Below are 72,089 nucleotides of genomic sequence, written 5' to 3' on the forward strand. Positions count from 1 at the left end.
AGGAGTTCGGCACGCACAAACATCAGCAGAGAAGACAAGGCGGAGACGCGCCCCTGGTGGCAGCGACGAGGAGATCGGAGGGCGCGCCGGAGATGGAGCCACCCGGTGGCCGTGGAGGATGATGACATGAAGGTCGACGGCACCAAAGTCTCCATCACCCCTCGCGTCCACTTCGTTACCGCGGCGCTGTAGAAGACGACATGGAGCGACGCCACACCGCCGCCCACCGTTGATGTCGTCGAGCTGGCGCCATGGAGGTCGACGGCACCGAGGTCGCCAACGTTGTTTACGTCCACTTCATCAAAGATGGTGCCGCGGAAGACGACGACATGGAACACGCCACAATGCCGCCCACCATTGATGTCGTCAAGCCGGCGCCATGGAGGATGGCGACACGGAGCTCGACATCGTGCAGCCCGTCGTCTACCTTGTTACACCGAAGAGATGCCGTTCGAGATGGAGACCTATGATTCGCCGTCACGCCCTTCGCCCACTTCATCGATACATAGAGGACGAAGCGGCGGAGCCTGCCTGGACGTCGCCCGCCGACGACTTCGTCAAGCAGGCGTCGGCAACGACACCGACACGGAGCTCGACATCATGCAGCCCATCGTCTACTTCGTCACACAGGGATGCCGTTCAAGATGGCAACCCAGAGCCCGCCATCACACACCGTTCATTAACTTCATCAAGTAGGCGCCATGAAAGCTGACGACACGAAGCTCAATATCACGCAGCCCATCCTCTACTTCGTCGCACCAGGGGCACGCACGCGTAGACGCCACAAGGCCGCCGCCCTTCACAACGCACACATCCATCCATCAGGAGATCCATCCATTCACCACGCATGTCCTAAGAGAAGACTCGCCAGCGCCACATCCATTCGTCACCGGCGCTACATCCATCCAACAACGCAGCCCAACCGCTAGCCCCGACGCCCTACCATGGCGGCCTTCATGGCGCTCGGTGAACACCTCATGGCGTACAGGTCGCGACGCACAGATGGCGACCAACAGGGCCACGGTGAACAGGTTCATGGCAAAGGGTACACCGGCATACAGGTTTTGCATGGCGCTCTTGGAGGAGACGAAGTGGCAGAACCGGAGCTCGCTGACGACGCAGCCCGAAACTCGCCTTTCCCTTCACGGCGTACAGGTCCTTGGTGGAACCAATGTCCGCAAGGACGGGTCTAAGACCGGTTCTTCCTTCACGAGGCACGCGTCCCCGACGAACAGGTCAATGGCGTACAGATCCTTCATCGAGCTGGAATTTGCAACGGCGATGTCCAAGGCCGGTCCCTCCTACGAGAGGTGCACCCACTGTGGCGGACAGAGCAGCGACGTACAAGTCCACGGCGTCGCCAGCGTACAGGTCACCCCTGGCGTAGCACCGGCCCAGCGCGAGGTGGCCTCTACAACGCTACCATTCCATGGCCTCGTGAGGCGGCCCCCTTTGTCTTGGCGGACCGCCGAATACTCGGCGTCTAGCCGAGATGAGGTGCCAACCACCCCGGCCACGCCCATGTGAGCGCACGTTAGTTTTTACACTGACGCCGGTCTCCCCAAACCGTTACACCCGCAAGGCGTAGCCCCTTGAACACCCCGATGAAGCAACAGGTCGTCAAGAAGTCTAAGCCGAGCGCGACCCATGCTACCCCAACACCAACTACTCCAACGCCGCCAAGACCGACGAGGCACGACGGCGAGGGCGGGCGCGACCACCGCTAAGGCCACGCCACTTGCGGCGCGTGTACCGACGAGAACACGGGCTCTGCCGCTGCCCACACACACATCACCATCATCATGCATGGAGGACGCGAAGCGAAGACGACGAAGACGACCACACAGCTTAATCGGAGGTATCCCCTTGAGCAACCCACGGGTGTAATTAACCGGGAGCCTTCCGAGGCCCCGGGAACCAGGAGACCGCAATCGCCACAGTCAAGCAGGCCGCGCAAGTAGGCCATGGAGCGCATATGTAAAGGGATCTTGTAATTTTGTTTCTCCAATGAGAGATTAATAAAATGCATGTTTCCCTTTGTTTATTTGTGTACTTAGTACACTGGCACGCCGGCAATTTTTTATTTCCCCTGGCGCGTAGAGAGATAGTAACACGATAACCATCGTTGTTTGTTATTATTTTTCGTGTCAAACAGAGGGATCAGCTGATCGACGAGAAGGATGATCTCTTCGACAAGACTCTTAGGCTGAGAGATAAGCTTAAGAATGAGAGAAAGCTCCTCAGGGTCGAGAGGGATGAGCTCAAGATGGAGAAATCTCATTTCAAAGAAGAGGGAGAGAACAATAGATACAAGATTCATTAGTTGAAGTTAATCCTTGATCAAGAAATGTGATCGACCACCTAGGCTAGCTATGGATGATGTCGTTTGGTTATTGAACGGTTTGTGAAGTTGAACTAGTTTAGTTCTTGAACTACTAACTTTTGTGAAGTTGAACTAGTTAAGTTGATGTGTACCTATCTAGTTTATGGAGTTGAACTAGTTGATGCAGTAGTATATCTTAAATTAGTCGATAGGTTATATAGCTGCATACAATATTTTTTATAAGCAAAAAATTAATTTGCTGTCGTCAGGCCAACGAGGCACGTCAGTGGTAACATACACTTACTACTAGAATTGGTCACGTGTAGTCCTAGCCATGGGAAGCCCGGCCCAAAAAAGCCCGACCCGGCCCGGCCCGACGCTGCTCCTGGGCCGGGCTCGGGCCTAGATTTTGAGCCCGAAGGTCAGGCCGGGCCCGGGCCTGTCATTTTTGCAATTTCCTGAAGAGGCCCGGCCCGATGCCCGAGGCCCGTCGGGCTTTTATGTTTTCGGGCCAGTCTCGGGCCTAAAAACCAGGCCCGATGGCCGGGCCAGGCCGGGCTTGGGCCTGGGTTTTTTGACTCGGGCTTGGCTAGGCCAGGCCCGAAGCCCGGCCCAGCTCGAGTTTTGGCCAGGTATAGTCACGTGGCACGCCATCAATATGTAAAATACTGCTGACGTGTGCTTCAGTGCCACCAGTAAATTTTGTCACTAGTGCCATATTGGTGGCGTTGGAACTCAATGCCAGCAAGGCCAATTTTATCATGCCATAGGTAGGCTTTTCTGCACTAGTGGAGTGTTGCAGACAAAGTGAAGTGGTCTTATTTGTGTGTATGTATCGATCACTGACTGCAAACCAAGACTTTGCAGATTGATACCTTGATTCTCAAATGGGGAAAACTTACTGCATTCTACAAACCCTTGTACTTCGGGGCCCAACAAACTCCGTCCACAAAATAAAGGATATCAGTACCAAAAAGCTGGGGTTTATAGCATGAAGCGAGTTTCCCTCAGTTAAGAACCAATGTATAAATTTGTGGAGTTCTTTATTGAGTCAATTATCAGTGCACGCACACACAACTAGAAAACTTCTGTTAGTCCCCAACTTAGACTAGTGAGAGGTTGTCAATTCCACTATCTTTGCTAGTTACAAGCATTAATGTATTTTGTGGTTCAACTGATGTTTTAATTGATGAAAGTAAAAGTTTGGATTGTAAAATAATAGAAAACAAAGTTCTGAGGAATAAAGGGTCTGGGTCCATAATTTCACAAGTGGTATCTCCCCTAAAGCATCAAAGGTGAGGTGAACAAATTGCAATTACATATTGATTAAATTGCGGTGTTTATGAGTAATCATACATGTCATGATTGCATATAGGCATTACACTCTTATGTACGTAGACCATTAACCAACTGCATCTATATCGAATACTCCTCATACATCTCAAAATATTAAGTAAACTAGAGTATTACATTCAGCAAGGTGAAATAATGTTGATATTGTATTCTCTTTACCTCCCATTGATCAATGAGATAACTACGCAACTATCTTTTTATGCTTAGTGGCAATAACACAGTACATGCATTTTCTTCTTTTTCCTGTCACTAAGATAGATTACGTACAAGGTTAAACTCGTGTAGCATACACAACTCCCTCTTGGAGATTATTCATTGAAACATGGATAGTGCAAGACTAATAGATCGGAGAACATGTACGTATATAGATCACGCATCAAAGATCTCAAATATCTGATAAAAAATGACAATTCATCACACCACAATAAACACGCCATGAATTACATCGGATGGATCATAATCATGTAGGGCATCTCATGTGATCTTTGTATAAAGAAACAAGGGAGAGGAGATGTCACATATCTATTGTTATGGACTCATAGTCCTAGGAGGACTACTCACACATGATCATTGGAGCAACAAGGCTGATGTAGATGGTCCCGACATCAATTTTCCCCTCCAGCAGAGTACCGGAAAGGATTCCAGGTTGGATCACCTTGAAATGCATCCAAGCGGCGGCGTAAAAATTCTCGAAAAATATAGGGTTTTGGGTATATATAGATCCAGGGGACCAACATTCGAGGAGATGATCACCAAAGGGCATACAACCATATGGCGCGACTAGGGGTCTGGCCCTGTGGCCCACACGCTTGGGGCCCCTGGCCTCCCTCGACATCTCTACGGCCCCTAGTGGCCTTATAGTGTTGAATCTTTGAAACATATTTTATTGTATACTTTAGTTCTTGGAAACTAATAATTTTGAAATTTTCAAAAACATGAAAGCAACAATTGATACTGGACACTATATTAATAGGTTAATCCAATAAAATTCTTTAAAGAAGTGGCAAAACTATGTATAAATGATATAAAAGTAGCACAAACATGACAAATATTATAGATACATTTGAGACGAATCATGATTTCGCGGCTCCGAGGGTATATTTTGGAGTTGAGGTGATGGAGGCGGACGGCGTTGCACTATCGAGGATTCACACGACTTCAATTTAGTGAAGGCGAGCAACGTCGTGGTATTGAGGTTTCATACGACATTAAGGTGATGGGGATAAGAAGCACCACAAGCTCAAGGGTCTGTGTGGCTTCGAGCTGACGAAGGAAAGAGGTATCGCGACCTCAAGGCTTCGTTGCATCAAGGCATTGGATGTTGTGCAAGGATATTGGTGATTGTTGCCAACAAATAAATAAAAGTGATGACTATAAATGGTAGCCAAAACTAGTAAAAGCAAGCTGAGGATATTAAAATGCGACGAATTTGGGACATCACATGGATGATATATCACTCATACGATAGTGTGTATATTTAGTTGAGCAAGTAATTCTAAATACATGTTCTTTTGCCTACGTAGGCATGTGTTCCTAACGTTATAAGATGTACTTATATAGGTATCATCCATCTTTTATCCGACCCATGCAAGTCACCGTGAATATATAGTGTATTACGATGGTCATTTCTCGAAACCATTGAAGCAACACTATAACACTGAATGGACACATTTGATCCACAAATTATAGTCCACACCCCTGATATTATGGTATGTTTCTCTTAGGGGCACCTGTTTGGAGTCCAAACTTGTGGCACTTGGGTGTTGGTGCACCTGACATACAAAACTAATTTAGTAATTCAAAAATAAAGGAAGAAATGAAAATTCTGGAAACATACATGACCAAGTGTTGTACCCGTATAAAAATTTCCGTGAAGAAATACCTCCAGCGAATTCTATGAAAACCAAAATCAAGACTATATGCAAGTTACTGTTCATTAGTTTTGTACTAGGAAATTTGTTATTTTGGCCTGAGGTCGGTGGAAGTTTATTCATGTGCTAAACCTTTTATATGGATACAAAGGTAGGTCAACTTTGTTTCAAAAATAGTTTCGGGATTTTTTTGAATTTTTCTGTAATTAATACCAGCACCCGAGTGCATCAGGTATTACCCCACCTGTTTGGAGATATAAAGGTGAAACAGCTTGTAGGAATATTCTAAACACATAAACATGATGATAACATATATGATTCATATCCGAAATGTTGCTACTTTTGGGCCCTATTCAAAATATTACACACAACAAAGTTGCAAAAAACAATAGTCAATGACAATAATATAACTAGAACCACTAATATAACATCACAACACTATTACATCGGCTAAAAGAACACTATTACATGATTGGAAACACCCAATTCCCATCCATCTCATATGCCTACCCAAATCGCTCACACATGAATAGAAAAACTGATAGCGGCAATGGAGGAAGACATGGTGCCAATGACTATGGAGAGGAGGCCTCCCGGACAAAGCAGAAGGCAATCTGATCTGCCCCCAAAATGATGATCAATAGATACATCGGCTCTCGCCATGGAAAAAAGATGAGCAAAAATAATAATTCTTGAGGGTTTTCGGTGGAACCCCTTATATGATCATAACGGGAGCTTCATGAGGCACACCTAGGGGCAACACACCCACACCCAGGCCCTAGATGGACGGCACGGGTGTGAGAGCCCCAAGTGTGGACCCTCCCAAGTTTTCTTTTGTGTGCCATTATTTTTCTTCTGAAACCCTGGAATATATTTGTATATTATTTTCTCTAGGCTTAAATTCCTACACATTCACATACACAATTTTGGGTTTCTGCCAAAAGCAGTGCTAGTAACAATAGTCTTTACTTATGAGGGTAAAGTTATACGTCAAATTATACACAAAGTGGCTAGAAAAATAGATACATTTTCACCGTATCAGCTCCTCCAAACTTAATATATTACTTGTCCGCAAGTTATCACGTCCTAACCATATGGTACACCTTGACCCGCAATTTAGCATCACATTAGAAAAACGTTCGTTACTCGTTTGTTGCTCCTGCAATGTCTCAGTTATCTTTGTGACCTAGCTGCATTTGTATCTAGTCATCACTATAATATGATAAGTTTTTTTTGACAGAAAGATGATAAGGTTTTGGTCAAACCTCACATCTACACGTATAACGTGCGCGGGCTTGCGGGGCCTGAAATGTTGACAATAACAACACCTCAACATGCACGTGAATGTGTGGTTGCCGTGAGAAGCTTGCACAGACACGGCTTCGAAACATCTCTCTGTTATTTATTTAGCATTGCCTATAATTTTTTTTCGACAAAGAGCATTGCCTATAAATACAGGGCAGATTCATCCAGACATCTACATCTGGAAAGCAAGCCAGTGCTAGAAAAGACCAAATCACATAGAGGTACATAGAGCTGCTGGTGAGTACCATGTCTTTCCTCACTATTTTTTGAGCAGATCTTTGTTATTCTATCTATTCTTCGGTTTAGAATGCCATTTATCGCAGGCATCTCTAGCAGCATGATCAGAAATTCATAGTATCCATTGTCTTCTCTCTTTCCATGTTATTCACTATTTTCTCTTTTTTTGTACTTAGAAAGTGTTTCTTTTACATGCTCCAAACTAGGAGTACTACTTACAAACTTATAAAGGAAAAATTAAGCTGAAGACCAACTGCTGGATTGAGTTGTGGCTTAGCTAAAAGTGAAGCCTACTTAAGTGGGAACTGAAAATTCATTTCGCTGATGTTGACCAGGAAGCACTACTACTTGCAGGCGTTTGTCCAATTTCGTTTCAACATGAGCACGCCATGCGACGGCCCCAAGACGGAGTGGCCTGAGCTGGTCGGCCGGACGATCAAGGAGGCGGAGGAGAAGATCAAGGCGGACCGACCGGACCTCACCGTGGATGTTGTCCCAGTAGGAACTAATGTGACGGGTGAGTTCAATGAGAACCGCGTCCGCGTCTGGGTCGACACGGTGGCGGAGGTTCCCCGGATTGGCTAAGCTGCTTTTAATTAGCCTACAGGAATACTGGCCCGTGCAGGTCTCCACATCGTCTAGTTAATCGACCGAATAAATAAGCATGGGCACGGTCTGAAAAATGTATGGATGTACTATGTCATGTTGTTCTGTTGTGAGTTGTAAGCATGAGTAATATTGTGGAGCCACTGGTTATTGTTTAAGAGATATAATCTACTTTGGCATTAGGACATGCTCTGTGAATTCTTTTTTTTTCTTCGACAAAGGATGAATTTTATTGGCTCAAAATTGAGCATCAAGAGAATACATAACACAATGAGCACACACCCGGCGTTTGTATAACTAGGATGCACATAGCCAATCCAACACACACGCACACCGACAACTAGCAAAGTCATAAGACCAAAGGCTATGTGTCGGCAAGGAAAAAAAGAAAAAAAAAACAAAACGATCAGATCGGTGATCGACAAACTACAATTGAGACCATATCCGCACAAACCATTGACACCACAATGATAACGAGGATCTTCAATAGCAACATCTTCAGGAAGGGAGCGACACTCAAGCACCGCCGTCATCGGATCTAACCACAAAAGCCAGAATCTAAATTTTCACCATGAAGAATCAGTCCAAGCAAACCGAGCAATGCCTCAACAAGGTAACGACGTAAAAAATCATCGCCATTGCCAGGTGTAACCACTCGGGTCTGACCTAGGTTCTCACCCCGGAGCTCGAGACCTAGTGCACGCAACACCACCATCCAAGTCATACAAGTGTCGTCGCCCCCGCTTTCCGCAATCCCAGCAGCTACAATTGATCGCCACCACTCTACAACTTACCCTTTGCGTCAAGTCATCATCCGTAATTTGTACCATATCACTGAAGTCATCCACCATATCAAGAGATAAAACCTCCCGAAGTCTTTTCGATGACCTCCGCTGTCGTGGATCCATAGGAAGTCCTTGCAGGGCAATCTACAGTCACCACCATCTGGCAGATCTGATCTATATCACCACCACCAACCAAAGATCGCAGCGATGTCGGCCAACACCGCACACGTGGAAGGCCAGCACATCGCCGCAGCCCCACATGCTCAACGCAACGACCCTACGGGCCGCCGTCTACACCTTGCGTCATCCCGGGGTCAGATCCTTGAAGAGCGTCATCGTGCACCACAAGGGTGGCCCCGAGGCCAGCCGAAGAGGACACCATCCCAACCCCGGGTCCAGCTGTGAATTCTTCTTGAAGGCCATGCATGCAGGGTACAATTTTCTAATAAGTTCAATGAGGCATGAAGACATAACCTTGTTACCTTCCCTGTAGTTCCAGAATAGACCTATCATTCAAATCTATTGGGCATATTTCTTGTTTTGATAGCTCAAATGCTCAATCAGGAAGTTGGATAGAGATGTCAGCAGTCATTTGGCTCTTGGTTATAAGTCAAGTAACCACAACAATCCTGTTGGTATAAGACGTCCTCTTTTTCCTAGACTCGACAAGAATAAAAGGTTGTTCATTCTTTGTATTGTCATTTTCTTGGGAAGAGACGCACACAAATTTAAGGGAGTTTTATCGCCATTATGGTTTTCTAATATAAAGGATGTAATCTTTCACATGGTTAGTTACAATTTTAGTAGCTAGCCCATCCCAAGCAGATTCAAATCATTTAACATACCTCACAAAGGAAAATCATCAAAGAGAATGTTAATAACCATCAAAGAAGCTTTAAGCATATGTTTCTTATCGCATACACGACAGAAGAGTTAGGGGTAGAGGTTGAAAAGGGGTTACCTTACATATCCCTTTCCAAGTAAGGTTATTCGCTTGATAGATCACCTTATCCATATGGCACAACTAGGTGCGCCGACAAAACCGAATGCTCTCCGCAACTCCACAATCATCAAGTGCATAAGGCGAAAAATAGCCATCCTTAAATGTACAGTATTTTTGAAGGGATTGAACCAAGTAACCAGGGGATTAAGTAACAAAAGTATAAGCTCCAGACTCAATTTCCATGACATGAGGTAAAGGAGGCCAATCGTGCACACTTAGTCTAACATGATATATAATAGTGCGTCTTAAGCCCCATTAATTTTGGTGATTAATGACAAACAATTAAGAGGACAAATGTTTTATCAAAACTATTCAGGAACTTTGTTTACTGGAATCGGCTAATTTACCGTCAGCCACACAAAGGCGACAAAGGCCTGAAAACAGACAACAAAGAATTTGCCATCAGCTAGAAATCGGCGAAGAGCTACTTTGCCGTCAGCCGAATATCCACAGACGACAAAGTCTTTGCCGTCAACTAAAGTATATCTTTGCCATCAGCCAAATATTCACAGACGACAAAGAGATTGGTAAATATTAAGAAGAACCAGCTGCCCGTAGCTCCATCGGCCGGCGCCGCCGTGACGCTCATTGTCATCACTTCCACGGCCCACGCCCTTTCTGTAGGGTCGCTCGATGCCTCTGCCCTCACCCACGAGGAGGTCGCCGTCGCCACGGCCTCCGCCTTGGCCGCACTTGCTACCGCCCGGCTCTGCTCACTCGCGCCGCCGATGTTGTCTCCGCCCTCACCCACGAGGAGGCCGCCATCACGGCAGTGTCCACTCCGGTCGTCATCTTGGCAATGTGTGGCCCCGCTTGCCCGTGTCACCGATGTCGTCCCCACCCTCACCCGCGAGGAGGCCGTCGTCACCGTGAAATCCGTGTCGACCACCGTCTCCGCGCTGTGTGGCCCCGCTCGCCTGTGCCGTCGATGTCGTCTTCACCCTAACCCGCAAGGCCGCCACCGTCGTCGTGGCATACGCATCGGCCGCCCTCACAACCGTTCAACCCCGCTCGCCGGCTTCCCCTCGAGCTCAAGCCAGAGAAAGGAAGGAGATAGAGAGGAGGCTCGGGAGAGAAATAAAGAAAGGAGAGAGAGGAGGGTCAGGCATGTGCGTGGTGGGGGTGGCTGCCCCTGCCACATCATCAATCCACATGATCTATCTGCGAGATGTGCTTTCTCTTTGCTGACAGCCTAAAAAACAGATGACAACGTCTTTCTTTGTCGTCAGTAAAAAAACAAACGACAAAGTGAGCTCTTTGCTGTCAGTAAAAAAAGACGACAAAGTCTTTCTTTGCCTTCAGTAAAAACAGACGACAAAGTCTATTTTGCTGTCAGCCATTCTTTGTTAATTGTAGTTGACGTCAAAAAGTCTGACGGCAAAAAGTGGTCTTTGCTGTCAGGCCCGACGAAATGCTGACGACAAAGAGCCCCACAGACGACAAATTAGCTGATTCTATAGTGTCTATATTGCTGAGTGGAACATCATTGGTGAATGCTAGTTTTTGTGCTAGCAAATGGTTGTCCCTTTGAGATCATAGTGTGTGATTTATAGGGTTTTAGTGGATCAAAAATTCATGTTGAGTTTAAGGGCAACTGTACTATCGAGAGGGGCAAATAAAAATTAACTACTACCGAACTCGATCTCAAGTTCCTAAACCAAATCCCTAAGCTTTTCACCCCAACCACTCAATTTCTTAAGTTTTCGGCTTCCTCAATAGTTTCGAGTATTTCCTATGCGACACTACCTTTTCTGTGAGGAATGAATGTTTCAGCTGATCGAACAAAGTTCAATAAATTTTCTTTGGATGCCAATATTTTTCTTGTGTACCATGGAGATTTTTGTGCAGTACCCTGGAGTTATGTTTTTGTTGATGCCATCTCTATTAGCTCTAGCACCTCCAAGTTTTACTGTTTCCTACACTTCTATGAACCTCTTGGTTTGCTTCAGCCTATCGACTCAGTATAGATCTAATAAATCCAAGCTTTCTATCTTCCGATGCCTTTGAATATTTGGTTCTTTGAGAGTCTTACTGAATAGCCAGGTACCTCCGAGTACAGCACACTTCCACGAACATCTTGTTTTCCACGAGACCGCTCAAACTTAGAACTAATCCAGTAGTACCATGAAAACTTGGGCTAGTTAAAATTTTCAAGTGTAACATTAAGTTTTCTGCTTTCTCTAGAAATAGAACCCCACAACTCTTGAGTGGGTCGGCCAATTTGAGTGTGACCATGAGAGTGTTTTCATGGCAGAAAATTCAGAGCTTGATGATCAAGCTCCTCCCTTTCTTGAACCTGTCCTTCGGACTCCATTTGTCTTTGCTTCAAGCATATGTTTGTGTGTGTGTAAGAGAGAGAGAGAGAGAGAGAGAGAGAGAGAGAGAGAGAGAGAGAGAGATCATATGAGTTCTTGAGAGAGTTGATTGAAGATCTTTTTAGGACCTCGTCCGACTTTGCTTTGCTTTTTAGTCTTCGAGGATATGCACCTCTTAGACGATTAGGAGTCACTTGAGAGCCTTCAAGGCTGTGAAGAATCAAGAGTTTATTCGAGGTTCGATGAGCACCTTCTTCGTGCAAGATTAACTCCAGAGTGAGATTTAGTTGGGGATGTTGTCGAGACCTTTGTGGTCTTAGGACTTTGTGTCCAAACCTCCACCAATGAGGAGTAGAATAGGAATCTTGGAAAAACATCATTGTGTCAACTATATTTGCTATCTCTTTTCCCTTAGTCCTAGTTTTGCTGCAAGTTTACCTTCCGAACTCATAGATAGTTGTATACATGTTTGGGTAGATTCTCCTAAGAAACCAAGTACAAATGCTCATTACTTGCCAGCTAAAATTTGAGGATATAATTTTTATGTGAGTATTCATCCTCTCACCTCTAGTCCATAACACTCGGTCCTACGAAATCATAGGATGGACTCTGATGCCCACAAATGTAGGGGATGTCAGTCTTCAATGGAAGTATTTTACCTTGATATGTATTTTACACAACGGGAAAAAGAAAATCTTGATAAGACTTTATTAGTTGAGTCATCAACCTTAAACACAGATATAACGAGAATTTATTTGATATACTTTGTTAGTACGGATTATGATTGACTATTCATATTGGTGATAGTTCCAAATAAGTAAATAAAAGTGGTGGTTGCCTGGTGGTAGTCAAGAAATGTGTGATAAAAGAGGGCAACCGTATTAAAATGGCAGGCATGAGTAGTATCTAAGCTTTTTCTGTATCTAAATATGTTCATGTGACGAGAGTAGAAGAGATCCCGGTCTATACGTCCACCAAGTCAAAAGGCGTGAAAGGTGATTCCCCTTTAGATCCCTTGTGCATCTTATTACTCTTGGGGTTGTGAGGATAGATGATATTAAGCGTCACCCTGAGCTTCCGAGTTGTGGACTTGTGCTCTCAAAAAATTTGTCAGGGTTTGAAGTTCGCCTGAAGAACTACTGATAGTGAAGAGAGAGATGAGACATTTGTTGGCCAAGTCTCTTGGGGGTCTACGAGAAACGTTCATTTTCATGAGGGTGTTCATTCGTCTCCTTCTATCCAATAGAGATTAGTGTGAACCTCAGACTGGGTGTTCATTCGTCTCCTTATCCAATAGAGATTAGTGTGAACCTCATACTACAATTTATCTCCAACACTTATTTCGTCTCCCAAAGTTTTACTATGTGCTATTACGTGCTTTTGCCAGCTTTACCATGTGTTGCTTGCGTGCGTGTGTTAGCTTATCATCTAGGGTGTAACATTTGTTGAAAAAATAAACAATTTCATGATTAATTCCAGAATTCATAAATAAAGCAACTATTCACATGTAAATCTCCATCATACTAGATGAATTAAATGGCTTGTTCAACAACATCACACACGTAGCAACCATAATTAAAGAGTGGATCAGATCTCGTCACACGTAATGATGAAGAAGTCGTCGTGGCTAGTGCAGAAGTGATGTTGTTGGCGAAGACTAGTTGAAATAGACAACTACAGAGTAGGGTGTGTGGCACCGACTCACGTAGAAAACGGTCTAATGTCGACATCACAATCTAAACCAACTAGTTTTTCAACTCCTAGCCTTAACAGCCAAGAAACCAAGAACAAAATGGCAAAATGAAGTTGCGCAACGCTCCTAGGCCGGATTCCAAATTTCGGCGAATCATTCATGCACTACCACACTGAGCCCCTATGTGGACGGCCCAGGCCATCGGCATAGGCCCGATTCCCGTCGCGATAGACCTATGCCAACGGCCACCGTCAGCGTAGGGCCGTCGGCAACATATATGTCGGCGTACCCCAAGGGCCCATCGGCATAGATGCCTACCCCGATGACATCCGTACATCTATGCCGACGGCTCAGACCGCCGGCAACATTCCACGCCAACGGCGCCGCCGTCCAAAGCGACCCAATAAGCGGCCGCCAGGCCGTCAGCATAGATTCAAATCTATGCCGACGGCGTAGCATCGACATGTGGCGGCCGCTGGCAACTCCTGGGCCGTAGCTACGCCGACGGCCTAGCCGTCGGCATATCTTATGCCGACAGCCTAGTAGACAGCCTAGCAGACGGCCTAGCCGTCGGTGTAGCTACGGCCCAGGAGTTACTAGTGGCCGCCACGTAGCGCCTATGTCGACGGCGACATATGTTAAAACTATGCCGATGGCTAGGCCGTCGGCAAAGGCTCCACGTGGCGGCCACTTGTAACTCCTGGGCCGTAGCTACGCTGACGGCTAGGCCGTCGGCATAGGCTCCACGTGGCGGTCACTGGTAACTCTCGGGGACTTTATGCCAACGGCTAAGCCGTCAGCATAGTTTTTGTCTGTTTTGTTCTGTTTTCTGTTTCAAATCAATTCAATTCAAATCATATCAAATATCAGATATAGAGCAGGTATATAGCCGGGTGCTTGCGCCTGCCACCACACTTCTACATGCGTAGGAGGGCCCACCACAAGACCTGGCGTGTAAGCTACCCCCCAGGTACCCAGTCCCGTCTAACCAGATTCCCTCCGTGTTGACCATTTCCCCCCACGGTGACACGGCGACAGCGACGTCCGTGAGGGGGGGCAAATGATATATAATTTAGGTATGTTTTTTGTTTAGATAAGACACATTTATGTTTTGAAACAAAAAAGAAATAAAATTGGGAAAAATAGGCACAAAATCTATGACGACATAGCTGCACCCACGGGTCGGCGATGCCCTGGATCGATGAGGTGACGAAGCACGCGGGTCGATGACGTGTCACATGCCATGGGCTAGGCCTATGCCTACGGCTAGGGCCGTCGGCATAGCTCCGCCACCCGCCGGGCCCTCCTCGACCTCGGATCGATGATGTGGACACGACGCGGATCGATGATGTCAGCAAATCTATGCCAACGGCTTTGTCATCGGCATAGCTATGCCGATGGCCGCTGTTAGCACCTGTCGGCGTAGGGCCAACGCCATCAAACGGTCGTCGCTAACCGTGTAGCCGGGCCCGGGCTTTGCCGACGACCGCTGATATGCCGACGGCCATCGTAGGCGTACCTCGAGCGGTCCCGACGGTCATACTATGCCGACGGCCCTCGTCGGCATAGATGGACATATGCCGACGGCTTGGCTACGCCCACGGCCCGACCTAGGCCGTCGGGATATATCCATCTATGCCGACGGCCCCCGTCGGCATAGATACGGCCGTAGGCAATCGGGTAAATCCTGGTAGTGATGCGCATCTTGCACCCCCCCGCCCCGACAAGGCGAGGATGGTGCGCGTGTGATGTTGTTCTCTTTCTCTCCTCGTACCCATCACTTAGTTGTTGCTTCGTCGCATTGTCTCAAATATATTTGCAAGTTGGTTGTATTTTTATGTATTCACTGCTACAAGATGATAAGGTTTTGGTCAAACCTTCATATCTACACGTATCAACGTGCGCGGGATTGCGGGACCTGAAATGTTGACAATGGCAACATCTCGAATATGCACGTGAATGTGTGTGGTTGCCGTGAGAAGCTTGCACAGACACGGCTTCGAAACACCTCTTTTTTATCTATTTAGCATTGCCTATAAATACAGGGCGACTTCATCCAAATCGACATCTGGAAAGTAGAAAGCAAGCCAGTGCTAGGAACGACCAAATCACATAGAGCTAGATAGAGCTGGTGGTGAGTACCATGTCATTCGTCCCCTTTTTTCTGAGAAGATCATTGTCATCCTGTCTATTCTTCCGTTAGGAATGTCATTTGTCGCGGGCATCTCTAGCAACATGATCAGAAATTCATATTATCCATTGTTTTCTCTCTTTTCATATTATTCACTATGTTCTCTCCTTTTTGTACTCCCTCCATTTAAAAATACTTGTCATGATTTTAGTTCTACTATAAGAAAGTGTTTCCTTTACATGCATGCTCCAAACAAGTACCAGTACTTATGCAAACTTATAAAGGAAAAAAGTTAAGCTGAATACCAGCTGCTGGATTGAGTTGTGGCTAGCTAAAAGTGAAGCCTAGTTAATTGGGAACTGAAAATTCATTAAGCTGATGCTGACCAGGAAGCACTACTACTTGTAGGCATTTGTACGATTTCTTTCCAACATGAGCAAGCCATGCGACGCCAAGACAGAGTGGCCTGAGCTGGTCGGACGCACGATCAAGGAGGCGGAGGAGAAGATCAAGGCGGACCGGCCGGACCTCAAAGTCATCATTGTCCCGGTAGGAAGTTTTGTGACAACAGACGTCGATTTGAACCGCGTTCGCGTCTGGGTCGACACGGTGGCGGAGGTTCCCAAGATTGGCTAAGCTAGCTTAATTAGCCTATCACTGGAATAAAGGCCCATGCAAGTCTCCACTTTGTTCAGTTAATTGGCCGAATAAATAAGCATGGGTACAGTCTGAAAAATGTACGGATGTGCTATGTAATGTTGTTTTGTATGTGAGTTGTAAGCATCAGTAATATTGTCGAGCCACTGTTTATTGTTCAAGAAATATAATCTACTTCAGCATTAGGACATGATCTATGAATTCTTCTTGAGGGCCAATAATATGCGCGGTATGATTTCTAATAAGTTCAGCGAGGCAGGAAGACATAACCTTCTTACCCTCCCCTGGACAAATCTTTTGGGCATATTTCTTGTTCTGATAGCTCTTATCAGGGGGTTGGATAGAGATGTGAGCAGTCTTCTAGCTCCTGGTTAGAAGTCGAGTAACCACAACGGTTCTTTTGGTATAAGACGTCCTCTTTTTCCTAGATCAACAAGAGTAAAAGGTTGTTCATTCTTAGTGCCATCATTTTCTTCAGAAGAGATCCAATGCAAATTTAATGGAGTTTTATCGTCATTATAATTTCGAATATAAAGGATGTTATCTTTCACATGGTTTGTTGCGATTTTAGCAGCTAGCACATCCCAAGAAACTTCAAATTATTTATCATACTCCACAGAGGAAAATCATCAAAGAGAATATTAATAACCATCAAAGAGGCTCTAAGCATAAGTTCCTGATCAGACACTCAACAAAAGAGTTAGAGGTAGAAGTTGAAAAGGGGTTACCTTACATATCCCTTTTCCTTGTAAGGTTAGTTGCTTGAACGATCACTTTATTCATATCGCACAACTGGGTGCGCCGACAGAGCTGAATGTTTCCACAACTCCACAATAATCAAGTGCATAAGGAAAAAAATAGCAAGCCTTAACATACATTATTTTTAAGGGATTGAACCAGGTAACCAGGGGATTAAGTAGCAAATAAGGGCCAGACTCAATTTCCATGACATGAGGTAAAGGAGGCCAATCGTGCACACTTAGCCTAATATAATATATAAAAGTGCATATTAAGAACCATTAGATTTTAGTGATTAATGACAAAAAAATTAAGAGGACAAATTTTTTATCAAGTCTTTCAGGAACTTGATTCATATTGGTGAGTGGGACATCATTGGTGACTGCTAGTTTTTGTGCTAACAAATGGTTGGCCCTTTGAGCTCAGAGTGTGTAATTTATAGGGTTTTAGTGGATCAAAGATTCATGTTAAATTTAAGGGCAACTGTACTATCAAGAGGGACATGTAAAAATTAACTACTACTAAACTCTATGTGAAGATCCTAAACCAAATCCCTTCACTCCTTCCACCCAATTTCTCAAGTTTTCAGCTTCCATGGTAGTTCAGAGTATTTCCTATGCGACACTAACGACTCTATGAGGAATGAGTGCTTCTGCTGAGCGAACGAAGTTCACTAAGTTTTCTTTGGATGCCAAGATTTTTCTCGTGCACCGTGAAGATTTTTCTGCAGTACCCTGGAGTTGTGTTTTGTTGAGACCATTTCTATTACCTCTAGCACCTCCAAGTCTAACTGTTTCCTACACTTCTGTGAACCTCTCGGTTTGCTTCAGCCCATCGACTCAGAATAGGTCCGATACTTCCGAACTTTCTATCTTCCGATACATGTTCATATTTGGTTCTTTGAGAGTCTTACTGGACGGCCAGGTACCGCCGAGTACCGCGCATTTCCATGAATATTTTATTTCCCACCTGACCGCTCAAACTTTGTGTTGAGTTGTGTAAATGTGTGAATATGTAATAGTTGGGGGGCTAAGATGTAAAAGCGCATATCTATATAGAATACAGAGAAAGAGGAGGCTGGATAAGGCGCTCCAGATTTTTCCCCATTCTAGTTCTTCCTTCTACCATCTTCTAATCCAGATTTGTTGAATATTTCTCTGATTTACAACATGGTATCAGAGCAAGACGATCCTAGTGCGTCTCTCGCTCTGCCGTAACGCCGCATCGTTGAGGTGTTGCTGTCGTGTGGCGGCTGGAGCTCGTCTTCGCTCAGATCCTTTGCGATTTGGTGGAGCCAAGCAAGATCGAGGGTTCGGCAGAGAAGATCGACGAATACGATGCGGTGCTGTTCTCACTTTAAGTTGCTGAGATTCCGGTCAGTTTGAGTCCTTTGTGATTCAGTTCTCTTTTCTGTGGCTGGGGCAACTTCGTTTGCTGGGTTGATTTGGTAGTGATGAGTTTGGCTGATACAAACTTGTGACCTGTGAGTCTTATTTGTGGTCTGTTGCCGTAGAGTTCTCTTGCTAGTTAGTGACCATGGGAGACAAAGACAAGGACAAGGGTGCAGATTCAAGTGTTGAGAAATTATGTGAAAGTATGCAGTGAATGCTTGCTCAGCAGATGGAGCAAGCACAGGTTAAGTCTAGTAGCTCGGCTGAAATTCAGAAGTCTGTCCTCGAACCAAATCCAGTAAAATTAACTGGTCCGGGTGACTATTTTAGTTGGGCTCGCAATGCGTCGTTAATTCTGGAAGTGCATGGTCTGCATAAGTACCTAAATGAAGATGAGAAAAAGCCAGGAGAGGTAATGCAGGAACAATGGGAGCAGAATCAGAAGCGAGTCATGGTTTGGCTGTTGGGCTCAACGGAAAAAACTGTTCGGGAACAAGTTGAAAGTTTTCAAACTGCTGCTGAAGTCTGGACAAGTATTGAAAAACAGTTTTCTGGTAAATCAAACAAAATGCAGGTTAGCAGAATACTACATGAGATGTGGCACTTTAGACAAGACCAGAAATCAGTTACAGAGTATGCAGGGGAATTGAAGAAACTTTACAGGGATCTAGAGTTTTTTAGACCATTCAAGCCACATGATCCTAGAGATTTGACTCTCCTCAGAGAATGGTTTGAACCATTGTTGGTGCAGGTTTTCCTGGAAGGTTTGAATCCTGAGTTCAAGCTTCGCTCTCAGATGATACAAGCATCTCCTGACTGGCCTACCTTGGATGAAACTATTGCCAGTATTCTTGAAGAAGAGACTCGTTTGGCGAAGCAATGCCACAGATGCATGGTGATAATCGTGCTGCACTTACTCACACACAATCCTCTATGAGTTTTAGAAGTGGTCAAGCAAATACTACTAAGTTTGACCACAAACGGAGAAACAAAGTTGTGTGTGATCATTGTAAGAGACCTGGCCATATGAAAAAGGATTGTTTTGAGTTGATTGGTTATCCTCTAGGATGGCAGCAGAGAAAAATAAACAGGTTCAATGGCAGCGGTAACAGCTTTGAGAAGAAACAAGACCGAGTTCATCTTGCATCATCCACAGGAGAGTTACCTGCAATTGCTGCTCAGGCTCTAGAAGAGTTCAAGGCAAAATTGATGGCTATTACTGCTGAAGGATCTAGTGAAGCTGCCAGCTCTCAGAGTGCAGAAGGTGAGAACCATTTACTTATGCCCTGGATAATTGATTCGGGTGCCACAAATCATATGACAGGTTCACAAAAATATTTTTCATCATACATACCTCGTTCACGAAAGGATAAGGTCCGTATAGCTGATGGATCTTCGTCTTCCATAATGGTATGTGGAACCATTAGTTGTACACGTTCCTTACCTTTAAGTCTTGTCTTACATGTTCCCGATTTTCCTATGAACCTTCTATCTGTCAGTTCAATCACAAAGTCACTTAATTGCAGAGCTATGTTTGAGCCCCGGTTCTGTGTATTTCAGGACCTGAAGTCAGGAAAAATACTTGGGACTGGAACTGAGCGTGATGGCCTGTACTATCTTGACAATGTTGCAGCTCCACTTGCATTTGCTACAGCATGTACCTCATCCATCCACAGATGAGTTGTTGTTGCTCCATTGTAGACTAGGGCATTTATCTTTCCAAGTCCTAAGTCGTATGTTTCCATCACTTTTTGCTTCCTGCTACAAGGATAAGCTTGTATGTGATGTATGTGAACTAGCTAAGCATACACGGGCTACTTATCCTAGTAGTAGTGAGAGAAGTCAAACCCCTTTTGAAATTGTGCACTCAGATGTTTGGGGTCCCTCAGTTGTAACCTCTCTATTAGGAGAGCGTTGGTTTGTGACTTTTATCGATGGCTTTAGCCAATATACTTGGCTTTATTTGCTCAAACAAAAGTGTGATGTGTTATCTGCATTTAAAGACTTTTATGCCTTGATTTGCAATCAATATAATGCAAGAGTGAAAATATTTCGCTCAGACAATGGAACCGAGTATGTTAATCAGGAGTTTGACTATTTTCTAGCTTCAAATGGCATTATACACCAGACTACATGTGTGAACACTGCTGCTCAAAATGGAGTCGCTGAACGTAAAAATAGACATTTATTGGAGGTTGCTCGGTCCCTCATGTTCACAATGAATGTACCTAAATTTTTTTGGGGCGAGGCCATTAAAACAGCAGCATACTTAATAAACTGCATGCCATCACGGGTTTTGAATTATAAAACACCAATGGAATGCTTAAGTGGTACTAATTCGTTTACTGTACCACCAAAGGTGTTTGGTTGTGTTTGTTTTGTTCATGATTACAGGAACTCGGTGGGAAAGCTTGATCCCCGTGTTGTTCGATGCATCTTTGTTGGGTATTCTTCTACCCAGAAAGGCTATCGTTGTTGGTGCCCTACTGAGAAATGGTTCTTTGTGAGTATGGACGTCACTTTTCGGGAGAAATAACCTTATTACACGTCAGCCATCAGTACTATTGATAGTATTGGTCGTGAGGGGGAGAATTATGATAAGGTGGATGTTCGTATTGGTTCAATTTTGACTCCTTTGCTAGATATATCTCAACCAGATCAAGGAACAGAGGGGGAGGAAAATGCGAGTACTAATGAGGGTAGGAGCAGCTCAACTGTTCATGAGGTATGTGACACTCCTACTTCTCAACAAGTTATACAACATGACAACCCTCTGTCTACAAGTTACAGGTCATTGCCTCTTGATTCAGTGCCGCGTGAAGAAACAGAGGAAGGTAGCGTACATGCTATGGACCCTACTGATTCTCCATTAGTTGATGGTTATATTGATGACACGACTGAGGAAGGTACTGAAATTCCTATTGCAGCTCCTAAATCTCCACCAGATGATTGCCCTATCGCCTTACGAAAACCTGTGAGACATCGAGACGTACCAGCACGTCTTAAGGATTGTGTGGGTTATAAACATGATATTGCTAAATTTATCTCTTATGAAAATCGCAGCCCCTCATTTAAGACTTTCATTGCTTCTTTGGACTCTACCTCTATACCCACAGATTGGAGAGATGCTATTAAACATCCTAAGTGGAAGGAAGCAATGCTGGAGGAAATGAAGGCTTTGGAGAAAAATAACACATGGGAACTCGTAAAACTACCACATGGCAAGGAGCCAGTGGGTTGCAAGTGGGTGTATACGATCAAGCAGAATCCTGATGGCAAGGTGGAGCGATATAAGGCACGTCTAGTGGCAAAGGGATACACACAAACATATGGGATTGATTACGAAGAAACCTTTGCACATGTTGCTAAGATGAGTTCGGTACGAACTTTAATCTCATGTGCATCTAATCTTAGTTGGGATCTTCATCAACTAGATGTGAAAAATGCCTTTCTCCATGGGGACCTTCAAGAAGAAATTTATATGCATATACCACCGGGCTTTGACACTGCTCAGACTAAGGATAAAGTTTTGTGGCTGCATCGATCCTTATATGGATTAAAGCAATCGCCTCGTGCTTGGTTTGATCGTTTTAGGAGATCTTTACTTAAAATGGGCTATCATCAGAATAATGCTGATCACACCTTGTTCTATAAGCGTAATATGAGCAAGTTAGCAATACTGATAGTATATGTTGATGATATCATCATTACAGGAGATGATACTAAGGAAATAGAATACTTGAAGATGCGGCTAGCGAAGGAGTTTGAGGTTAAAGATCTTGGACAATTACGATATTTCCTTGGAATTGAGGTCTCTCGGAGCAAAAAAGGTATTTATCTCTATCAGAGAAAGTATGTTTTAGATTTATTACTAGAAACTGGGCTATCCAAATGTCGTCCAGCTCCCACTCCCATTGAGCAAAATCATCGCCTAGTTAGTGAAGCAGGATCTCCTGTGGATCGAGAGCGCTATCAAAGGCTTGTTGGACGACTGATTTATATCTCACACACTCGTCCTGATATTGCTTTTGCTGTAAGTGTTGTTAGCCAATTTATGCATGATCCACGGACTCGCCACATGGATGCTGTGATCCGAATTATTCGCTATCTTAAGGGATGTCCTGGTCGAGGTCTACTATATACATCACATGGCAATCTACAGGTGGAATGTTATACAGATGCAGATTGGGCAGGCTCTTTGGATGATAGAAGGTCAACATCAGGCTACTGTACATTTGTTGGAGGTAATCTTGTCACATGGCGCAGCAAAAAGCAAAGTGTTGTAGCGCGGTCCACGGCTAAAGCAGAATTTAGATCCATGGCACATGGAGTGTGTGAAGTGTTATGGGTGCGAATCCTTTTGATGGAGCTGGGTTTATTTCAGACTAAACCATTGATGCTATATTGTGGTAATAAGGCAGCCCTTAGTATTGCACAAAATCCTGTGCAACATGATCGAACAAAGCATGTTGAAATTGATCGACATTTTATTAAAGAGAAGTTGGATCAAGGAATTATTTGTATGACATATGCGAGCTCCTCAAACCAACTTGCAGACATCTTGACTAAGGGCTTACCAGATAGAATGTTTTCTATCCTTTGTAGAAAGATGGGGTTATATGATGCATTTACCCCATCTTGAGGGGGAGTGTTGAGTTGTGTAAATGTGTGAATATGTAACAGTTGGGGGGCTAAGATGTAAAAGCGCATATCTATATAGAATACAGAGAAAGAGGAGGCTGGATAAGGCGCTCCAGATTTTTCCCCATTCTAGTTCTTCCTTCTACCATCTTCTAATCCAGATTTGTTGAATATTTCTCTGATTTACAACACTTTGAAAACGTCTAGTAGTACCATGAGCACTTCGACTAGTTAAATTTTTAAGTGTAACAATAAGTTTTCCACTTTCTCTGGAAATAGAACCCCCCCCCCCCCCCCCCCCAAACTCTTGAGTGGGTGGGCCAATTTGAGAATGTTTTCATGGCGGAAAATTGAGAGTTTGATAGCCAAGCTCCTCCCTTTCTTGAATCCATCTTTCATACGCCCTCTCTTTTTGCTTCAAGCATCTGTGTGTGTGTGTGTGTGTGAGAGAGAGAGGGAGAGAGAGAGAAATCATATGGGTTCTTGAGAGAGTTGATTGAAGATCTTTTCAGGACCTCATGCAATTGACTTTGCTTTGCCTTTTAGTCTTCGAGGATGTGCACCCGCTAGGTGATTAGGAGTCACTTGAGAGCCTTCAAGGTTGTGATGAAATCAAGAGTTTGTACAAGGCTCGATGGTCACATTCTTCATGCAAGATTAATTCTAAGTGGGACTTTGACCTTAGTGGTATCATGGTCCTTGTGGGATTTTAGTTGGAGACACTGTCAACACCTTTGTGGTCTTAGGACTTTGTGTCCGAACCTCCACCAATGAGGAGTAGGATAGGAATCTTGGAAAAACATCGTCGTGTCAACAGTATTTGCTATCTCTTTTCCCTTAGTCCTACATTTCTTGCAAGTTTACCTTCCAAATTCATACTTTGTTGTAGACATGTTTGAGTAGGTTCTCCTAAGAAACCAAGTCCAAAATCTTATTACTTGCCAACTAAAATTTGAGGATATAATATTTTATGTGAGTATTCATCCCTTCACCTCTTGTCCATAGCACACGGTCCTACAAAATCATAGCATGTCACTCTGATACCCACATGTGTAGAGGGGTGGAGGCAATCTCCAGCAAAAATATTTTACCCTGATATAATTTGTTAGTAGGGATTATGACTGAGTATTGATATAGGTAATAGGTTCAGATAAGTAAAAGAAAAGTGGTGGTTACCTGGTGGTAGTCAAGAAATAAGTAATAAACGGGAAAAAAATTAAAATAGCAGGCATTCAACCATAATTAAAGAGTGGATCAGATCTCGTCGCCCATACTGATCAAGAAGACGTCGTGGCTGTTGCATAAGTGATGTTGTTGAGATGTCGTTGGCGAAGATTGGTCGAAGTAGACAACTATGGAGTAGAGTGCGTGGCGCCGCATCACTTGGATGGAGGACGGTCTCATGTCGCCATCACGATCTAAATCAACTAGTTTTTCAATTCCTAAACTTAACGGCAAAGAAACCAAAAAATAAAATGGCAAACCAAAGCTGCACTCCTCGACCAGATTTCGGATTTTGACGGATTATTCACGAACATGTCATACGCCACAACGAGCCGAGCGCACACATGTTCTCTTTTTCTCCTCATACCCATCACTTGATCGTTGCATCCTCTGAAATATCTTTGCAAGTTGGTTATATTTTTATTCATAGACTACTACAAGATGATAAGGTTTTGGTCAAACCTTCATATCTACACGTATCCACGTGCGCGGGATTGCGGGGCCTGAAAAGTTGACAATAGCAATATCTCGAACATGCACGTGAATGTGTGGTTGCGGTGAGAAGCTTGCGTAGACACGGCTTTGAAACTCTCTCTTTTATTTACTTAGCGTTGCCTATAAATACATGGCCGCTTCATCAAGACATCTACATCTGGAAAGCAAGCCGGTGCTAGGAACGATCAAATCACATAGAAGTGCATAGAGGTCGTGGTAAGTACCATGTCATTCCTCCCTCTTTTTCGAGAAGATCCGTGTTCTATCTATTCCTCCGGTTTACCATATCATTTGTCATGTATCATTGTCTATGAAATTTGTCGCCCGTACTCATGGGCATCTCTAGCAAAATGATCAGAAATTCATATTAGCCATTTCCTTTATTTCCATATTATTCGTTATCTTCTCCTTTTCTACTACTATGAGACTGCTAATACTGTACAAATTTAGATAGAAAAAGAGTACAAAAAAGAGGCTAAAAGTTGTGACCAAGGCTAAAAGTTGAGTGACTGGGAACAGATAATTCATTTGCCTGATGTTGACCACGAAGCACTATATTCCTTGCAGGCGTTTGCCCAATTTCATTCCCACCATGAGCAAGCCATGCGACGGTGCCAATCCCAAGACGGAGTGGCCTGAGCTGGTCGGGCGCACGATCAAGGAGGCGGAGGAGAAGATCAAGGCGGACCGACCGGACCTCAAAGTTGTCATTGTCCCGGTAGGAAGTGTTGTGACACAGGAGGTCGATCTGAACCGCGTCCGCGTCTGGGTCGACACAGTGGCGGAGGTTCCCAAGATTGGCTAAGCTAGCTTGTAATTAGCCAACTGGAATAAAAGCCCATGCAAGTCTCAACATCGTCCAGTTAATTTGCCGAACAAATAAGCATGGGTATGTTGTGAAGAAAAATAAGTATTGTTGGTGTTTTGCGGAAATGTATCATGTGTGGATCTGTTATGTATGTTATTTTGTTGTAAGTTGTAATAAGCATCGTTAATATTATCTGGCCCTGTTTATATTGTCTAATAAATATAATCTACTTTAGCGGAGTGAAATCCGTTTCATACCTTTGGCAGAGTCACATCTTAACGTTTTAACCACTGAAATTGGCATGATCCTGGTCGATTTTGACCTTATGGGAGTAAAATTCCAACACTTTACACTTGGAGAGATTGTGAGATACGCAAAGGTGTTTCTAACAGATGAGATACCTATCGGTGCTTTGAAATCCATATGTAACGGGGCTCATCCATATGTATAAGTGTATAACCATGTATTGTGGCAGCCCGTATTTTTGTATCTCCATTATAGTCAAACAAATGTGCTTTGAATGGGGCCATGTCAACAAAAAGTACTACTTCTGTCAGTGGAGTGTACGCAGGCATGCAACATGTCTCCTCTCTCTTCCTCCCGACCAATCCATAGATTTTATTTTAGCTTATAATTTTAGATGGTCACTGCCTTTCACACTAAAATTCTGTTATTGAATTTTTCATATATTTAAACTAGCTTTAAAAATAACATGTTTCACATATTTCAAAAAATTACTCATTTCACCGATTTCACTTAGTTCAAAACACTACTTTCCATCATTTCATATATTTCAATTATCTCAAAGAATTCAAACATGTCTTGTTAATTCAAAATGGGTGAAATCGATTTTTTTTAAATGAGTGAACCAGTTCTTGAAATGACTGAAATATGTGCTTTGAAATGAGTAAATCGTTTCCCTAAACGAGTGAAATGATTTTCTGTTGTTGAGTGAAATTGTATATGAAATTAGTGAAATATGTTTTCACAACTAAATGAAATTATTTTTCTGAAATGAGTAACATCAGTATTTTGAAATGAGTGAAATTGTTTTTTTAAGAAGGTGAAATGATTTTTTTATTGAATGAAATCAGTTTTATGAAATGAGTGAAGCCAGTTCTTCGAACCGACTGAATTTGTGATCTGTTTTTCAAAGTGAGTGAAATATTTTTTTAATTGAGGAAATCCATTTTAAAAAACTAAAAATATTTTTTAAAAGGAGTGGATTTTAAAACAGTGAGTATTTTTTTCTATGAAGCAAAACAAGTTTTTGGAGATGAGTGAACTCAGTTTTTTGAAATGAAATAGATGAGTCAAATCAGTTTTCAAACATGCGCAAAATCTGTTTCCTAAAATGAGTGAAGTTTGTGATATGAAACATTTGAAATCACTTTCCGAGATGAATGAAACCAGGTTTTAGAAATATGTTTCTAAGTGAGTGATTTTTTCGATATAATTGAAATGGCCCTTTGAAATAACCGAAGTGGGTCTTTCAAAATTATTGAAATGATTTTTTTGAAATCACTGAAATCGATAGTTCAAAATAATGGGAATTGGTCTTTTAGAAATAAATTACGAGATTGGCATTTTCAAATAATTGAAATGGGTATTTCGATATAATTGAAATGGGTCTTTTGAAAATATAATGTCTTTTGAAACAGTGTAGTACGAATCACTTTTTATAAAATAGGGAAACAATTGGATTCACTTTAAAATAAATAGTAGTTCAAATTTTTCCAACATTGATCATGTTCTTAAGGTCTTGTGACCGCGGATTCAAATATATAAAAAAGTTTCAAAAACGGGCATTTGGTTCAAAAGATATCAATTATTTAAAATATGAGGATGAAATTAAATGCATGTTCGTTTGTGGGGGAAAGAATGCATGCATGCACAGGTCTTTCACTCCACTCTAACTCTCCCTCTCTCCTGCTCAAAAAAAAAAACTCTCCCTCCCTCTTCTGTAAAAGGCTGACATCGTCTGACTTGTGTCAGATCATATTTCTAGATATAGCTGCGAGAAAGGATTACCGTGTATATACCCGCCGATGACGCACCAATCTTGATGAAAACAGACCATGGACTCTCCACCAGTGCATAACAGTTCCCTTAGATTTACTTATGAGGTAAAAGAATCCCAAATACCCTAACTTGCACAATATGTGATATTTTAGTCTTAAAATTGAAAAACTCAACCCCACGATACTCCAACTTGCACTGCATATGACGTTTTAGTCCCAGGCCAATGACAGCTCCACAAGTGGCAGCCAGGTGGTTGGCCCGGTCATCGCACGCATTTTTACAATAAAAACCCTGGCATTTTCTCTAATCAGCCCGCAGTACAACACAACACCTGAATTAATTCTGTCTGAATTTTCAGTTAACTACAAATTCTAGCCACTAAATCAAGCTCACGTGTAAGAGCCGGGAACGAGCAAACCAACAAAGCGCAGGAGCCCACACGCGTAGCAGCAACTTGCATCGTCTGAGATCACGCGACCATGTTTGGAGTGGCTAGCTAGCCTCGCCTCGGCGCACCCACACCAGCTGCTGCGCCGGCGCCGTCGGCTGGACAGCGGGGGTGGCGCGTGGAGGGACACGTCGGCCGAGGTGCCTGGGCTCGGCCGAGGGCGGGTCGGCGGCGCCGTCGCGTGCGCCCGGCGCTAAACTGCGCACTGGGGGCGTGATGCCCCCAGTCGCGGTGTCCATGTTTTTTTGAAAAAATTAAATACGGCGCAAACACAGCTTAAATTTAACGCAAACATCGGAGAGTTCGTTCAAATTTAAACATATTTTACAAAAAAAGAAAAATCTACTACGGGCTGCCCCCGCCGTCTCCATCGCCGCTCCTCGCCGTCTACCTCGCCGCTCCCCGCCGCCCGCCTTTGCAGTTCTACATGCCGAGGAAGCGGTAGAACCGCGTGTAGTCGTTGCCGCCGTCCCTGCTGCATCCCTCCCCCGGTTGGCGCGGCGGGTTGGACGGTCCGGGGGCGTCCTTGTCGTCGTCGTTGTCGAGGATCACGATGTCGTGCTCGTCCTCGCGCCCACGCTTGCGGGCGGCGATCTTCTCCAGGGCCCGGCGCTACCGGACCATCTCGTCGCGGAGGTAGTCGTCCCGCGCCCACTGCAGGGCGTCCTCGTCGGAGAAGCCGCGTCGGACTATCTCCTCGTACTCCGCGGGGAGGCCGGGCTCCGGCTTGGGCTCGACGAGGACGAAGCGGCTGGAGGGGGGTGGAATCGCCGATGCGGCCGCTGGAGCTGCGGGTGCGCGCGCTGACAGGCGTGTCCTGGGGCTCCGGCTTGACGGGGCGGAGGCAGGGAGAGCCCGACGAGCGGCCGGACGAGGAGGAGGACGCCCCGGGCCGCTCCATGCGCCTCGGCGTCCAGGAGCTCCCACGGCGGTGTGAGAAGGACGGGGGAGCGGGGTACTCGAGGCGCGGCGTGTTGCCGCCCTCGATGTACTCGAGGACGGCCTCCAACGTGCGGCCGGGCACGCCCCACCACTGGCGCCGGCCCTCGGAGTTGAGCCTGCCGGAGGGCACGACGCCGTTGGTGGCCTCGAGTTGCTCGGCGTGACGGCGGCGGAAGTAGGGCTCCCAGAGCGGGCTGTCGGGGACGTAGTGTGGCCCCTCCCTCGCCGCCCGCGGCAGGGACGCGCGGATACGTGCGATCTCCGCACGCCGCGCCGCCCCGGTGGGTGGTGGTGGCACCGGCACGCCGTCGGCGCTGATCCTCGAAGCCCCGGGCACCCGCATGTCCGGCGGGACCGGGTACTCGGCCTCGAAAAGGAGGCGAGCCTCGTCCTCGTGAAGATGGCGGCGCCCGAAGCCATTCGCCGCCGCGCCGTCGCCTGGGAAGCGCTCGACCATTCTTCTGAACTGGAGACGGCGAGAGGAGGAAGGGGGGAGAAATGGGCACGTCGGCGGTGGAGTATCTGTGTGTGTCTCCGGCGCGCTGGTGGACGGCTTATATAGGCGGAGGCGTCGGGTGGTAGGCTTGGCCGGCGCGTTACGCGTGGCGTGGTGGTGTGGTGGGCGAGGGGACGCGCGTCACCGGGCCTTCACTGCGTCGCCCGTGAGGCATTAATGGAGGCTGACCGGCGCGGCAGCGCACGTAGCTTTGGCATTGATTCGCCACAGAAAACGAGACGATGAGGACGACGAAGCGGCGAGAAGAGAGTCGAGTCGCTGACACGGCTGGCTCGCAGCTCTTCGCGCCAAAAACGATTTGCCCGACGCCCCCGAGCGACCCCAGCGCGCCGGGTTCGGGTTGGGTCCGCCGACGCCAATTTCGACCCGAGCCGGCAAAAACTGGGCCTTTAGGGACGTGACTGGGCCGATTTTTTGACGCCGGCGACCGAAAAATCGTCTTGAGGGCCTTCTTGAGGGCGCGGCTGGAGATGCTCTTGAAGAACAAATCGCATCCATACATGCATGCATCGACGGCACGGAGGAGTCTCCTGCGTGCACGTTCGTTAATTACCTGCATGTAGGCTGCGCCGATGTTGATGATCTTGCCGTTGCGCAAAGTCTCTTTTACCGGTGGCGGGAGGTACCGGCTAAGCATCCGCCGTTCATCCACTTTGTGATTCGTGCACTTTGCTGGCCCGCATCTCATGTATATTAATGTATTCTCAAAGAGCATGGCGTATTCAATATTATATCACATCAAATGGCAGGTCCAGGTCAGTGAAAAGTAGTACTTGATGCATGTCTGATCCATTCTCTCTTCTGGTTCACGTAAAGATGTATCCGCATGCGAGATTAAATCCTGCTCTTTATTTTCTCTTTAGCAATTTTATTCATTCATATCTTTAAAACTATAATCCCATTTTAGAAACATTTTATATATTTCAATTCCTGGCGCCAAGACCTTTAGAACAAGATCAATCTTGAATGCATTTAAACGTGATTAAATTTCAATGTTTCAAATGAGTGAAGTCAGATTTCTGAAATAAGTGAAATAAGTTCTTTGAATTGAGTGAAACCAATTTTTTGAAATGGGAATTTTTTGTTTTTCATGTATATGAAACATATTTCGGTGCAAAATATGTGAAACTTGTCATTTAAAAAATGTGAAACTAGTTATTTAAGAAATGTGAAGCTGATTATTTCCAGTCAGTTTTAAAAATAAGTGAAATCTATCTTTGAAACAAGTGAAATTGTTATTTCAATTTAGTGACTATAATATGTTTTTCTGAATCTAGTGAAATGAGTGAAATCTATCTTTTGTAATTAGTGTAATCAGATTTTTGAAACAAGTGGAATATAGTATTTTAATTGAGTGAGTGTAATGCGTTTTCTGAAATGAGTGAGATGTGAGAAATAAGATACTTGAAAAAAAATGAAATATATCCATTATTCAGTGAAACTATCTATTTCAATGTTTGAAACTTATTTTTTGTGATGACTGAAATACGTTTCAAGATATTTCATAAATACAGTATTAGAGATTTTTTTGTAAAGAGTGAATCAATTTTCCAAATCAGTGAAAGGTGTTTTTTCAAACTAGTGAAATATTGATTTTGGAATGCGTGGAATTATATTCTTCGAAATGAGTGAATCTATCTTTTGTATATTAGTGTAATTTGTTTTCTGAAACTAGTGGAATGGGTGAAATCTATCTTTTGGAATATGTGAAATCAATTTTTTTAAACGAGTGAAACATAATATTACAATTCAGTGAGCGTAATGTGTTTTCTAAAATGAGTGAAATTAGTTTTGAGATCTATCTTGTTTAATGAGTGAAATCAATTTTTTTTTAAAAGTGAAATATAGTATAGTATTTCAATTGAGTGAGTGTAATGTGTTTTCTGAAATGAGTGAAATATATCTTTTGAAAATGAGTGTAATGTGTTTTTTGAAATTGTGAAATCTATTTTCGGAACGAGTGAAATTTGTTTTCTTAACTGATATTTTTTTAATGAGTGAAATCATTTTCCTGAAATTGTTCTTTTGTGTGGGGAAATATGCTAAATGGGTTATTTCAAATACATTCAAATGATTATTTAAAATATACTAAATTGGTATTTGTGAAATACATGAAACATATTTCAATGTGTTTGTCAAGTTGTTTATTCAATGTGCGAAACTGATGTTTGTGAAATACAACTAGAACTGAAATATGAAAGCTATAAAATTCAAATTGTTCAAAATATATCCAAGATCGGTCTTGTTTCAAAGGTCTTGTCGCTTTAAATTCCAATATATGATTTTTTCCAAAAATAAAGTTTAGATTCAAAGCATATTTACCATTTTGTCTATTACTATCACCAAAACACGGCAAACAAGTAGGTACATACTCTGCCAAACTGTGTCTCGCCAAAAGAAGAAGTACTTTGTGAAACTACGGTACTTATTTTTCTGACTTTCATTTGCCTCTGTTATTACACCACACGAAGGACGATGTGCAGAAGAGAAAAAGAAGAGGATTAACGATGGCTTTCGTCCATTTAATGACAGTGCGACTAGTCTGTTCCGCTACGGCACAAGAAAAAATGCAGGCAAGAAATCACCCTGTCAAACCGTGAGAGAAGAGCGAGCATGAGATGAATCACCTGAAATCCATGGGCAGGTAGAGGAAATCATACGCGGCGGTCACGGCGCCGGGGCCGCGCCGCCTGTTCACGCGGGCGCAGTGGTCGTCCAGCAGCTTCATCACCGAGGCGCGGCTGCAAGCGACGGCGCACACCGAAACGCGAAAGATCCATCAGCTAAAACGCAGGCACAAACTGAACACAACGATGGAGAAGATAGCGTGGCGTGGGGCTAGCTGGTCGCTTACGTGAGCTTGATTTAGTGGTTAGAATTTGTAGTTAACTGAAGATCCAGACAGAATTAATTCAGGTGTTGTGTTGTACTGCGGGTTAATTAGAGCAAATGGCAGGGTTTTTTTTGCAAAAGTGCGTGCGACGACCGGGCCAGCCACCTGGCTGCCACTTGTCGAGCTGTCATTGGTCTGGGATTAAAACGTCACATGCAGTGCAAGTTGGGGTATGATGGGGTTGAGTTTTGCAAACTTGAGACTAAAATGTCACATATTATGCAAGTTAGGGTATTTGGGTGCTTTTACCTCTTTACTTATTCCAGTGAGTTAGTTCCAGACTGGAAGAAGGAAGAAGGACCACACCCAAAGAGCCCCAAGCTACAATCCTAACACTTCCAGAGCTAAATATCCGCAACATAGCTAGCATCCACACTGATTTTAATAGCACAGTAGGAAAATGGACAACAAAACACTTTCACCACCAGCAGCACTTACAGAAGGGCGCGTCAAGCTTCATCGCCATGATTCCGCCGCCGCTTCTCCCGAGACAAGGTGATCAGCTTTAGGTACGGAATGGGGTGGGACAAGTGTAATAGCTGCAAGGACATGGAGATGCACGTGGTGAAGGAAATATGCCCTAGAGGCAATAATAAAATTATTATTTATTTCCTTATATCATGATAAATGTTTATTATTCATGCTATAATTGTATTAATCGAAAACATAATACACGTGTGAATACATAGGCAAACAGGTTGTCATTAGTATGCCTCTACTTGACTAGCTCGTTGATCAAAGATGGTTATGTTTCCTAACCATGGACATGAGTTGTCATTTGATTAACGGGATCACATCATTAGGAGAATGATATGATTGACTTGACTCATTCCGTTAGCTTAGCACTTGATCGTTTAGTTTGTTGCTATTGCTTTCTTCATAACTTAAACATGTTACTATGACTATGAGATTATGCAACTCCCGTTTATCGGACGAACACTTTGTGTGCTACCAAACGTCACAACATAACTGGGTGATTATAAAGGTGCTCTACAGGTGTCTCCAAAGGTACTTGTTGGGTTGGCGTATTTCGAGATTAGGATTTGTCACTCCGATTGTCGGAGAGGTATCTCTAGGCCCACTCGGTAATGCACATCATTTAAGCCTTGCAAGCATTGCAACTAATGAGTTAATTGCGGAATGATGTATTACAGAACGAGTAAAGAGACTTGCCGGTAACGAGATTGAACTAGGTATTGGAATACCGACGATCGAATCTTGGGCAAGTAACGTACCGATGACAAAGTGAACAACGTATGTTGTTATGCGATTTGACCAATAAAGATCTTCGTAGAATATGTAGGAACCAATATGAGCATCCAGGTTCCGCTATTGGTTATTGACCGGAGACGTTTCTCGGTCATGTCTACATAGTTCTCGAACCCGTAGGGTCCGCACGCTTAAAGTTCGGTGACGATCGTAATTAGGGTTTTTGTGTTTTGATGTACCGAAGGTTGTTCGAAGTCCCGAATGTGATCACGGACATGACGGGGAGTCTCGAAATGGTCGAGACATAAAGATTGATATATTGGAAGCCTATATTTGGATATCGGAATCGTTCCAGGTGAAATCGGGATTTTACCGGAGTACCGGGGGGTTACCGGACCCCCCCCCCCCCCGGGGTTAATGGGCCTACATGGGCCCTAAGGGATAAGAGGAGGGCTGGCCAGGGAAGGACGCGTGCCCCCTCCCCCCTAGTCCGAATAGGACAAGGAAGGGGGGGCGCCCCCCTTTCCTCTTTCCCCCTTCCCCTTTCCTTCTCCAACAAGGCAAGAGGGGGGAGTCCTACTCCCGGTGGGAGTAGGACTCCTCCAGGCGCACCCCTAGGGGCCGGCCGGACCTCCCCCCTCCCTCCTTTATATACGGGGGTAGGGGGCACGCCATGACACACAAGTTGATCTTTGTGATCGTTCCTTAGGCGTGTGCGGTGCCCCCTTCCACCATATTCCACCTCGGTCATATCGTAGCGGTGCTTAGGCGAAGCCCTGCGTCAGTAGAACATCATCACTGTTATCACGCCGTCGTGCTGACGAAACACTCCCTCAACACTCGGCTGGATCGGAGCTCGAGGGACGTCACCGAGTTGAACGTGTGCAGAACTCGGAGGTGCCGTACGTTCGGTACTTGGATCGGTCGGATCGGGAAGACGTACGACCACTTCCTCTACGTTGTGTCAACGCTTCCGTTGCCGGTCTACGAGGGTACGTAGACAACACTCTCCCCTCTCGTTGCTATGCATCACCATGATCTTGCGTGTGCGTAGGATTTTTTTTGAAATTACTACGTTCCCCAACAGTGGCATCTGAGCCTGGTTTAGCCTGGTTTTATGCGTTGATGTAATAAGCACGAGTAGAACACAAGTGAGTTGTGGGCGATATAAGTCATACTGCTTACCAGCATGTCATACTTTGGTTTGGCGGTATTGTTGGATGAAGCGGCCCGGACCGACATTACGCGTACGCTTACGCGAGACCGGTTTCACCGCCGTGCTTTGCACACAGGTGGCTGGCGGGTGTCAGTTTCTCCAACTTTAGTTGAATTGAGTGTGGCTACGCCCGGTCCTTGCGAAGGTTAAAACAACACCAACTTGACAAACTATCGTTGTGGTTTTGATGCGTAGGTAAGAACGGTTCTTCCTAAGCCCGTAGCAGCCACGTAAAACTTGCAACAACAAAGCAGTGGACGTCTAACTTGTTTCTACAGGGCATGTTGTGATGTGATATGGTCAAGACATGATGCTATATTTTATTGTATGAGATGATCATGTTTTGTAACCGAGTTATCGGCAACTGGCAGGAGCCATATGGTTGTCGCTTTATTGTATGCAATGCAATCGCCCTGTAATGCTTTACTTTATCACTAAGCGGTAGCGATAGTCATTGAAGCATAAGATTGGCGAGACGACAATGATGCTACGATGGAGATCAAGGTGTCGCGCCGGTGACGATGGTGATCATGACGGTACTTCGGAGATAGAGATCACAAGTACAAGATGATGATGGCTATATCATATCACTTATATTGATTGCATGTGATGTTTATCTTTTATGCATCTTATCTTGCTTTGATTGACGGTAGCATTATAAGATGATCTCTCACTAAATTTCAAGATAAAAAGTGTTCTCCCTGAGTATGCACCATTGCCAAAGTTCGTCGTGCCCAGACACCACGTGATGATCGGGTGTGATAAGCTCTACGTGCATCTACAATGGGTGCAAGCCAGTTTTGCACACGCAGAATACTCAGGTTAAACTTGACGAGCCTAGCATATGCAGATATGGCCTCGGAACACTGAGACCGAAAGGTCAAGCGTGAATCATATAGTAGATATGATCAATATATTGATGTTCACCATTGAAAACTACTCCATTTCACGTGATGATCGTTTATGGTTTAGTTGATTTGGATCACGTGATCACTTAGAAGATTAGAGAGATGTCTTTCTAAGTGGGAGTTCTTAAGTAATATGATTACTTGAACTTAAATTTATCATGAACTTAGTCCTGGTAGTATTAGCATATCTATGTTGTAGATCAATAGCTCCTGTTTAGCTCCCCTGTTTTATTTTTGATATGTTCCTAGAGAAAACTAAGTTGAAAGATGTTAGTAGAAATGATGCGGATTGGATCCGTGATCTGAGGTTTATCCTCATTGCTGCACAGAAGAATTATGTCCTTGATGCACCGCTAGGTGACAAACCTATTGCAGGAGCAGATGCAAATGTTATGAACATTTGGCTAGCTCAATATGATGACTACTTGATAGTTTAGTGCACCATACTTAAATGGCTTAGAATCGGGACTTCAAAGACGTTTTGAACGTCATGGACCATATGAGATGTTCCAAGAGTTGAAGTTAATATTTCAAGCAAATACCCGAGTTGAGAGATATGAAGTCTCCAACAAGTTCTATAGCTAAAAGATGGAGGAGAATAGCTCAAGCAGTGAGCATGTGCTCAGATTATCTGGGTACTACAATCACTTGAATCAAGTGGGAGTTAATCTTCCAGATAAGACAGTGATTGGCAGAGTTCTCTAGTCACTATCACCAAGTTACTAGAACTTTGTGATGAACTATAATATGCAAGGGACAACGGAAACGATTCCCATGCTCTTCGTGATGCTGAAATCGACGAAGGTAGAAATCAAGAAAAAAATCAAGTGTTGATGGTTGACAAGACCATTAGTTTCAAGTAAAGGGCAAAGGGAAGAAGGGGAATTTCAAGTAGAACGGCAAGCGAGTTGCTGCTCAAGAGAAGAAACCCAAATTTGGACCTAAGCCTGAAACTGAGTGCTTATACTGCAAGCAGACTGGACACTAGAAGCGGAGATGCCCCAAGTATTTGGTGGATAAGAAGGATGGCAAAGTGAACAAAGCTATATTTGATATACATGGTATTGATGTGTACTTTACTAGTGTTTATAGCAACCCCTCGGTATTTGATACTGGTTCAGTTGCTAAGAGTAGTAACTCGAAACGGGAGTTGCAGAATGAACAGAGACTAGTTAAGGGTGAAGTGATGATGTGTATTGGAAGTGGTTCCAAGATTGATATGATCATCATCGCACACTCCCTATACTTTCGGGATTAGTGTTGAACCTAAAATAAATGTTATTTAGTGTTTGCGTTGAGCATGAATATGATTGGATCATGTTTATTGCAATATGGTTATTCATGTAAGTTAGAGAATAATTGTTGTTCTGTTTACATGAATAAAACCTTCTATGGTTATACACCCAATGAAAATGGTTTGTTGGATCTCGATCGTGGTGATACACATTTTCATAATATTGAAGCCAAAAGATGCAAAGTTAATAATGATAGTGCAACTTATTTGTGGCACTGTCATTTAGGTCATATTGGTGTAAAGCGCATGAAGGAACTCCATACTGATGGACTTTTGGAATCACTTGATTATGAATCACTTGATGCTTGCGAACCATGCCTCATGGGCAAGATGACTAAGACTCCGTTCTCTGGAACAATGGAGCGAGCAACTGACTTATTGGAAATAATACATACTGATGTATGCGGTCCGATGAGTGTTAAGGCTCACGACAAGTATCGTTATTTTCTGACATTCACAGATGATTTGAGCAGATATGGGTATATCTACTTGATGAAACACAAGTCTGAAACATTTGAAAAGTTCAAAGGATTTCAGAGTGAAGTGGAAAATCATCGTAACAAGAAAATAAAGTTTCTACGATCTGATCGCAGAGGCGAATATTTGAGTTACGAGTTTGGCCTTCAATTAAAACAATGTGGAATAGTTTCACAAAACTCATGCCACCTGGAACATCACAGCGTAATGGTGTGTCTGAACGTCGTAACCGTACTTTATTAGATATGGTGTGATCTATGATGTCTCTTACCGATTTACCACTATCATTTTGGGGTTATGCATTAGAGACAGCTACATTCACGTTAAATAGGGCACCATCTAATTCCATTGAGACGACACCGTATGAACTATGGTTTGGCAAGAAACCTAAGCTGACGTTTCTTAAAGTTTGAGGTTGCAATGCTTATGTGAAAAAGTTTCAACCTGATAAGCTCAAACCCAAATCGGAGAAGTGTGTCTTCATAGGATACCCAAAAGAAAATGTTGGGTACACCTTCTATCACAGATCCGAAGGCAAGATATTCATTGCTGAGAATGGATCCTTTCTAGAGAAGGAGTTTCTCTCGAAAGAAGTGAGTGGGAGGAAAGTAGAACTTGATGAGGTAACTGTACCTACTCCCTTATTGGAAAGTAGTTCATCACAGAAATCTGTTCTTGTGACTACTACACCAATTAGTGAGGAAGCTAGTGATGATGATCATGTAACTTCAGATCAAGTTACTACCGAACCTTGTAGGTAAACCAGAGTGAGATCCGCACCAAAGTGGTACGGTAATCATGTTCTGGAGGTCATGTTACTTGACCATGACGAGCCTACGAACTATGAGGAAGCGATGATGAGCCCAGATTCCACGAAATGGCTTGAGGCCATGAAATCTGAGATGAGATCCATGTATGAGAACAAAGTATGGACTTTGATTGACTTGCCCAATGATCGGCGAGCCATTGAGATTAAATGGATCTTCAAGAGGAAGACGGACGCTGATAGTAGTGTTACTATCTACAAAGCTAAAATTGTCGTAAAAAGGGTTTCGACAAGTTCAAGGTGTTGACTACGATGAGAGTTTCTCACTCGTATCTATGCTTAAGTCTGTCCGAATCATGTTAGCAATTGCCGCATTTTATGAAATCTGGCAAATGGATAAACAAAACTGCATTCCTTAATGGATTTATTAAAGAAGAGTTGTATATGATGCAACCAGAAGGTTTTGTCTATCCTAAAGGTACTAACAAAATATGCAAGTTTCAGCGATCCATCTATGGACTGGTGCAAGCATCTTGGAGTTGGAATATACGCTTGATAAGTTGATCAAAGCATATAGTTTTATACAGACTTGCGGTGAAACCTGTATTTACAAGAAAGTGAGTGGGAGCACTACAGCATTTCTGATAAGTATATGTGAATGACATATTGTTGATCGGAGATAATGTAGAATTATTCTACAAAGCATAAAGGAATGTTTGAAAGGAGTTTTTCAAAAAAACACCTCGGTGAAGCTGCTTACATATTGAGCATCAAGATTTATAGAGATAGATCAAGACGCTTGATAAGTTTTTCAATGAGTACATACTGCTACCTCTTGAGCTTGCGTTAGATTTCCCCGAAGAGGAAGGGATGATGCAGCAGAGTAGCGTAAGTATTTCCCTCAGTTTTTGAGAACCAAGATATCAATCCAGTAGGAGGCCACGCTCAAGTCCCTCGTACCTGCACAAAACGATAGCTACTCGCAACCAACACGATTAGGGGTTGTCAATCCCTTCACGGTCACTTACGAGAGTGAGATCTGATAGATATAATATTTTTGGTATTTTTGGTATAGAGATGCAAACTAAAAAGTAAAAGGCAAAGTAAAAAAGCAAAGCAAGATTAAAGTGATGGAGATTAATATGATGAGAATAGACCCGGGGGCCATACGTTTCACTAGTGGCTTCTCTCAAGAGCATAAGTATTCTACGGTGGGTGAACAAATTACTCTTGAGCAATTGACAGAATTGAGCATAGTTATGAGAATATCTAGGCATGATCATGTATATAGGAATCAGTCTGTGACAAGTAGACCGAAACGATTATGCATCTACTACTATTACTCCACTCATCGACCGCTATCCAGCATGCATCTAGAGTATTAAGTTAAAAACAGAGTAACGCTTTAAGCAAGATGACATGATGTAGAGAGATAAATTCATGCAATATGAAATAAACCCCATCTTGTTATCCTCGATGGCAACGATGCAATACGTGCCTTGCTGCCCCTTCTGTCACTCGGAAAGGACACCGCAAGATCGAACCCAAAGCTAAGCACTTCTCCCATGGCAAGAACTACCAATCTAGTTGGCCAAACCAAATGGATAATTCGAAGAGACTTGCAAAGATAACCAATCATACATAAAAGAATTCAGAGAAGATTCAAGTATTATTCATAGATAGACTTGATCATAAACCCACAATTCATCGGTCTCAACAAACACACGGCAAAAAGAAGATTACATCGAATAGATCTCCACAAGAGAGGGGGAGAACTTTGTATTGAGATCCAAAAAGAGAGAAGAAGCCATCTAGCTACTAACTATGGACCCGAAGGTCTGAGGTAAACTACTCACACTTCATCGGAGAGGCTATGATGATGTAGAAGCCCTCCGTGATGACGGCCCTCTCCGGCGGAGCTCCGGAACAGGCCCCAAGATGGGATCTCATGGATACAGAAAGTTGCGGCGGTGGAATTAGGTTTTTGGCTCCTGTTCTGATCGTTTGGGGGTACGTAGGTATATATAGGAGGAAGGAGTACGTCGGTGGAGCACCGAGGGGCCCACGAGGCAGGGGGCGCCCTAGGGGGGTGGGCGCGCCCCCCACCCTCGTGACCGCCTCTTTGACTCCTTGGAGTAGGGTCCAAGTCTCCTGGATCACGCTCGGTGAGAAAATCACGTTCCCGAAGGTTTTATTCCGTTTAGACTCCGTTTGATATTCTGTTTCTCCGAAATACTGAAATAGGCAAAAAAACAGCAATTCTGGGTTGGGCCTCCGGTTAATAAGTTAGTCCCAAAAATAATATAAAAGTGGAAAATAAAGCCCAATATAGTCCAAAACAGTAGATAATATAGCATGGAGCAATCAAAAATTATAGATACGTTGGAGACGTATCAGGCATCCCCAAGCTTAATTCCTGCTCGTCCTCGAGTAGGTAAATGATAAAAAGAGAATTTTTGATGCGGAGTGCTACTTGGCATAATTTCAATGCAAATCTTCTTAATTGTGATATGAATATTCAGATTCGAAAGATTCAAGACAAAAGTTTATATTGACATAAAAATAATAATACTTCAAGCATACTAACAAAGCAATTATGTCTTCTCAAAATAACATGGCCAAAGAAAGTTATCCCTACAAAATCATATAGTCTGGCTATGCTCTATCTTCACCACACAAAGTATTTAAATCATGCACAACCCCGATGACAAGCCAAGCAATTGTTTCATACTCTAACTTTTTCAAAACTTTTTCAATCTTCACGCAATACATGAGCGTGAGCCATGGATATAGCACTATAGGTGGAATAGAATGGTGGTTGTGGAGAAGACAAAAAGGAGAAGATAGTCTCACATCAACTAGGCGTATCAACGGTCTATGGAGATGCCCATCAATAGATATCAATGTGAGTGAGTAGGGATTGCCATGCAACGGATGCACTAGAGCTATAAGTATATGAAAGCTCAAAAAGAAACTAAGTGGGTGTGCATCCAACTTGCTTGCTCATGAAGACCTAGGGCAATTTGAGGAAGCCCATCATTGGAATATACAAGCCAAGTTCTATAATGTAAAATTCCTACTAGTATATGAAAGTGATAACATGAGAGACTCACTACTATGAAGATCATGGTGCTACTTTGAAGCACAAGTGTGGTAAAAGGATAGTAACATTGTCCCTTCTCTCTTTTTCTCTCATTTTTTTTATTTGGGCCTTTTCTCACTTTTTTATGGCCTCTTTTTTTTATTTGGGCTTCTTTGGCCTCTTCTATTTATTTTTCGTCCGGAGTCTCATCCCGACTTGTGGGGGAATCATAGTCTCCATCATTCTTTCCTCACTTGGGACAATGCTCTAAAAATGATGATCATCACACTTTTATTTTTCTTACAACTCAACAATTACAACTCGATACTTAGAACAAAATATGACTCTATATGAATGCCTCCGGCGGTGTACCGGGATATGCAATATGACAATGATGGAGTGTGTCATAATAAACGGAATGGTGGAAAGTTTCATGGCAATATATCTCGGAATGGCTATGGAAATGCCATGATAGGTAGGTATGGTGGCTGTTTTGAGGAAGGTATATGGTAGGTGTATGATACCGGCGAAGGGTGCGCGGTATTAGAGAGGCTAGCAAAGGCGGAAGGATGGGAAAAAGTGCATATAATCCATGGACTCAACATTAGTCATAAAGAACTCATATACTTATTGCAAAAATCTAGAAGTTATCAAAGCAAAGTATTACGCGCATGCTCCTAGGGGGATAGATTGGTAGGAAAAGACCATCGCTCGTCCCCGACCGCCACTCATAAGGAAGACAATCAATAAATAAATCATGCTCCGACTTCATCACATAACGGTTCACCATACATGCATGCTACGGGAATCACAAATTTTAACACAAGTATTCTTTAAATTCACAACTACTCAACTAGCATGACTTTAATATTATCACCTCCATATCTCAAAACAATTATCATGCTTCAATCTTTTCTTAGTATTCAACACTCTCAAAAGAAAGTTTCACAAATCTTGAATACCAAGCATATTATTATTAAGCAAATTACCATGGTATTAAGAGAATCTCAAAATAATTTAAGTGACGCATGAGAGATCAATAGTTTCTTTAAAACAAATCCACCACCGTGCTCTAAAAGATCTAAGTGAAGCATATAGAGCAAAATTATAACGCTAAAAGATATAAGTGAAGCACATAGAGCAAAACTATATAGCTCAAAAGATATAAGTGAAACACATAGAGCAAAACTACATAGCTCAAAAGATATAAGTGAAGCACATAGAGCAAAATTATAATGCTCAAAAGATATAAGTGAAGCACATAGAGCAAAACTACATAGCTCAAAAGATATAAGTGAAGCACATAGAGTATTCTATCAAATTCTAATTCATGTATGGCTCTCCCAAAAGGTTTGTACAGCAAGGATGATTGTGGCACACTAAAACACAAAGACACAAATAATACAAGACGCTCCAAGCAAAACACATATCATGTTGGTGAATAAAAATATAGCTCCAAGTAAATTACCGATGGAAGTGGACGAAAGAGGGGATGCCTTCCGGGGCATCCCCAAGCTTTGACTTTTTGGTGTCCTTAGATTATCTTGTGGGTCCCATGGGCATCCCCAAGCTTAGGCTCTTGCCACTCCTTGTTCCATAATCCATTAAAAGAATTCACCCAAAACTTGAAAACTTCACAACACAAAACTTAAAGTAGAAAACTCGTGAGCTCCGTTAGCGAAAGAAAACAAAAGACCACTTCAAGGTACTGTAATGAACTCATTATTTATTCAACACACGAAAAACAGAATCTGTCAAAAACAGAACAGTCTGTAGTAATCTGTAGCTAGCGCAAGATCTGGAACCCCAAAAATTCTAAAATAAATTGCTGGACGTGAGGAATTTATCTATTAATCATCTGCAAAAAGAATTAACTAAATAGAATTCTCCAAATAAAAATGACAGCAGTTCTCGTGAGTGCTAAAGTTTCTGTTTTTTTACAGCAAGTTCAACAAGGCTTTCCCCAAGTCTTCCCAACGGTTCTATTTGGCACAAACACTAATTAAACACAAAAAACACAACCTTAACAGAGGCTAAATAATTTATTCATTACTAAACAGGAGCAAAAAGCAAGGAATAAAAATAAAATTGGGTTGCCTCCCAACAAGCGCTATCATTTAACGCCCCTAGCTAGGCATAAAAGCGAGGATAGATCAACGTATTGCCATCTTTGGTAGGAAATCCATAAGTGGCTCTCATGATAGTTTCATATGGCAATTTTATTTTATTTCTTGGAAAGTGTTCCATGCCCTTTTTTAATGGAAATTGAAATCTAATATTCCCTTCCTTCATATCAATAATCACACCAACCGTTTTAAGGAAAGGTCTACCAAGAATAATAGGGCAAGAAGGATTGCAATCTATATCAAGAACAATGAAATCTACGGGCACATAATTTCTATTTGCAACAATAAGAACATCATTAATCCTTCCCATAGGTTTCTTAATAGTAGAATCCGCAAGATGCAAGTTTAGAGAGCAATCATCAAAATCGCGGAAATCTAGCAAATCACACAAAGTTTTCGGGATAGTGGAAACACTAGCACCCAAATCACACAAAGCATAAAACTCATGATCTTTAATTTTAATTTTAATAGTTGGTTCCCACTCATCATAGAGTTTTCTAGGGATAGAAACTTTCAACTCAAGTTTTTCTTCATAAGATTGCATCAAGGCATCAACAATATGTTCGATGAAGGCTTTCTTTTGACAATAAGCATGTGGAGAATTTAGCACGGATTGCAACAAGGAAATACAATCAATTAAAGCGCAAATTTCATAATTAAATTCCTTGAAATCCAATATAGTGGGTTTAGCAACATCTAGATTTTTATTTCTTTCAATCCCACTTTCATCAATTTCATCATAAAGATCTAAATACTCCGAATTTTTAGAACGCCTTCTAGGTAAAGGAAGATCATATTCAGTTTCATCAAGATTCATATTGCAAAACAAAGATTTAATAGGAGACACATCAATAACTTTTAGATCTTCATCTTGATTTTCATAGGAAGTACACGCTTTAATAAAGGCATCTTTGGAAGCACGCATCCTAGCGGTTCTTTCCTTGCACTCATCAATGGAAATTCTCATGGCTTTGAGAGACTCATTGATATCATGCTTAGGAGGAATAGATCTAAGCTTTAAAGAATCAACCTCAAGAGAAATTCTATCAATGTTCCTAGTCAAATCATCAACTTTAAGCAATTTCTCTTCAAGCAAAGCATTAAAATTCTTTTGTGAATTCATAAACTCTTTAACACTATTCTCAAATTTAGAGGGCATCTTATTATAATTTCCATAAGAGTTGTTGTAGGAATTCCCATAATTATTAGAAGGATTACTAGGATATGGCCTAGGATTAAAATTCCATCTATAAGCATTGTTACCAAAATTATTCCTACCAACAAAATTCACATCCATAGATTCATTGTCATTCTCGATCAAAGTAGACAAAGGCATATCATTAGTATCATAAGAAACACTCTTAGTAGCAAATAATTTCATAAGTTCATCCATCTTTCCACTCAAAACATTGATTTCTTATATCGCATGCACTTTTTTATTAGAAGATCTTTCAGTATGCCATTGAGAATAATTAACCATAATATTATCTAGGAGTTTAGTAGCATCTCCTAAATTGATTTCCATAAAAGTGCCTCCCACGGCCGAATCTAAAAGATTTCTAGAAGCAAAATTCAATCCGGCATAAAAATTTTGTATAATCATCCACAAATTCAAACCATGAGTAGGGCAATTACGTATCATTAATTTCATTCTCTCCCAAGCTTGTGCAACATGTTCATGACCAAGTTTCTTAAAGTTCATAATATCGTTTCTAAGAGAGATGATCTTAGCGGGAGGGAAATACTTAGAGATAAAAGCATCTTTGCACTTGTTCCAAGAATCAATACTATTTTTAGGCAAAGATGAAAACCAAGCTTTAGCACGATATCTAAGCGAAAAAGGAAATAGCTTCAATTTAACGACATCATTATCGACATCATTATCGACATCTTTTTTCTTTTGCATATCACATAAATCAATGAAGCTATTCAGATGAGTAGCGGCATCTTCACTAGGAAGGCCGGCGAATTGATCTTTCATAACAAGATTCAAGAAAGCAGTATTGATTTCACAAGATTCGGTATTGGCAAGAGAAGCAATCGGAGTGCTAAGGAAATCATTATTATTGGTATTGGTGAAGTCACACAATTTGGTAGTATCTTGAGCCATCACGACAAACAAGCAATCCAACACACAAGCAAACAAAAAGGCAAGCGGAAAAGAGAGGGAGGAGAAGGAGAAGGAGATTGGGAAAGAGAGGGCGAATAAAACGGCAAGGGTGAAGTGGGGGAGAGGAAAACGAGAGGCAAATGGCAAATAATGTAATGCGAGAGATAGGGATTGTGATGGGTACTTGGTATCTTCACTTTTGCGTAGACTCCCCGGCAACGGTGCGAGGAATTCTTCTTGCTACCTCTTGAGCTTGCGTTGGATTTCCCCGAAGAGGAAGGGATGATGCAGCAGAGTAGCGTAAGTATTTCCCTCAGTTTTTGAGAATCAAGGTATCAATCCAGTAGGAGGCCACGCTCAAGTCCCTCGTACCTGCACAAAATGATAGCTACTCGCAACCAACGCGATTAGGGGTTGTCAATCCCTTCACGGTCACTTACGAGAGTGAGATCTGATAGATATAATATTTTTGGTATTTTTGGTATAGAGATGCAAAGTAAAAAGTAAAAGGCAAAGTAAAAAAGCAAAGCAAGATTAAAGTGATGGAGATTAATATGATGAGAATAGACCCGGGGCCATAGGTTTCACTAGTGGCTTCTCTCAAGAGCATAAGTATTCCACGGTGGGTGGACAAATTATTGTTGAGCAATTGACACAATTGAGCATAGTTATGAGAATATCTAGGCATGATCATGTATATAGGCATCACGTCCGTGACAAGTAGACCGAAACGATTCTGCATCTACTACTATTACTCCACTCATCGACCGCTATCCAGCATGCATCTAGAGTATTAAGTTAAAAATAGAGTAACGCTTTAAGCAAGATGACATGATGTAGAGAGATAAATTCATGCAATATGAAATAAACCCCATCTTGTTATCCTCAATGGCAACGATGCAATACGTGCCTTGCTGCCCCTTCTGTCACTGGGAAAGGACACCACAAGATCGAACCTAAAGCTAAGCACTTCTCCCATGGCAAGAACTACCAATCTAGTTGGCCAAACCAAACGGATAATTCGAAGAGACTTGCAAAGATAACCAATCATACATAAAAGAATTCAGAGAAGATTCAAATACTATTCATAGATAGACTTGATCATAAACCCACAATTCATCGATCTCAACAAACACACCGCAAAAAGAAGATTACATCGAATAGATCTCCACAAGAGAGGGGGAGAACTTTGTATTGAGATCCAAAAAGAGAGAATAAGCCATCTAGCTACTAACTATGGACCCGAAGGTCTGAGGTAAACTACTCACACTTCATCAGAGAGGCTATGATGATGTAGAAGCCCTCCATGATGACGGCCCTCTCTGGCGGAGCTCCAGAACAGGCCCCAAGATGGGATCTCGTGGATACAGAAAGTTGCGGCGGTGGAATTAGGTTTTTGGCTCCTGTTCTGATCGTTTGGGGGTACGTAGGTATATATAGGAGGAAGGAGTACATCGGTGGAGCACCGAGGGGCCCATGAGGCAGGGGGCGTGCCCTAGGGGGGTGGGCGCGCCCCCACCCTCGTGACCGCCTCTTTGACTCCTTGGAGTAGGGTCCAAGTCTCCTGAATCACGTTCGGTGAGAAAATCACGTTCCCTAAGGTTTTATTCCGTTTGGACTCCGTTTGATATTCTGTTTCTCCGAAATACTAAAATAGGCAAAAAAACAGCAATTCTGGGTTGGGCCTCCGGTTAATAGGTTAGTCCCAAAAATAATATAAAAGTGGAAAATAAAGCCCAATATAGTCCAAAACATTAGATAATATAGCATGGACCAATCAAAAATTATAGATACGTTGGAGACGTATCACATACCTTGACAAAATTTTGAAGTAGTTCAAAATGGAACAGTCAAAGAAGGAGTTCTTGCCTGTGTTACAAGGTTTGAAGTTGAGTAAGACTCAAAACCCGACCACGGCAGAAGATATAGAGAGAATGAAAGTCATTCCCTATGCCTCAGCCATAGGTTCTATAAAGTATGCCATGCTGTGTACTAGACCTATTGTATACCCTGCCCTGAGTTTGGCAAGAGAGTACAATAGTGATCTAGGAGTAGATCACTGGACATTGGTCAAAATTATCCTTAGTGGAATAAGGATATGTTTCTTGATTATGGAGGTGACAAAAAAGTTCGTCGTAAAGGGTTATGTCGATGCAAATTTTGACACTGATCCAAATGACTCTAAATCTCAATCTAGATATATATTGAAAGTGGGCGCAATTAGCTAGAGTAGCTCCGTGCAGAGCATTGTTGACATAGAAATTTGCAAAATACTTACGGATCTGAATGTGGCAGACCCGTTGACTAAACTTCTCTCACAAGCAAAACATGATCACACCTTAGTACTCTTTGGGTGTTAATCACATAGCGTTGTGAACTAGATTACTGTCTCTAGTAAACCCTTTGGGTGTTGGTCACATGTCGATGTGAACTATGGGTGTCAATCACATGGTGATGTGAACTATTGATGTTAAATCACATGGCGATATGAACTAGATTATTGACTCTAGTGCAAGTGGGAGACTGAAGGAAATATGCCCTAGAGGCAATAATAAAGTTATTGTTTATTTCCTTATATCATGATAAATGTTTATTATTCATGCTATAATTGTATTAACCGGAAACATAATACATGTGTGAATACATAGACAAACAGGTTGTCACTAGTATGCCTCTACTTGACTAGCTCCTTGATCAAAGATGGTTATGTTTCCTAACCATGGACATGAGTTGTCATTTGATTAACGGGATCACATCATTATGAGAATGATATGATTGACTTGACCCATTCCGTTAGCTTAGCACTTGATCGTTTAGTTTGTTGCTATTGCTTTCTTCATAACGTATACATGTTCCTATGACTATGAGATTATGCAACTCCCGTTTACCGGAGGAACACTTTGTGTGCTACCAAACGTCACAACGTAACTGGGTGATTATAAAGGTGCTCTACGGGTGTCTCCAAAGGTACTTGTTGGGTTGGCGTATTACGAGATTAGGATTTGTCACTCCGATTGTCGGAGAGGTATCTCTGGGCCCACTCGGTAATGCACATCACTTAGCCTTGCAAGCATTGCAACTAATGAGTTAGTTGCGGAATGATGTATTACGGAACGAGTAAAGAGACTTTCCGGTAACGAGATTGAACTAGGTATTGGAATACCGACGATCGAATCTCGGGCAAGTAACATACCGATGACAAAGGGAACAACGTATGTTGTTATGCGGTTTGACCGATGAAGATCTTCGTAGAATATGTAGGAACCAATATGAGCATCCAGGTTCTGCTATTGGTCATTGACCAGAGACGTGTCTCGGTCATGTCTACATAGTTCTCGAACCCGTAGGGTCCGCATGCTTAAAGTTTGGTGACGATCGTAATTAGGGTTTTTGTGTTTTGATGTACCGAAGGTTGTTCGGAGTCCCGGATGTGATCACGGACATGACGAGGAGTCTCGAAATGGTTGAGACATAAAGATTGATATATTGGAAGCCTATATTTGGATATCGGAATCGTTCCGGGTGAAATCGGGATTTTACCGGAGTACCGGGGGGGTTAACGGGCCTACATGGGCCCTAAGGGATAAGAGGAGGGCTGGCCAGGGCAGGCCGCGCACCCCTCCCCCCTAGTCCGAATAGGACAAGGAAGGGGGGCGGCGCCCCCCTTTCCTCTTTCCCCCTTCCCCTTTCCTTCTCCAACAAGGCAAGAGGGGGGGTCCTACTCCCGGTGGGAGTAGGACTCCTCCAGGCGCACCCCTAGGGGCCAGACGCACCTCCCCCCTCCCTCCTTTATATACGGGGGTAGGGGGGCACCCCATGACACACAAGTTGATCTTCGTGATCATTCCTTAGCCGTGTGCGGTGCCCCCTTCCACCATATTCCACCTCGGTCATATCATAGCGGTGCTTAGGCGAAGCCCTGCGTCGGTAGAACATCATCACCGTCATCACGCCGTCATGCTGATGAAACTCTCCCTCAACACTCGGCTGGATCGGAGCTCGAGGGACGTCACCGAGTTGAACATGTGCAGAACTCGGAGGTGCCGTACATTCGGTACTTGGATCGGTCGGATCGGGAAGACGTACGACTACTTCCTCTACATTGTGTCAACGCTTCCGTTGCCGGTCTACGAGGATACGTAGACAACACTCTCCCCTCTCGTTGCTATGCATCACCATGATCTTGCGTGTGCGTAGGAAATTTTTTGAAATTACTACGTTCCCCAACACGTGGAAGGAATGGATCGTACTTACAATGAAAATCGGCAGTTGGAGTAAAAAAAGTAGATACCGTAACAAATAGGGGCGGAGACTGGACCCAGGGCCTGGGCCTGGGGAGTGAGGCCCAACTTCTTTGCTGACTCTCTGTAGTGGCTTTTGAAGGTGGCCCGGGGCCTGCTACCGGCCTGACTCCGCCCTTGGTAACATAAGCAGGTTACGAAATTTTTGTCTCAAGCGAATCTCCCGCTTCTCCGCCCTTGGTAACATACTCCTTGGTGACGAATCTGTACTTGAACCATTGCTCGGCCCAGTATCTTCGAATCCATTGGATTCGTGTCTTGCGCTGACCATAGCTTTCTTCGGGGTCAGTTTTGTATAGTTCATACAGATCTTCGGGTAGGTCCATTGATGTACCCCCACGGCGTTGTCTGCCACCCTTCCTTGCTGATTTCTCTTTAGCCATGAAGTTTAGACTGAAAGGCTTCAACACTGTCAAAGTCTTCCGTCTACTGGTCAGACAGGAACTGGCTTCACGAGAATTTATGTGATGCTGTAAGAACTCTGCAAATGAATGCAGACTATGAGAACCAAGGGATTCTCCCACGGACATGTACCTGTGACAACATTAGAGATGCGAGGGAAGGGGAAGAGATCATATGCATTCTTAGAAGATTTTGAAGATAAATCAGTTTAGAAGACATTGACCTCATAGTGCGAAGACATTCACTTATATGTAGAGAATTGGTTCCAGATTTGTACGAATCCATGAATAAGTACAAGTGATGAATCTAACTACTTTGTGAAGCATAAGTGAACATACTAGGCATGCTATGAGATGCAGAACAGGATAGATCCAACTTTGTAGCAACAGAGACCACTTGTGGTTGAAAAGGATGAATCTATCGGATCAAAAAGACTGTAAAAAGAGTTTTTATTTACCACTCGAGGAACTACTAGACAGAGTAGGAGATGAGGCCGAGCAGTTCGATCTTCTGTGCCCTAACTTGGCGATAGGGGACACCTACGGCGACGGCGGAGGAGACGATGTCCGCGGCCGGCGTGAGGACGGCGTCGGTGAGGTCGTGGCAGCTAAGCGCTTCGTCGCCGGCGTCGTCGAGGGCTAGCGGTGGCGCTAGGGTTTGTGCGAGAGAGAGAGAGAAGTGGAAGAAGAGATAATGACTAGGGTGAGGCGTGTATTTATAGGGACAGGGACGACACATCGTTATTACGCAGGTGCCCCTGGCGGTTCACATCTGAAGGACACATGGCGATCATTCAACACATCGAAGGTTGTTCCACGTTCCCATGTATGCCTGGATTGTAGGGTGGTCGTTCCCGCTTCTCCGGGTTTCAGGTAAAAAGGATTGAGCATTGAAAACAAATTAATGTTTGTCTCTGTATCTTCTGCTGACAAGGACGCAGAGAAGACATTCAACAGTTTCAATAGAATGCATATGATTTGGATAGATAGATTTGAGACGGGAGCATAGAAAGGTTAGGGTCCGATCACATTCACTTAGTTCAAAAGATTCAACTAGAAGACATAGCTATAAGTGAATGCTATAGAGGACAGAAGCCAAATCAATATATTGAAGATAAACATGAAGCCATGTTAACATTGAAGACAAACCAAATGCGAAGACTTTGCAAATGTAACGCCAACAGAAAGTATTCCAAACAAAAGTTTGATGGTGGCGTTACCCACCGTATAGGAAGTATTAGACCCAGACACGGCGCACAATTATCGTGGCGCTCCGAAGTCAAATTCCGCGTTAATGTATTCACACTTAGAGTGTAAGTCTTCATTAGTTGAAGATATACGTTACTTCGTGTGTTTGCACATCTAAGTCATCCACATGCATAAGTGTTAGGATGTGTGCATGATCACAGGACATTTGAGGATTCCAAGATATTTAGATCACACCGCAACTTGCAAAACCTTTTCTCATCCAATGGCTTTGTGAAGATATCTGTCAGTTGCTCTTCAGTGTTGACATGAATGATATCAATATCTTCCTTCATGACATGATCTCTGAGAAAGTGATGACGGATCTGAATGTGCTTTGTCTTCGAGTGCTGAACTGGGTTGTTGGCGATCTTGATAGCGCTTTCATTGTTGCAGTAGAGTGGCACTTGCTTCAGATGAATGTCATAGTCTATGAGTGTTTGCTTCATCCATAGAAGCTAAGTGCAGCAAGATCTAGCAGCAATGTATTCAGATTCAGCAGTGGAGAGAGATACACAGTTCTGCTTCTTTGAAGACCAACACACAAGTGATCGTCCCAGAAAGTGACATGTGCCTGATGTAGACTTGCGATCCACCTTGTCACCAGCATAATCAGTGATGTCTACTACACAACCTTCTTCTTGTAGACGTTGTTGGGCCTCCAAGTGCAGAGGTTTGTAGGACAGTAGCAAATTTCCCTCGAGTGGATGACCTAAGGTTTATCAATCCGTTGGAGGCGTAGGATGAAGATGGTCTCTCTCAAGCAACCCTGCAACCAAATAACAAAGAGTCTCTTGTGTCCCCAACACACCCAATACAATGGTAAATTGTATAGGTGCACTAGTTCGGCGAAGAGATGGTGATACAAGTGGTATATGGATAGTAGATAATAATCTGAAATTATAAAAACAGCAAGGTAACTAATGATAAAAGTGAGCGTAAACGGTATTGCAATGCTAGGAAACAAGGCCTAGGGTTCATACTTTCACTAGTGCAAGTCCTCTCAACAATAATAACATAATTGGATCACATAACTATCCCTCAACATGCAACAAAGAGTCACTCCGAAGTCACTAATAGCGGAGAACAAACGAAGAGATTATGGTAGGGTACGAAACCACCTCAAAGTTATTATTTCCAATCAATCCGTTGGGCTATTCCTAGAAGTATCACAAACAACCCTAGAGTTCGTACTAGAATAACACCTTAAGACACAAATCAACCAAAACCCTATTGTCACCTAGATACTCCAATGTCACCTCAAGTATCCGTGGGTATAATTATACGATATGCATCACACAATCTCAGATTCATCTATTCAACCAACACATAGGACCTCAAAGAGTGCCCCAAAGTTTCTACCGGAGAATCACGACAAAAACGTGTGCCAACCCCTATGCATAGGTTCATGGGCGGAACCCGCAAGTTGATCACCAAAACATACATCAAGTGAATCACGTGATATCCCATTGTCACCACAGATACGCACGGCAAGACATACATCAAGTGTTCTCAAATCATTAAAGACTCAATCTGATAAGATAACTTCAAAGGGAAAACTCAATCCATTACAAGAGACTAGAGGGGGGAAGAAACATCATAAGATCCAACTATAATAGCAAAGCTCGCGATACATCAAGATCGTACCACCTCAAGAACACGAGAGAGAGAGAGAGAGATCAAACACATAGCTACTGGTACATACCCTCGGCCCCGAGGGAGAACTACTCCCTCCTCGTCATGGAGAGCACCGGGATAATGAAGATGGCCACCGGAGAAGGATTCCCCCTCCGGCAGGGTGCCGAAACGGGTCTAGATGGACTTTCGGTGGCTACGGAGGCTTCTGGCGGCGGAACTCCCGATCTATTGTTTGTTATGGAAGTTTTAGGGTACGTGAGTATATATGGGTGTAGGAAGTACGTCGGTGGAGCTTTGGGGGCCCCACAAGGCAGGGGGCGCGCCCTAGGGGGGCGCGCCCCCCACCCTCGTGAGCACCTCCCTTGGCTCCTGACATGGGGTCCAAGTCCATCCGGTAGCTTTCCTTCCAAAAATAACTTCTCCGGTTGATTTCGTTCCGTTTCGACTCCGTTTGATATTCCTTTTCTTCGAAACACTGAAATAGGAAAAAAAGCAATTCTGGGCTGGACCTCCGGTTAATAGGTTAGTCCCAAAAATAATATAAAAGTGGATAATAAAGCCCAATATTGCCCAAAACAGTAGATAACATAGCATGGAGCAATCAAAAATTATATATACGTTGGAGACGTATCAAGCATCCCCAAGCTTAATTCCTGCTCGTCCTTGAGTAGGTAAATGATAAAAGAAAGAATTTTTGATGTGGAATGCTAGTTGGCATGATTTCAATGCAATTCTTCTTAATTGTGGTATGAATATTCAGATCCGAAAGATTCAAGACAAAAGTTCATATTGACATAAAAATGATAATACTTCAAGCATACTAACTAAGCAATTATGTCTTCTCAAAATAACATGGCCAAAGAAAGTTCATCCCTACAAAATCATATAGTTTAGTCATGTTTCATTTTTGTCACACAAGAATGCTCTCATCATGCACAACCCCGATGAAAAGCCAAGCAATTGTTTCATACTTTAATAATCTCAAACCTATAAACTTTCACACAATATATGAGCGCGAGCCATGTATATAGCACTATGGGTGGAATAGAATATAATGAGGGGGGTTATGTGGAGAAGACAAAAAGGAGAAAGTCTCACGTCAACGAGGCTAATCGATGAGCTATGGAGATGCCCACCGATTGATGTTAATGCAAGGAGTAGGGATTGGCATGCAACGTATGCACTAGAGCTATAAATGTATGAAAGCTCAACAAAAGAAACTAGTGGGTGTGCATCCAACTTGCTTGCTCACGAAGACCTGGGGCACTTGAGGAGGCTCATTGTTGGAATATACAAGCCAAGTTCTATAATGAAAAATTCCCACTAGTATATGAAAGTGACAAAACAAGAGACTCTTATCATAAGGATTATGGCGCTACTTTGAAGCACAAGTGTGGCAAAGGATAGTAGCATTGTCCCTTCTCTCTTTTTCTCTCATTTTTTTATTTTTTTATTTTTTTGGACCTTCTTTTTTTATGGCATTTCTCTTTTTTTGGGCCTTCTCTTTTTTTATGGCCTTTCTCTTTTTTGGGCCTTCTCTTTTTTTATGGCCTTTCTCTTTTTTTATTCCTCACTTGGGACAATGCTCTAGAAAATGATGATCATCACACTTATATTTATTTACAACTCAATGATTACAACTCGATACTAGAACAAAAGATGACTCTATATGAATGCCTCCGGCGGTGTACCGGGATATGCAATGGACCAAGAGTGACATGTACGAAAGAATTATGAACGGTGGCTTTGCCAAAAATACTATGTCAACTACATGATCATGCTAAGAAATATGACAATAATGAATGTGTCATGAGGAACGGAATGGTGGAAAGTTGCATGGCAATATATCTCGGAATGGCTATGGAAATGCCATAATAGGTAGGTATGGTGGCTGTTTTGAGGAAGATATAAGGAGGTTTATGTGTGATAGAGCGTATCATATCACGGGGTTTGGATGCACCGACGAAGTTTGCACCAACTCTCAATGTGAGAAAGGGCAATGCACGGTACCGAAGAGGCTAGCAATGATGAAAGGGTGAGAGTGCGTATAATCCATGGACTCAACATTAGTCACAAAGAACTCACATACTTATTGCAAAAATCTACAAGTCATCAAAAACCTCGGCACTACGCGCATGCTCCTAGGGGGATAGATTGGTAGGAAAAGACCATCGCTCGTCCCCGACCGCCACTCATAAGGAGGACAATCAAATAACACCTCATGTTTCAAATTTGTTACACAATGTTTACCATATGTGCATGCTACGGGACTTGCAAACTTCAACACAAGCACTTCTCAAATTCACAACTACTCAACTAGCACGACTTTGATATCATTATCTCCATATATCAAAACAATCATCAAGCATCAAACTTCTCTTAGTATTCAATACTCTATATGAAAGTTTTTACTATTCTTGGATACCTAGCATGTTATGATTAGTTAAGAAAATTACCATGCTATTTAAGACTCTCAAAATAATATAAGTGAAGCATGAGAGTTCATCTATTTCTTCAAAATAAAACTACCACCATGCTCTAAAAGATATAAGTGAAGCACTAGAGCAATAACACACTACTCCGAAAGATGTAAGTGAAGATCAATGAGTAGTCGAATAATTATGCAACTATGTGAAGACTCTCTAACATTTAAGAATTTCAGATCTTGGTATTTTATTGAAACAGCAAGCAAAGCAAAGTAAAATTACATTCTAAGAATGGCAAACATCATGTGAAGAAGCAAAAACTTAGGATCAACCGAAACTAACCGATAGTTGTTGAAGAAGAAAGGTGGGATGCCAACGGGGCATCCCCAAGCTTAGATGCTTGAGACTTCTTGAAATATTATCTTGGGATGCCTTGGGCATCCCCAAGCTTGAGCTTTTGTGTCTCCTTAATTCCTCTCATATCACGGTCTCCCTAAATCTCAAAAGCTTCATCCACACAAAACTCAACAAGGACTCGTGAGATAAGTTAGTATAAACCATTGCAAAAACCTTATCATACTCTACTGTAGAAAATCACTAAAATTATTATTCAACATTGCATACTAAATGCCTCTGCATATTTAATAGTCCTATCCTCAAATAGAATCATTAAATAAGCAAACATATGCAAACAATGCAAACATAACAGCAATCTGCCTAAACAGGACAGTCTGTAAAGAATGCAGCAACATCCATACTTCCCTAGCTCCAAAAATTATGAAAGAAAATTCCCACTGTATTAAATTTATCATATCTTAATATGCAAAAGGTTTCAACATTTTATCACATTCTTAATTTTCTAGGGAATTATTGCAACAGCGGTAAACTTTCATTTTTCAAACAGCAACATGTGGACTTGTAACATAGGCATAGTAAAGACTATCAATGCCACTTTTATTAGAATAAAAGATGCAAAACATTGTTCTAAATAACAGCAAGAAAATATTAACAAAATAAATTGACGCTCCAAGCAAAACACATATCATGTGGTGAATAAAAATATTGCTCCAAGTAAAGTTACCGATGAACGAAGACGAAAGAGGGGATGCCTTCCGAGGCATCCCCAAGCTTAGGCTCTTGGTTGTACTTGAATATTACCTTGGGGTGCCTTGGGAATCCCCAAGCTTAGGCTCTTTCCAATCCTTATTCCATAGTCGATTGAATCTTTACCCAAAACTTGAAAACTTCACAACACAAAACTTAACAGAAAACTCGTAAGCTCCGTTAGCGAAAGAAAACAAAACACCACTTCAAGGTACTGTAATGAACTCATTATTTATTTATATTGGTGTTAAACCTACTGTATTCCAACTTCTCTATGGTTTATAAACTATTTTACTAGCCATAGATTCATCAAAATAAGTAAACAACACATGAAAACAGAATCTATCAAAAACAGAACAGTCTATAGTAATCTGAATCAAATGTATACTTATGGAACTCATAAAATTCTCAAATAAATTGCTGGACCTGAGGAATTTATCTATTAATCATATGAAAAATTAATTAACTAAATATCACTTTCCAAATAAAGATGGCAGCAATTCTTGTGAGCGCTAAAGTTTCTGTTTTTTACAGCATGATCAACAAGACTTTCCCCAAGTCTTCCCAAAGGTTCTACTTGGCACAAACACTAATTAAAAGAATAAAACCACATCTAAACAGAGGCTAGATGAATTATTTATTACTAAACAGTAACAAAAAGCAAGGAACTAAAATAAAATTGGGTTGCCTCCCAACAAGCGCTATCGTTTAACGCCCCTAGCTAGGCATGATGATTTCAATGATGCTCACATAAAGGATAAGAATTGAAACATAAAGAGAGCATCGTGAAGAATATAACTAGCATATATAAGTCTAACCCACTCCCTATGCATAGGGATTTTTTGAGCAAACAACTTGTGGGAACAATAATCAACTAGCATAGGAAGGTAAGACAAGCATAACTTCAAAACTTTAAGCACATAGAGAGGAAACTTGATATTATTGCAATTCCTACAAGCATATATTCCTCCCTCATAATAGTTTTCAGTAGAATAATGAATGAATTCAACAATATAACCAGCACCTAAAGCATTCTTTTCATGATCTACAAACATAGAAATTTTACTACTCTCCACATAAGCAAAATTCTTCTCATGAATAATAGTGGGAGCAAACTCAATAAAATAATTATCATGTGAGGCATAATCCAATTGAAAACTAAAATCATGATGACAAGTTTCATGGATATAATTATTCTTTATAGCATACAAGTCATCACAATAATCATCATAGATAGCAACTTTGTTCTCATAATCAATTGGAACCTCTTCCGAAATAGTGGATTCATCACAAAATAAAGTCATGACCTCTCCAACTCCACTTTCATCAATATAATCATCATAAGTAGGAGGCATGCTATCATCATAATAAATTCGCTCATCAAAACTTGGGGGACAAAAAATATCATCTTCATCAAACACAGCTTCCCCAAGCTTGTGGCTTTGCATATCATTAGCATCATGGATATTCAAGGAATTCATACTAAGAACTTTGCAATCATGCTCATCATTCAAATATTTAGTGCCAAACATTTTATAGATTTATTCTTCTAGCACTTGAGCACAATTTTCCTTTCCATCATACTCAAGGAAGATATTAAAAAGATGAAGCGTATGAGACAAACTCAATTCCATTTTTTATAGTTTTCTTTTATAATCTAAACTAGTGATAAAAACAAGAAACTAAAAGACTCGATTGCAAGATCTAAAGATATACCTTCAAGTGCTAACCTCCCCGGTAATAGCGCCAGAAAAGAGTTGATGTCTACTACACAACCTTCTTCTTAAAGACGTTGTTGCGCCTCCAAGTGCAGAGGTTTGTAGGACAGTAGCAAATTTCCCTCAAGTCGATGACCTAAGGTTTATCAATCCGTAGGAGGCGTAGGATGAAGATGCTCTCTCTCAAGCAACCCTGCAACCAAATAACAAAGAGTCTCTTGTGTCCCCAACACACCCAATACAATGGTAAATTGTATAGGTGCACTATCTCGGCGAAGAGATGGTGATACAAGTGGTATATGGATAGTAGATAAAGGTATTTGTAATCTGAAATTATAAAAACAGCAAGGTAACTAATGATAAAAGTGAGCGTAAACGATATTGCAATGCTAGGAAACAAGGCCTAGGGTTCATACTTTCACTAGTACAAGTCCTCTCAACAATAATAACATAATTGGATCACATAACTATCCCTCAACATGCAACAAAGAGTCACTCCAAAGTCACTAATAGTGCAGAACAAACGAAGAGATTATGGTAGGGTACGAAACCACCTCAAAGTTATTCTTTCCAATCAATCCATTGGGCTATTCCTAGAAGTGTCACAAACAGCCCTAGAGTTCGTACTAGAATAACACCTTAAGACACAAATCAACCAAAACCCTAATGTCACCTAGATACTCCAATGTCACCTCAAGTATCCGTGGGTATGATTATACGATATGCATCACACAATCTCAGATTCATCTATTCAACCAACACATAGGACCTCAAAGAGTACCCCAAAGTTTCTACCGGAGAATCACGACAAAAACGTGTGCCAACCCCTATGCATAGGTTCATGGGCGGAACCCGCAAGTTGATCACCAAAACATACATCAAGTGAATCACGTGATATCCCATTGTCACCACAGATACGCACGGCAAGACATACATCAAGTGTTCTCAAATCATTAAAGACTCAATCCGATAAGATAACTTCAAAGGGAAAACTCAATCCATTACAAGAGACTAGAGGGGGGAAGAAACATCATAAGATCCAACTATAATAGCAAAGCTCGCGATACATCAAGATCGTACCACCTCAAGAACACGAGAGAGAGAGAGAGAGAGAGAGATCAAACACATAGCTACTGGTACATACCCTCAGCCCCGAGGGAGAACTACTCCCTCCTCGTCATGGAGAGCACCGGGATAACGAAGATGGCCACCGGAGAAGGATTCCCCCTCCGGCAGGGTGCCGAAACGAGTCTAGATGGACTTTCGGTGGCTACGGAGGCTTCTGGCGGCGGAACTCCCGATCTATTGTTTGTTATGGAAGTTTTAGGGTACGTGAGTATATATGGGTGTAGGAAGTACGTCGGTGGAGCTTCGGGGGCCCCACAAGGCAGGGGGCACGCCCTAGGGGGGGCGCGCCCCCACCCTCGTGAGCACCTTCCTTGGCTCCTGACGTGGGGTCCAAGTCCATCCGGTAGCTTTCCTTCCAAAAATAACTTCTCCGGTTGATTTCGTTCCGTTTCAACTCCGTTTGATATTCCTTTTCTTCAAAACACTGAAAAATAGGCAAAAAAAACAGCAATTCTGGGCTGGGCCTCCAGTTAATAGGTTAGTCCCAAAAATAATATAAAAGTGGATAATAAAGCCCAATATTGCCCAAAACAGTAGATAACATAGCATGGAGCAATCAAAAATTATAGATACGTTGGAGACGTATCAATCAGCATCCGAGAATCCAACTAGATCAAACTCTGAGCCCTTTGGATACCATAATCCTAGTGTTGGGGTGTAAGCCAAATATCGAAGAATTCGCTTCACAGCTAAGTGATGCAATTCGCTTCACACATGATATCTGGCCTAGATGCACATAAATAAAGCAAAGAACCAATCATGGAGCGGTATACCTTTTGATCAAACTCTTTACCATTGGCGTCAGAATCCAGATGACTCTTGGTAGGCATTGACGTTGTATAACCCTTCCAGTCTTGCATTCCAAACTTCTTCAGGCAATCTTTGTGGTATTTTTCTTGAGATATGAAAATGCCGTTGAGTTGCTGTCGTATTTGAAGACCAAGGAAGAACTTTAGCACACCCAACATGGACATCTGATATTGCTCTTGCATCATGTATCCAAACTCATCACTGTATTTCTGATTGGTGCAGCCGAAGATAATGTCATCCACATATATTTGGCACACAAACAGTTCACCATCATATGTCTTCGTGAAGAGAGTGGGATCCAGGGAACCAGGTTTGAAGCCTTTGCTCTTCAGGAAGTCTTTGAGTGTGTCATACCAAGCACGAGGGGCTTGTTTGAGGCCACGCAGTGCCTTGTTGAGCTTGTAAACCATGTCAGGATGTTTTGGATCTTCAAAGCCAGGCGGTTGTGCAACATACACTTCTTCTTCAATCTTGCCATTGAGAAAAGCACTCTTCACATCCATTTGATACAGAAGGATGTGATGATGATTTGCATAGGCTAGCAGTATGCATATAGCTTCAAGCCTAGCCACAAGAGCAAATGTTTCATCGAAGTCAATTCCTTCAACTTGAGTGTATCCTTGAGCAACGAGACGAGCCTTGTTTCTGACAACTTGACCATGCTCATCTTGCAAGTTGCGATATATCCATTTAGTGCCTATGATATTGTGTTTACGAGGATTAGGACGCTTGACCAGTTCCCATACATTATTCAGCTCAAACTGTTGAAGCTCTTCTTGCATAGCTTGAATCCATTCAGGTTCCATGAAGGCTTCATCAACTTTCTTGGGTTCAGATATTGAGACGAATGCAAAGTGCCCACAGAAATTTGCTAGTTGTGTTGCCCTTAAATGAGTGAGTGGACCAGGTGCATTGATGTTATCGACTATATTCTCAATCTGTACTTCATTTGCAACATGAGGATGAACTGGACGAAGATTTTGCTCTTGCCGATCATTGTCATCGTTTGAAGGATTGTCTTCAGGCTGAGCATTGTCTCCAGGTTGATCAGGTGTAGAGATGATAAGTTCCTCTTCAGGCTGTACTTCAGACGGTATGATTTCTCCAATTCCCATAAGCTTGATGGATTCACTCGGTGGAATTTCATCTAGCACATTTGGCAGATGCTCTCTTTGCGAGTCGTTAGTCTCACCGAACCGCACACCCACAGTTTCAACCACTTTATAGTGAAAGAGGTTGAAGACTCTGTAGGAGTGTGAATCCTTTCCGTAACCAAGCATAAAACCTTCATGTGCTTTCGGTGCAAATTTTGAAGTGTGATGTGGATCCTTGATCCAGCACCTGGCACCAAATACTCTGAAGTAACTGACGTTTGGCTTCTTACCAGTGAGGAGTTCATAGGATGTTTTCTTCATAAGCTTGTGAAGATAAACACGATTGATGACATGGCATGCAGTATCAATAGCTTCAGGCCAAAACTTCCTTGGAGTCTTGTATTCATCGAGCATCGTCCGAGCCATCTCAATGAGTGTTCTGTTCTTGCGTTCCACGATGCCATTCTGCTGAGGCGTGTACGGAGCTGAGAACTCATGAGTGATGCCCAATGTATCAAGATAAGTGTCGAGGCCGGTGTTCTTGAATTCAGTGCCATTGTCACTTTGGATGTGCTTGATCTTGACGCCATAGTTGTTCATGGCTCGATTGGCGAAGCGTCTGAAGACATCCTGCACTTCAGTCTTGTAGAGGACTATATGCACCCATGTATATCTTGAATAATCATCAACAATGACGAAACCATAGAGACAAGCAGTAGTAGTGAGGGTTGAGTAGTGAGTAGGGCCGAAGAGGTCCATGTGTAGCAGTTCGAAGGGTTGAGTCGTTGTCATGATTGTCTTTGAGGGATGCTTGGCCCTCGTCATCTTTCTAGCTTCGCAGGCACCGCATAAGTGATCCTTCTTGAACTTGACGCCCTCGATGCCTATGACATGCTTCTTCTTTGCAAGAGTGTGCAAGTTCCTCATGCCAGCATGCCCTAGCCTCCGATGCCAGAGCCAGCATTCTGAAGCTTTTGCAAGAAGACATACGGCAAGCTGTGGTCCTGCTGAGAAATCTACCATGTACAAATCATCTTTCCGATACCCTTCAAAGAGTAGAGACTTGTCAGATTCCATTAGAAATAGGCAACGATATTTTCCAAATATCACAATCATGTTCAAATCGCAAAGCATTGAGACGGATATTAAGTTGAAACCAAGAGATTCAACAAGCATCACTTTATCCATGTGCTGATCCTTTGAGATTGCAACTCTACCTAGACCCAATACCTTGCTTTTACTAGTATCAGCAAATGTGATGTGACTTTGTCAGATGGACGTGAGGTTGAGTCCATGAGAAGACTTCGCTTGCCAGTCATGTGATTAGTACATCCACTATCAATAATCCATTCTGAAGCAGCTGGTGTCATACCCTACAGTGCAGTTAGGGGGATAGGCTTCACAAAGAGAATTGTGAAGCATAAACATTTGACGAGCAAGAGGATTATTAAAGCTTAGATCGAGGTTAGGACTGATAGGGCAAGTAGCAAGCGACTCGGGAACAAAATACATAATAAGACCATTTGGGCATTTGATCTTGCGCCCTACAAGATGTTTAAGGTCCCCAGCAATAGCTTCAAACGCATTTGAGTTTTGGCTGGAGACCTTTCCCTGCAAAAGAGAGTTAAGCTTTCTTAGCCACCCACATCTTCAAGGGTGGCTTCAAAGCAATGAGTCTAAGTGCAGCATCTGAGAACTTTCGCTTTGGAGCCCTAGCAAATAGTCTTGCAGGTGGACAATAGTACTCATAAGAATAAGCAGAGTAGTTCTGGGTCTTATGAACATGGCATTTGATGAAACATGCTCGTATTCATAGGCCTGAGTACGGTTTCCCTGCAAAACATTTGAGTTAGTGCGACTCAGGTGAGTCCTCTGTCTGTATGAAGCATTTGGACCATATGAAGCCTGTGGTCTGGGGTTTGTCTTCTTCACTTGTGGTGTCATGACGACATTCACAGGAAGATTCTCCAGACACTTTTTCGGCACCCAGACTTTCTTCATAGGTGGCCCATTTCTGCAGTTAGTTCCAATGTACATGGTAAACACTTCACCATTCTAATTCTTAAACAGTTTATAGTTTGCATCAAAGGATTCATCAATGACAATGGGATTAGCACAAGTGAAGCCAGATAGGGTGGATGGATCCACTGAAGGTTCCTTTGCAGCAACCCATGTGGTTTTGGGGTACTGCTCAGGTTTCCAGTAAGAGCCATCAGCATTCATTTTCCTTTCGAACCCAACACCCTCTTTCCTAGGGTTTCGGTTCAGGATCTGCCTTTTGAGGAGATCACATAGTGTCTGATGCCCTTTGAGACTTTTGTACATCCCTGTTTCAAGCAATGTCTTCAACCTAGCATTTTCATCAGCAATAGCAGTGGCATCCTTGGCAGAGGGGTTAGTTACCACATCAACAGTTGAAGATATTGCAACAGTAGCAACAGTAGAACATCCAGCAACAGAAGTAGCATTGTCACGCTCAATGCATTTAAGACATGGTGGTTCAAATCCTTCCTGAGCGGAACTGATCTGTTTGGCGCGAAGTGACTCGTTTTCCATTTGAAGATCTTCATGAGCCGCTCTCAATTTCTCAAGATCTTGCTTCCTTTGAAGATAATCATAGGAAAGCTTTTCATGAGTTGTTGAGAGCGTTTCATGACGACTTTCAAGTTCCTCATACTTAACATGAAGATTTTTATGTCTTCAATTAAGGACTAAGATCGAGTCATTTCAGCGTCTAACAGGTCATCGCTTTTGTCTAACAGTTTTTGAATATGTTCCATAGGTTTCTGTTGTTCAGTTGCAATTTTAGCAAGTGTTTTGTAGCTGGGTTTGGAACCACAATCAGAGTCATCTTCACTGGATGTTTGATAGTGAGTAGTGCGTGAGTTTACCTTGGCACCGCGTGCCATGAAGCAGTAGGTGGGAGCAGAGTTGTCCTTGTCATTAGCATCGGCGTCAGTGATGGAGTCAGTGTCTTCAGTGTTGAAGATGGACTTGGCAACGTAGGCTGTAGCCAGACTTGCAACGCTAGAATCAGACTCCTCCTCAGACTCCACCACCGTCTCCTCAGAAGCAGACTCCTCCTTTGAATCCATTTCCTTGCCAACAAACGCACGAGCCTTGCCAGATGAGCTCTTCTTGTGTGATGAAGACTTTGAGGAAGACTTGGAAGAAGACTTTTAGTATCTCTTCTTCTTCTTGTCGTCAGAATCATATTCCTTGCTCTTCTTCTTGTTGTTGTTCTCATTGTCCCAGTGCGGACACTCAGAGATGTAGTGACCAGGTTTCTTGCACTTGTGGCATGTTCTCTTCTTGTAGTCGTGAGCAGAAGCTTCATCATTCCTTGAGCTGGATCGTGAGGACTTTCTGAAGCCTTTCTTCTTGGTGAATTTATGGAACTTCTTCACAAGCATAGCAAGCTCCTTTCCAATGTCTTCAGGATCATCAGAACTGCAGTCAGATTCTTCTTCAGATGAGGAAACAACTTTTGCCTTCAAGGCATGACTCCGGCCATAGTTGGGACCATAGATGTCTCTTTTCTCAGAAAGCTGAAACTCATGTGTGTTGAGCCTTTCAAGTATGTCAGACGGAACGAGTCTCTTGAAGTCAGGGCGTTCTTGAATCATCAGGGCTAGGGTGTCAAACGAGCTGTCAAGTGATCTCAGGAGTGTCTTGACGATTTCATGCTTGGTGATCTCAGTAGCACCGAGAGCTTGAAGCTCATTTGTGATGTCAGTGAGTCGATCAAACGTGAGCTAAACATTCTCATTGTCGTTTCTCTTGAAGCGGTAGAATAGGTTGCGAAGGACACTGATGCTTTGATCTCTCTGTGTTGAGACGCCTTCGTTGACCTTGGAGAGCCAGTCCCAGACTAGCTTGGATGTTTCCAGAGCACTCACACGGCCATACTACCCTTTGGTCAGATGACCACAGATGATATTCTTGGCAGTGGAATCCAGTTGAACAAACTTCTTGACATCAGCAGTGGTGACACCTTCACCAGCCTTGGGGACGCCATTCTTGACGACATACCAGAGGTCGACATCAATGGCTTCAAGATGCATGCGCATCTTATTCTTCCAGTAGGGATATTCAGTTTCATCGAAGACGGGGCACGCAGCGGAGACTTTGCTTATCCCTGCAGTCGACATAGCTAAAACTCCAGGTGGTTAAACCGAATCACATAGAACAAGGGAGTACCTTGCTCTGATACCAATTGAAAGTGCTAGTGATCGACTAGAGTGGGGTGAATAGGTGATTTTTATGAAAGTCTTCAAAACATGGAAGTTTCGAAGACAAACGATAGAAATAAACCTATTACCATGCAGCGAAAGATAGACTACACTAGGCAAGCCATAGTCAAGTATTCAATGAAGTGAAAGCACAAAGACTAATAGCAGCTAGGCAGTATAGATCAGGATGGAAGATAGTATGAAGCCAATCAGAACAAGCAGTCACTCAGTGAAGACAAAAATATAATGCAAACAGGCAATGACTTCACAAGGACCAACTGCAAATAAAGAGATGGGAAGGATAGAACCAGTGGCTCGTTGAAGACAATGATTTGTTGGACCAGTTCCAGTTGTTGTGACAACTGTACGTCTGGTTAGGGAGGCTGAGATTTAACTCAGAAGACCGCGTCTTCACCTTATTCCCCTTGAGATAAGGACACCCAGTCCTCGCCCAATCACTCTGGTAAGTCTTCAAGGTAGACTCCCAAACCTTCATAGACTTCGTTCACCGGCGATCCACAATGACTCTTGGATGCTCAGAATGCGACACCTAACCGGCTGGAGGATTCACAGTCCTCAAGTATAATAAGTCTTCAGATCACACAGACAGGAAGACTTTAGTGATGCCTAGCACTCTTTGGCTCTGGGTGTTTAGGGCTTTGTCCTCGCAAGGATTTCTCTCTCAAAGGCTTTGAGGTGGGTTGCTCTCAAACGACAAAAGCCGTGCACTAACTCTGAGCAACCAACCAATTTATGGTGTAAGGGGTGGGCTATTTATAGCCACTAGGCAACCCGACCTGATTTGTCCGAAATGACCCTGGGTCACTCAGGAACTGACACGTGTTCCAACGGTCAGATTTCAAACACACACGGCAACTTTACTTGGGCTACAAGCAAAGCTGACTTATCCAGCTCTGGATAAGATTTGCTCTCATTGTCTTCGCTCGAAGACATAGGATTTTGGTTAAGCATCACTTCAGTCATTCTGACTGGTTCACTTGGACCCCACTTAACAGTACGGTGGTTCCTATGACTCAACAAAGAAGGAAAGGAAACAACAAAACAACTAAGTCTTCGCGCTCCATAGTCTCCACTCAATGTCTTCTCTTTTCATAGTCTTCAATGTGAATTTCTTCACATACCACCTTTGTCTTCAATGTCTTCATACATTTTTAGGGGTCATCTCCGGTAGGAAAATCGAATCAATGAGGGCCTTCTACCTATGTTATACTGCAATTCTCACAAACACATTAGTCCCTCAACCAGGTTTGTCATCAATACTCCAAAACCAACTAGGGGTGGCACTAGATGCACTTACAATCTCCCCCTTTTTGGTGATTGATGACAAACTGGTTGAAGTTTTCAACGGGGATAAAAGCATGTGAAATTGTAAAGGATTTAAGTATTGTCTTCGTAAGTAGCAGAAAGGCTCCCCCTGAAGATGTGCATATAAGTATTTTGCTTTGAATGAAAATGTACATGGCAGTTTGTACTTGCGGAGCTCCTCGTCTACTTATGAAGACAATTTATCACGCATGAACAGATATAACAAAGATAATGACATGCATAAAGAAAAATGGACGTCTGCAAAATGACTTCGTGCGGAATTTATCGCCGCACATGCGGAATTTATCATCGCATCACAGAGTGTCGAAAAGGTAGCAGATGACCAACAAGTTTAAGACAACTCAAAACGAACAAGTTTGAAAAGCGAGAGTTGTAAGAACTTGGCAAATGTAGCAAAAGTAAAGCAACCACCCATATGGACCCGCTTGAAGACTATCAACTCATATGCTTCTCCCCCTTTTGTCAGTAAGGACCAAAAAGGTTGGAAGACATAGAGCTTCTACTCGTTCCCATGAGAAGTAGGCGAAGCAGCAGGGTCGTCGTTGAGGTCCGGTGGTGTAGAAGAACTTGGTGCAGTGTCGACATGCGCTGAAGGTGGAGGTGGTGAAGTGGCATCATCTTGATCATCTATGACTCTGGCATTCACCGTTGCAGCTGAGGAAGAATAGTCAGAGTCTTCAAGTGATGGAGTCCGACGCAAGTGAGCATTCCTTGGAGGAGTGGAGTCAAACTTGAATCTTTCTGTGAAGCCATCATCTTGAAGATCTGCTTCAGCAGTGAGCAATGTCAAACTCTTCCAGGACCTCCAACAAGTTTCATGTGTAACAAAGGCATTCTTGGTGGCAAGATTGCGAATGCGATTGACGTCCACCAAGAGGCTTTGCATCTGACGCTTAAGCCAGTCATGATGCTTATCCTGTTTCTGATGTAGAGTGACGAGAAGCTCTCCGTCATTGAGAACACGAGATCGCTTCTGAGGCCTTTGGGCAATGGTGCTTCCAGTGGCTTCAGTTTGGGCGCGAGGGGCACATGTGTTGCCAGCCAAGGGATAAACACGAGAGACGGCCTAAACTCCTTCAATGGGATGGGTGAAGCTTTGACGATCAACATTGTGAAGATAAACTGGCTCCTGTGCAGGCTCTGGGTAAATAGCTTCAACAGACAGATCAACCTCTGGCAAGAATACTAGATGATTGCGCGCAGACGGCTGATAGTTGAAGGCAGAGTGAAGCTTGATAAGACGCATTACCCATGGAGCATAGAACTTCAGACCAAAGATGTCGGAGCCAGATGCAGCCAACTGCCTGATGAAGAAGTCTTGAGCATTGAAGCTGATGCCATTGAAGATATAGAAAACCAAAGTCTTCATTGCTCCTTCAAGCTTCGCTGCAGATGAATGTCCTTTGATAGGCCATAGAGTTTTTCTGATGATATGGTAAATGGTGCGGGGCAGATACTCTAGGTATTCGACAAAGAATTCCGTTGGGTATTCAGCGTCGTGTGGCAGAGGCTTCATCATGCTCAGCATTTGGCTCATGTTAGGCTCTGGCTTCTGGAAAATGCTCTCCAAAGCATTCTGGTGTTGTTGACAACCTGGTTCATAATATTCGCCAGGAGTGGGCAGGGTTGTAAGCTCAATGATGTCTTGGGCTTTAGCTTCATGATGGACATCGCCCGTCATCCACTCAAGGATCCAAGTCTTCGGATCCCTGTTGTATCCACGAATGTGGAGGGTAGCATAGAACTGAAGCAGAAGTTCTTCATTCTAGTGTTCCTTGGCAGTCACAAAGTTGAGCAGACCCGCATCACAGAAGCAGTCAAGGGCTTCTTCAAGGCATGGCAGTCCAGCAATGGCTTCACAATCAAGACGCATATGTGGGAAGATGCGCCCCTGATTGTACAAGATGCAAGAATAGTAGCTTCGCTGGTGATAACTCCAGAATCGATCTGAGGAGATTCTTGGCCTTGTGTAGGGATTCTTGTCACTGTCAAAGAATGTGTTGTGTGCCTTGAATCCATTCAGATTAAACAATCCTGGTGACATTGCAGTGCCTGGGAACCGTGGTAGCCTTGGCTTTGGCTTCTGGACCTGAGACCTGTGCTCCACATGATAGGCAAATTGAGGTCCGGGAGCAGGCAGAGGAACCAGAATTGGCCAGCGGACTGTAACAAGCTGACCACGATCATATGCTTGCTCGATGGTGTGTGGCCTGGGAGGTGGTATAGGAGCAGAGGCATTGGCTTCAAGCTGCAGATTTGCATCATGTGCAGCATAAGCTTCAGGTACAGCAACTAGCACCACATTAGCTTCAGACGCCACATTAGCTTCAGTCATGACAACGTCATTGGCTTCAGTGTTGGTGGCAGCCTCAGTATTGGTAACCTCCACTTCAGGAGCTGGAGGGTCAGACACGTTCTCCTCGAGAACAACTTCAGGGTTGGACGGGGGTGTAGCTACTCTTTCTTCATCTCTTGGTTCTTCTTCTTGATCATCAGCTGATGCAGCCGGAATATCTTCAGCCGTTTTGACTTCAGATTCAGGGATGTTCGCAGTAGGAGAGGCTTCAGGAAAGACTTCGCGTGAAACGTATTGGCGCTCTTCTCCTTCTGGAACACTTGACAATGTGACCTGTGGCCTTGGTCCTTTGCGAAGCCCGCGAAACGCTGGCGACGCCTGTGGAGATGGAGTTGGTCGGGCCTCAAGGTCTTCATTGTCAATCACTGGAGTGGTGACCTGGGTTGGGGGAGTAACTGGTGTTTCTTCATCATGAGGGGATTCTTGTGGGTGATCAGCCCATGAGTCATCCTGAGCAATTGGCGTCAATGGAAGACCAATGCTGATGAGTTCGTTGTTCGTGAGAACAGGCGATGATACCAAATTATGCTCGATCTAAGGAAGGACTTCATCATCTTCAACATTGTCTTGATGACCAATGTCTTCAGCTGCAGTGGGGTCAACAGCTGGAATCTCTTCAGCTTCAGGAGCCTCTGTGGAAGCAGGCTCATGAACTACCAAATGACATTCTTGATGTGCAGAGGAAGGACGAGCAACATAAATTGGCTCGACAACAAGAGGCTCTGTGGAAGCAGCCCGGTCTCTCTTCTTTGTTTTTCTTTTCTTGGTTGGTGGAGCATCATTAGTGGTGGCTTTGGTATTACGCTTTCTGGCTTCGGCTTCAGCTGCTCTAGTTTTCTTGAACTCCGAAGCCACTGTGGGGACCTTAGGCTTCCAGCCTATCATACTGGCCGGGAAGACAATGCGAGGTTCTTCCTGCCTTGATGATTCTGGTTCGGCCACAGCTGGCTTCTTCTTCTTCTTGGCAGCCATTCTGGGGTCGATGCCTGGTCGCCCCAAAGCCTTGCGCTTTTCAGCTTCATTGTAGCCTTGAACACATTTGGCAGCAAGATTCTTCATGCGCTCACGAGAACCTTTTGCTTCTTCTCGTTTCTTGTGGAATGCCTCCTTGAGCTCATGCATCATGACCTTGAAGTTTTGAATGTCTTCAACATTGAGCTTGGCCATGTGCTTCTTGAACTGAGCCTTTTCATAGTCAATCTTGTGCTTCAGCTCAACAATCTTCTGGGCAAGAGCCAGCTCAGGAGCAATGGCTCCATGGAAGGAGACGCTGAGGCCAATTGGGAGCTGAAGATCATCAAAACTGAGGTCTGGGCTGTCAAACCACTCATCAATAAACTTGTACAGAATCTCCACATCAAAGAGGGGAAGATCATTGAAGATTTCCGCCTCTTGCTTGCTCTTTATCAATTGCTCAAGAGCGTCATCGCCAAGATCGTCGTCGCTAGACAGATCAATGGCGTCATTCTCGTTTCTCAAAACAGCAGCAGGGGTCAATGCTTGACCAGTTGGTTGCATGGGCTTTTTCAACTTGTCAGACTTGGAGATGCGAGAGAGATCTTCAGACTGCACACTGGCTTCAGGAGGTGCAGTGGCCAGAGGCTTCGCCCGTGAGACCTTTGGTGCAGAGGAGGGCTTTGAAGCCTTTGGTTTCTTTTGCTTCACAGGCTTCGGTGGTGCAGGCGCTTCGTCAGAATCAGCGTCATCTGCAGAGTGGTCCACGGCTGCCCCTTGAACCTGAATGTGAGTGATGAGACCTTCTAAGTTGTAGAAGGGCCCAACAAGATTGGGTTCAGCTTCGCGTGTGCCGTCAGCACGTGGCGCAGAGGGGCCTGGGTTGAAGTCTAATCCCAAAGACTTCTTGTTTTCCTTGGCCGAGTTCTTTGCAGACTGATAGTTGCGCTTGAACAGATTGTCATCTCGACACCATAGCAATGACGATGGGTCGGCATCAGTAGGTTGTGGCCCTCGGACCATGCAAGGGTAAAATCCTTGAGCAATGGCTTCAGTTCTGGTCTTGGGTTGAAGATTTTTATAGAGAATATCTCCCCAAGGATGCGAGAGGGCATTCTTTTCAGCATACTCCTTGGTGACGCATCTGTACTTGAACCATTGCTCGGCCCAGTATCTTCGAATCCATTGGATTCGTGTCTTGCGCTGACCATAGCTTTCTTCGGGGTCAGTTTTGTATAGTTCATAGAGATCTTTGGACAGGTCCATTGATGTACCCTCACGGCGCTGTCTGCCACCCTTCCTTGCTGATTTCTCTTTAGCCATGAAGTTTAGACTGAAAGGCTTCAACACTGTCAAAGTCTTAAGTCTACTGGTCAGATAGGAACTAGCTTCAGGAGAAATTATGTGATGTTGTAAGAACTCTGCAAATGAATGCAGACTATGAGAACCAAGGGATTCTCCCACAGACATGTACCTGTGACAGCATTAGAGATGTGAGGGAAGGGGAAGAGGTCATATGCATTCTTAGAAGATTTTGAAGATAAATCAGTTTAGAAGACATTGACCTCATAGTGCAAAGACATTCACTCATATGTAGAGAGTTGGTTCCAGATTTGTACGAATGCACGAATAAGTACAAGTGAGGAATCTAACTACTTTATGAAGCATAAGTGAACATACTAGGCATGCCATGAGATGCAGAACATGATAGATCCAGCTTTGTAGCAACAGAAACCACTTGTGGTTGAA

The 72,089-nt window shown here is 43.2% G+C and overlaps 3 long non-coding RNA genes across 3 annotated transcripts; all 3 read left to right on the plus strand.

The window, feature by feature from the left end:
* The first annotated feature begins 6,918 nt into the window (after nucleotides 1-6,918).
* On the plus strand, nucleotides 6,919-7,880 carry LOC123184959 (uncharacterized). Its single transcript, XR_006493131.1, has 2 exons — nucleotides 6,919-7,089; nucleotides 7,444-7,880. It is a non-coding gene; the product is annotated as an uncharacterized lncRNA (long non-coding RNA).
* A 7,677-nt stretch (nucleotides 7,881-15,557) lies between these two features.
* LOC123184960 (uncharacterized) lies at nucleotides 15,558-16,474 on the plus strand. The gene is made up of 2 exons (XR_006493132.1): nucleotides 15,558-15,625; nucleotides 16,031-16,474. It is a non-coding gene; the product is annotated as an uncharacterized lncRNA (long non-coding RNA).
* Nucleotides 16,475-24,853: 8,379 nt separating this feature from the next.
* On the plus strand, nucleotides 24,854-25,830 carry LOC123187865 (uncharacterized). Its single transcript, XR_006494172.1, has 2 exons — nucleotides 24,854-24,984; nucleotides 25,336-25,830. It is a non-coding gene; the product is annotated as an uncharacterized lncRNA (long non-coding RNA).
* Nucleotides 25,831-72,089: the final 46,259 nt, after the last annotated feature.

Source organism: Triticum aestivum, chromosome 2A, assembly GCF_018294505.1.
Source record: "Triticum aestivum cultivar Chinese Spring chromosome 2A, IWGSC CS RefSeq v2.1, whole genome shotgun sequence".
Classification (NCBI taxonomy): domain Eukaryota; kingdom Viridiplantae; phylum Streptophyta; class Magnoliopsida; order Poales; family Poaceae; genus Triticum; species Triticum aestivum.